We start from the raw sequence: 51,950 nt of genomic DNA, 5'->3' as shown, positions 1-51,950 counted from the left end.
GACCTTCAAGCACACAGGGCATCTCCTCTTCTTGTCTGCCGTAGCCCTCAGGAAGTCTCTTCTGATTTGACCCCAAGTGACTCTGTGTCCAGTGCTCTGGCTGAGTCACCAGGCAGGGATGGCCAGTGCTCGGGGGTGGAGGGAGCACAACTGGGAGAGATAATGAGCCAAAGTGTTAGAGGGGCCCAGAGGCCATGAAGCAAATTCTGATCCAGTCTCCCATGGAATGGCCATGTGACTGGAGGCCTGTGGGACTCTTGGCAATTGGCTGGGGCACTTCGGAAGGTGGCAACTGGGAAGGATGGCGCTGGTTGCACACTCAGCCTTGGAGAAGGAAGGAGAGGTGGGCTTCTGTGCAACCTGGTTTCACAGTCCAGGTGTTGCCCCAGTGGCCTCTTGGTCAAGCTGTGTCCTTTCCCAAAGTCAAAGGAGGAAAAGGAGGTGATCACAGTAGAAAATAATTAGCAATACACATGGTTACTGCTGTCTGGTAACCCTGAAATCGTCGCTGTGCCCTCCTGCCTCTGCGCCTTTTTATTTGTTCATTCTTCAGACTGAAGTCCCCTTTCTCGTCCTTCCCTGAATCCTTAGGAGGGTCCCCTGCCAGGTCCTCAGGCAGCATCTCCCATGGTGGGGGGAGAGCCTTCCCTTCCTCCAGCATCTGGCTTTCCTGGTTTAGTCCTCACAGCCTGTCAGAGCGGAGATCTTCTCAGGAAAGACACAACAGCCCTTGGCCCAGGCAGGTTACCCCTGACTCCACTTCTGGTTCTTGAGAAATCCTCATGCAACCTTCTCTCCAACAAACTCAGGTATGAGACCTGATCCTGCATCTCCTCTCTCCTTTGCTCCTCCCAGCCATCCTTCCTGTCCATGAGACTCATGGCCATTGTACCTGTAGGCTTAGCCCTGAATCTGGACTGCATCTCTGTGAGTGTTTAACAAGATGCCTGGCCCCTCCTGGACTGTCACCTCCATGTGAGCAGGGACAGCATCCCCACCAGCACTGCACACAGAGCAGGTCTCCTTAAGTCCGTACTGGGTGTTGGAGGAGGAGGGCAGAGGCGTGTGAAGGGCACGGGAGGGACCCGAGAATGGAGACGCTGTCCTGGACCTCTTGGCCCTGCTGCCTCTCCCCATGCCCTCCTGGAAGGAACAGCTGCCTCACCCATCTCTGTTTCGTGCCTGCATTCACACACACACACACGCGCGCGCGGCATGGCATCCCAGAGTTATGGATTCAATCTTGGTAAGTGGGAGGAGGGGACACGAGTGAAACTGAAGTCTGGAGGATACTGATTTCACAAGAATTTATTTTTCAGAGTCCAGTAGCCTGAGCCAGAATAAGCATACAATTAGGACTCTTCTCTGGCTCATGATGCAAAGCCTTGATGTGCTGATTACCTGCACACTCTTATCACGATTATGCGATATCTTTGCATCATCGTCGGCTGTGGTGGTGCCCATGGTAGCTTTGTAATTCTGACACTCTGGGTCTGTGAACCAGGAAGAAACAGGTTGCTCTTCGTACTGGACCAGCATCAACACAAGACCCCTCCCCACCTGTACTTCCCTTTTCCAGGACCACACCAGGATCCTTGGGGCCCTAGTTCACGCTCTGGCTGTGACCTGTGGAGCTTGTGTTGAATCCCGACACATACAGGCAGAAGAGAAAACTGAGGCCCACAGAAGGAAAGGGGCTTCCCAGGGTCACAAGCCCATCCCATCAAAGCTGGATGACAGCAGGGGATGAAAGCTCCAGTCAGTGCCTTTCAAATTCAGCAGTCATAATCCCCTGGAGGCCTTGTGAAAATACAAATGGCTGGGCCCCAGCCCAGAGTCTGATTCAGGAGGAATGAGTGGGGCCTGGGAATCTGCCTTTCTGTCAAGTTCCCAGGTGGGACCCCACTTAGAGAACCACTGCTCTAAGGGATGGCAGAGCCAGTCCTGGAGGCCTGGGGCTCGGGTGAGGGAGGGGCCATGTAGGAGGGCCTTTCTCTGCCCTCGAAGGGGTAGCAGGTAATTGGTCCAAAGGACGTTCCACTACCCACCCTCAGCAGCCGCTGCAGCACACAGGGGCCACTTACCTTATTACAGGTGATGTCGAAGTTACCCCTGTCCTGGTCCGGGGTGACTGTCCCCACACACTGTTTCACCAGCTGGAAGGGGAGGCTCGTGGTCAAACTGGAACCCCCAGCCCATAAACTCCCAGCCTCACCCAGGGTCCGGAAATCTTCCCGGAAGCCCTCAGTTCAGATCCCTGGGAAGCATCCACCAGTGCCCCCAGCCCTCAGCCTCACCCCATTCTCCTTGAAGTCACACTGCTCCGGGGGCTGCTGGGTCGTCCTGGGGCACACGGTCTCCTTCACCGTGAAGCTCACAGGCTTTGGGGTGTCCGGGTCCTCGTCCTGGTCAAGGATCAACGTGGGGAGACTGGGCTCGGGCTCATGCTTCCTTCTCTGATCTGTCTCCCTGCCCCCACCTAGACGGCAGCCTCTCCAGCTGCTCTGTGAGCCTGGCCCTGGGCTTGGTGCTGGGTGCACGGGGGAAGGGACAGAGCCCGTTCCAGACCTCACGGGCACACAGAGAGCGGGAGCGGACCTCAGACCAACTCTGACGAGAGCACCTGAACCTCTGAGGGGCTGAGGGAAGTCAGGGGTCGCCTGCAGGTAGAAGCCTCATCACTGTAACCAGCAGGCTGAGCAGAGCCCTCCCTGGTAGGGAACAAAGAAGTGCAGAGGGGACTAAAGCCAGGAAGTCACATCACAGAGCCAAGGACCCCCCCTCCATCCTTGGAGTTCCGAGAAGCCCCTTAAGCCCGAACCGGGTGTACAGGGCGCCTGTTCCCACAGTAGAGATGCTAAGGCAAGAAACCCTCATGCTGGGAGGGGACCCAGCTCTGGGAAGGTTTCCTGGAAGAGGTGGGAGCCCACCTAGAGGGAGAAGTGCTTCCCTAACAGGAGGTACAGCCTGAGCAAAGGGGATGACAGTGTGGCCAAGACTAGTGCGAGACAGCCCCCTCCCCAGGCCCCTCCTGACTCACGGTCTTGGGAGGCAGGTCCAGCTCCAGAAGGCGGTAGAGATTAGCTTCTGAGGACTGCTCGTTGAGCTGATCCAAAGCACGAATCACAGCCTCATTGTAGCTGAGGGTCTGGGCGCTGGCTGGGGGCACCACTAGTCCCAGCAGCAGTAGCCACAGTGACCACCGCCCCAGGGCGAGGCTGGCCCTCTGAGTCTCCATGGTCCCCAAGTCAGCCTCCTCCCAGCATGCAGGACTCTCCTTTATGCCCCTCCTGGGCCTGATGCAATGGCCCAACCATGCCTCTTCCTGACCCGCCCCAGCCCTGATCTCCCTGGCTGTGAGTTGGACTTGCCTCAGCCCCTGCTGTTGCCTCACGGGATTGCTGGGCAGTAGGCGAGGGAAGCCTCCTGTGAAGGTGAAGAAATGGTTTCTCCATCTCCCTGACAACGTTTTGGCCTCTCCTGGGGCCCATGGGGAGTGTCATAGACAGGGTTGCTCAAGAATGTTGAGTCCTCCAGGAGAGGGAGGACCAGGCTCTGTCTTTCGTCCCCTCTGCCTCCACACTCTGGCCTCCTCAGGAATCAGGGTGACAAAGTGTATTCTCTACTGAATCTCCAGTTCTAGGCACTCCCTGGCATGCAGTAGGCAGTCAATTAACATTTGATGAGTGGTTGACAGTACCACTCACAGCTAAGGACTTACACACCCAGCTAATCCCTAGGCAGATGCAAAGCCCACACCATCCTTTTCTCTGCACTCAGCACTCAGACAGTGAGCTCCATTTGTCCCCTCTCCTTGATTCTTCTCCACTGCTTTCTCAGCCAAAAAATTTCCTCTCCCCTGACCCCACCAAACGTGGCCTATTGCCCTGGCTTCTCCCCAGCCAAGCCTGAGAAAGGGTCATCTATACTCTGACCACACTGCTTTGCTCCGTCTCACCCTGAAGGCCACTGCAACCGGACAGCCCTCTCTGAATCTGGAGGCCATGCTCAAGACTTATCTTTTTTTTTTTTTAATTTTATTTATTTATGGCTGCAGTGGGTCTTCATCGATGCGTGTGGGCTTTCTCTAGTTGTGGCGAGCGGGGGTTACTCTTTGTTGTGGTGCACGCACTTCTCATTGCGGTGGCTTCTCTTGTTGCGGAGCGCGGGCTCTAGGCACACTGGCTTCAGTAGTTGTGGCTCACGGGTTCTAGAGCACAGGCTCAGTAATTGTGGTGCGCGGACTTAGCTGCTCTGTGGCATGTGGGATCTTCGTGGGCCAGGGATCGAACCCGTGTCCCCTGCATTGGCAGGCAGATTCTTAACCACTGCGTCACCAGGGAAGTCCCTCAAGCCTTATCTTTAACATCACAGGTGGTAGAGCCCCTCTTTCCTCCAGAAACTGACCGACTGTCCCCTGCTGCCACTCTCCTGGGTGCCCTCCTGCCTCCCCCGTGGCTCCTGCTCGGTCTCCTCCAAGGACCCTCCTCCTAAGAGGCAGGGCTGGCACAGGTGCATCCGGGCTGCTTCTCCTCCCAGTCCTCACACATTCCTGGGGACACCCCTTCTCAAGATACCAGTTATCAGGGACACACATCACTGGTCTGTATCTCTGAGCTCAAGACTCCCATGAGTGCCCCTGGTTGTCCGCACTGGGCTGTTGGCTGCTGTTGGCTGGGTGCCGCCGCAGGAGCCCTGAGCTGAAAGCCTGGGAGCCCCACCTGCTCCTTCGTCCTCCTGAGGACACTCCCTCTGGCCTCCCACCAGCCCGGCCCAGCTCCTACCACCGTCTTCTCTCCTCTCAAGCGTAGCCACAGCCTCAGGACTCCACCTTCTCTGGTTCCAGGCTCTGCCCAGACCGCTGTCCGCCCTCCACACCATTGTCTAGGGGCTCATGCCAAGCACTGATTTGGCCATTTCCCACACTGCCTTGAGGCAGGGGCTTCGGGGTTTGGATCTTGATGCTCCCTGCTGTCCTCAGCCCCTGCCCTGCAGGCCTCAGGTGTCAGGCTGCCCCATCCACCGCAACCACTCAGACAGCGCTGAGTCCCCTGCTCTTCCCCGTCTCTGCGCCTGGTCCCTCTGCTTGCCCTGCCCTTCCGCCTGGGGAAGGCTTCCCTGACCTCCATCCAGAAATGGCACCTCCTCCTCTTGGCTCCCACAGCCTCCGGAAGTCTGTGCTGATTGGACCCCAAGTGGCTCCCTGTCCAGTGCTGTGGTCAGACACCAGGCTTGGGGCACCAGTGCTGGGGATACAGGGAGCACAACTGGGAGAGATAATGGCCCAAAGTGTTAGAGGGCCCACAGGCCAAGAAGGAGATTCTTGTACAGTTTTCTGGAGGAATGACCATGTGGTTGTGAGGCCTGGGGTAGCTCCTGGACTCAGCCAGCCTGCGGGACTCTTGGGGCCTTGGCCAGGGCACCTCAGAAGGTGTCAGCCTGGATGGATGGCGCTGGTTGGTCACTCAGCCTTGGAGAAGGAAGGAGAGGTGGGCTTCTGTGCAACCTGGGTTCACAGTCCAGGTGTTGCCCCAGTGGCCTCTTGGTCAAGCTGTGTCCTTTCCCCAAGTCAAGGGAGGAAAAGAAGGTGATCAAATAGAAAATAATTAGCAATACACATGGTTACTGGCTATTAGGTAACGCTGAAATCCTCCCTGTGCTTTCCTGCTTATGAAACTTTGAATTTGCTCACTCTTCCCACTGAAGTCCCCTTCCCCATCCTCCCTGGATCCTGTGTAGGTCCATAGACTGCAACTCCCGTGGTGGGGGCCTACCTTCCATGCCTCCAGTCTGGCTTTCCTGGCTTAGTCCTCACAGCCTGTCAGAGCGGAGGTCTTCTCGGGAGACAAACCACAGCCCTTGTCCCCAGGTGGGTTTACCCCTGACTCCACATCTGGTCCTTGAGAAATCCTCATGCACCTTTCACCCCAACAAACTCAGGTATGAGGCCTGATCCTGCATCTCCTCTCCCCTTTGCTCCTCCCAGCCATCCTTCCTGTCCATGAGACTCTGGGCAGGAAGGGGAACTGGACCTCAGGCTGCTGTGCCCCCTAACGTTGGGGAACACCCACCAGCTCCCTGAGTTGTCCAGTTCATGAGGAAAATGAAACCTACAGGTTAAATCACTCAAATAAGGATTTACCATCCAGGAAACAGGAGATGCAAGACTTGGACCAAATGCCCTGACTCACCCACCACGCTGGTCGTCTCACAGGGACCAGGGGAGGGAATCTGCAGTGAGCAGGGAAGGCAGCCACAGCTGCTGTGAGGGTGGGGACTTGGGTCAGGGATTAAGGTCAGGACCCTCTCTCTGCTCCGGATCAGCTTCTTCCTTCCCACTTCCCACTTCATGTGAAGCAAGGAGCTGCGGCAGGTTACATCCCCCTGGAAAGCCCTCAGCCCAGCTGGGGTTTCCCAGGCCTGGGGTTTGGTGAAGGAGTCCAGCTGGCAGGAGGGTAGTGCCACCCCTCTCTGGGGGTGGGTACATAAAACCAAACAGAGGCTTCACCCGCCACACTGTAGCCAGAATACTTGGTGGCATCAGGGCTGCTGCTGCTGCTGCAGAGCCAAGCTTGAGGCCAACCTACCTCCCTGTCCATGGACCTCAGCCTGCGCCACGCTCTGGCTCCGGATCTCACCACCAGCCACGACAGGAAACATCCAACCAGCTCCTCTCCGCAGCATCTGGGGCTGTGTGACAAGGTGAGCTGGGCCCGGGTGGAGGCTGAGTGGGAGGGTGCCTGAGCTTTGCAGAAGAGGGCCATGCTCACAGCCAGCCCCAGACATGTAGCAGACTGGTGGGCATGGGTACCATTCCTGTGAGTGGGTTTTACTGGGGACATGAATGTAGAGATGACAGTTGGGGGCCGAGGCCAGTTCTATCCCCAGAGGGTGACAGAGGGTGCTCTCTCCCCAGAGCCTGGGGACTCTAGATGCCTCGGATACATCTGAGAAGGCACATCCTCCCTCATTTTTCTACCAGGACAAAGACCTGCAAACCCCCAGGATCTCAGGGTCTGCCTCCTGGAGACCACGAGCTTCGGCAAGAAGTGGGCTGAGCCTATAAAGACATCAACTTCCAGGAGGCTGGAGTAAGACAGGGCACTTCGCACGAGGCCCACACACCCCTCCACCTTTCCTGGGTGCCTACGTGGTCCCTCCCCACAGACTGGCTTGTCCTAGTGGAGGTCTTAAGTCTGCTCATGGATGCTCTGGGAAGGTAGAAACAGCCCCTCCAGGGGCTCCACCCAGGTTCTGATGTTTAGTATGCGCTTTTGGAAGTGAAGAGAGAAGGGACCAACTCCTGGGGAGAGGGATGGACTGCAGATCAGAACACAATTTCCTTTGATTCCATTTCTTCAGCCCTACCTTTCTCATGATCCCAGGTCCAACTCAATAGATCCAGGTGGCACCTGCTTTTCTTATCTCCAAAAAGTAATTTGGAAGCCAACAAATATTAAACCAAAAAAGAAAAAGAAAACGAAAAAAACAAAACAAAAAAGTAATCTGGAGATTCTAAAGGCACCTTTCTGACTGCTCACTCTCAGTTGAGAACCACTGATCATGGCTCCAGCAACAACCCCTCGCCCTTGAGAGAACTTCCTTTCAGATATCGAGCTCGATTAAAACAACACACAAGGGAAGAGCCTGCGGAGGTGGGATTGTAGATTGGATGGGGATGGAGACTAAGAGGGCTGTTGGGTGGCAAGACTTTGGGTGGGCTAGAGCTGTGTTTGGTGAGAGCCATGCTGTGTTGGTGTGAAACCCTGGCTATGAAGTGGACATGAGACAGATCCCCCTGCTGTCCCTGAAGCTGATGAAGCAAGGGGCTCCCTCCATGGCTCCCTGCCATGATGGTCACCTGTGTGCCCATGGGCAACCTCATCGAAGTGAGTTTTCTTCCAGTGGCACCACTGAGTGGGGTGCCTGGGGTCCATCCAGTCACCAAAGCAACAACCCTAACAGTAATCCTTGGGATGGTCATGGAAACCACACTGTGAGGGGAGCCTGGGGCCCCTTGTGTCCTGTCCCTCCTCACAGCCTCCCATAGACATGTTGTCTATGGAGACCTGAGTCCAAGGATGTGACCCGTGTGTCTGGTCCTTCAGGGTACAAAGGGCTCCTGTACATCCACCTCCTCTGAACTCACAGCGCTCTAGTCAGGTAAGCAGGGCTTACCACCAGTCTCATGAGGCCAAGGAAGAAACTGAGGCCCAAGGCAGGATGGGGGTGTGGCCTTGGGAAGCAGGTCTTGGTCAAGTCAGGGTTGATGGCAGTACGCAGAGCTCTGGCTCCAGTGTGAGTTTTCCTTGGCCCAATATGCGGCCTCCTGTCTCTCTTTTGGATAAGCCCCTGGCCACCTCTGTCTGCCCACCAAACACCACCTTGGCCAACCCTGCATCTCTCCTACAGCCCATTGCTTTAAGAGGCCTGGAGACTCAGCTTTTTGACCTGCTTTGCTATGAGCATTGAGGGGCTGCTCTGGGGGTCCCTTTCTGCTCTGTGCCAACTCCCACTCTCTTTCTTCCCTTCCTGAGCTGTCCCCTGCCCTGTGGATGCTCAAGATCATGGGCGAAGACAACACGTACACGTTGGACAAGTATGGAGTGAAGTAAGTTGCTCTGAGAATGGCTTCTGGGGCCTCCTTCAAGTGTTGTGGGAAAGGTGGAGCCACTACTGGCCAGGGTCAGCTACATAACTTGCAAAATGAAAACATGGGTCCCTTGGCTCAAAAATTATTAAGAAATTCAAGCCCTCAGAAGTCAAAGAGATTGGAAGAAAGAGAAAGACTCCACTGGCAGTTGATGGATTTGAAGATGGAGAAAGATGAGCCAAAGCCGTGGGACAGCCTCTAGAAGCTGAGAACAACACCAGCCACCAGCAGGCAAGGGATTCATGACCTCAGTCCTACAGGCACAGAGGACCGAATTCTGCCAACAATCTGAATGAGCTTGGAAGTAATTCTCCCCCAGAGGCTTTCGAAAGGAATCCAGCCCTGCCGTCTTAGCTGGGCCTTGTGAACACAGAGCAGAGAAACCCATCAAGCCTCCTGGCATCTGACCTACAGAGCTGCCAGGGTAAAGTTTCCCTTTGCATGCCTTAGAAGAAAAGAATGTGGGCTCTAGGAAACCTCTCTGAGCAGTGGTGACATCACAGAATGGAGTGAGGTCAGGAGAGACGAGCAATCACCAAACTCACCCAAAAAGACCGTGGGGAAGAGTGGCTTCCACCGCAGGACACCGCTCAGTTTCATCAGCAACAGCAGACTCAAGCTGTGTGTTCTTGTACTGATTCTCTTCCCTACAGTTTTCACTGCCTCAGCAGCACAGACAGGATGGCACAGCGCGGAGCTTGGGGAGGGCACCAACACGCTGGCAGGAAAGTCCACCAAAACGGAGAATGAGAAAGGAGCACTGGCCCACTCTGAACTGCATCCCCTGTCAGATGGAACAAGGCTGGCAGCTTTAACCTCCATCACTTCTGCCAGGCCTCCAGGGTGAAATTTAAAAGGACACAAACACAGCTTTTTCTTGACTAAAAGACTGTGGAGAGACTTAAATTTCTCACACCATTTTATACACTGTGTTTTATTTTTTTCACTGCTCTCATGCATTTTATTTATTTACTTACTTACTTACTTATTTATTTATTGTTTTTGTTCCAAAGACTAGTTTTATTTATTTATTTTTCACATGTCCACATTTCTGTATGTGATAGTCCTTTCCTTTTCTTTTTAAAAAAATATTTATTTATTAACATCTTTATTGGAGTATAATTGCTTTACAATGGTGTGTTAGTTTCTGCTGTATAACAAAGTGAATCAGCTATACAGATACACATATCCCCATGTCTCCTCCCTCTTGCATCTCCCTCCCATCCTCCCTATCCCACCCCTCTAGGTGGTCACAAAGCACGGAGCTGATCTCCCTGTACTATGCGGCTGCTTACACTGTGTTTTAATGTTAGGTAGTTTTACTTGCTTTCGTTTTGATCAGGGTTTATGTGTTTGTTTATATTTTGCACTTGTTAATACGAGACATCCGCGGGATGGTTCTCCCAGGTAAACTAAATCTTTTCACTGTCCTTCTTGCTCTGTACATGTATGTATTTCTAGTCACCAAGCATGGTCATCAGTGAGTTCTGTCTCTATATGCTGTCAGTCTCTATTAGAGGAAGGACTGCTATGATCTCATGATACAGCAAACAAGATCAACAACAACAAAATCATAAATAATGAAAAAGATAGAAAAAAAAATCAAAAAATAAAAATAAAAACTTCCCTAACTCTCCCTCCTACCGTGGGACCGACTCTTTCCTGGCCCTTCCTCTCCTTGCCCCCTTCTCTCCCCAGGCAGGGCACACTGCTTACCTCTGTGTGTGGAGCCACAGAAAGTGGCTGGAAGGACAGAAGCTCTAAGAAACTCCTCTCTCTGAAATGGAGCAGGACCCTATGATCCTTGCCCCCCATGTCCTCAGTCTGCCTTTTGTCTGTAGAAAACTTTAGCCAAAGAATAAGTTTGACCAGAGAAGTGAAGAAATGCAGGAGCAAAGAAAAGCAGTCAAACAGAACAAAACAATAACAGTTTAGTCACTGAGCAAAGACAAAGAATTTGAGTTCCCTCTCAAGGGCTGTAGGTAATGTTCTGAGCCGTATCCTGCGAGCTGTCTTATGGATACTGAAACCCTCACCAGGTGGAAGAAGTTAACTGCATCACGCCCAGGCTGTAGCCATGACACAAGCTGCCACAATTCCGAGAACTGGCCTCAAGGAAATGGGAACCGACTGACCCTGGAACTGAAGATTAACTGTACTGAAAACAATCAAGATGACGCTGGTCAGACCGCCACATGAACAATTTCAAGATGACCGTCAGGGCTGACGATACTGTTTCCGCATGTAGCCCCTCCCCCTGTCTATAAAAGATCTTGTCCACTGACTGTGAGTGGCAGGGAATCGGCATTTGGACACCCTCCAACCCTCCCCACCCTCCCTACCTCACCAGCATCCGAAATAAAGCCAACTTTCCTTTCCACCAACCTTGCCTCGTTATTGGCTCTCGAGCAGTGAACAGCCAGACCTCACTTTCGGTTACATCACAGTGGTCGTCCCCTCACCTGACTGGGCTCCATCTTTCCCCATCCTACACCCAAATAATGTCTTTGAATCTTTTCACCACTACCACAGAGCCCCACTCAGCCAGTCAGCCACAGTCTCAACCGAGAGGAGAAGGAGGTTCTTAGAGGATCCCACGCTGAAGCTGGCGGCAGCCAGGACAAAGGGCCTGTTGTACTCCGGCAGTGGGCTCCAAGGAGGATCACAAGGCCTTCTGCCAAGATCCAGATAGCTGCAGTTCAAGCCTTGCCTGCAGGGCCTATATGTGTATATGCAAGGTCACTAGGGTAGAGCCATTGCCCTACAACGCTACCCCCCAAATTTTCACATAACCAACTGAATTCTTTTGAGAGACATAGGCTTCCCCCTCACATACTCAAATTAATTGCACTGAAGGGCTGTGGACCCAAGTGTCTTCTGTGTCTTAGGCAACATCAGATGAGAGTGACCATGACTGACTCCCAGGAGGATGATCAGGCCCATTGGAACACAGACTGACCAGGCTCCCACCTGGAGCCAAATCAGCTAAATGTATTATTATTAACCCAGATGCAGCAAGTTGGCAACTGCACATACCCCACCTCTAAAGCCAGCGGGAAGTCTAGGGCAAGGCACTCTTTGTCACCACAAGAGAGAATTTAGATTAGTTTGTGTGTTGTGGGTTAAGTATAGGCCAGACTTTCACATACTAAGTAGCAACAAGCTCAGCAGGAGGGCTTGCTCCTGTGGGGTCAGAATCCCACAAGCATTTAAACTTAGAACAGTTACTATAGTCTGTGCAAAATATATAAAAGAGTTCAAAATTTCATGATGAGGCTTAAAAAAGTCATATCAGTATCCAGAAGGTCAATCTTGTTCTGTCCTGTTTGGTGGAGGCTGTTCACTCCTGGGGGCAGAAGTTGCGGGAAGGTTTCCAAGAGTCCTTAGATCAAGACTCTTCATTGGCCGTTGATCAAGCTGGGGATGAGAGTAGCAGTCTGGGTGAAAGTGGCCAGACGCCCTGCAGACAAAAGCTGAGAGAGAGGTGAATGGTGCCTCCTCCCACCCTTGACGCTGTGAGTCGAAGGCCTTCTATTCCCATCACCAGGGTAGTTACTGTCTTCACAACCAAGTAATCGAACCACCAGTCCCTCAGCGATCACTGGTCCCGTCTCCAGTCCTCCCCTTGTCTCACCGGCGCCACGTGCCCAGACTCCTCCCTACGTGCCCAGCAGCTTCTCATCCTTATACTCCTTGACCCATCATAGAACATCTCCCTCTGCCCTGACGGGGGGTCCACACCAGCAGGACCACCTTAGGGGCTGTCACCTCATGTTCATGATCGTTATCATCATTGTCCCTCCTGCCCTTCCAGCAGCAGGGCAGGCAGCACAACAAGCACTAGGGTAGTCTCACCCACCACAAGGCTCTTCTGGGCAACTTGCAAATTCCAGTACTAGGAGCTTCCAGGGGTGCATGGGAAGAAGAAAAGTGGGGTGAGAAAGATTACTCATGTGGTTGGAGAGTCTTCCAGATTGTGTGGGCCTCCTCCCTCATTTCCGAGGCTCATAATTAAACATTCTATGTAACTAGAAGGTGGTCTTCCAGGGAATCGTCCCATTTAGAGCTCAAGCTGCCTTCCTTAAGTGTGTGCTCCGCTGGGAGGTGAGCCTTGGTGTCCACTTATCCTTTCAGTGTTCCCTGTCAGCGTCCATTCCATCTCCCAATGGCACCAACTGCTTGGAGATGAGACAGAGCATTAAAGGTCCAGGGAGCGATCTGGGTAACTGTGCACTCCCGGTAGTTCTTACTGTAAGGCAGTGCCATTGTGGATTGGATGCATTTTGTGAATCCAAGTGTGAAACATAGACCACCTGAGAGTCCTGGAATACTGTATGCCACGTATGCTGTGCAGATGGGGATGGCATCGCTGGTTATTGCCCTGGAGTTCCCTTTGTCACTCAGCTGTGGAGCTGGCAGTCAGCCACACTGGCCAGGCTTCCTTGGCCTCAGGTGCTGGCATCTCTAGGCCTTATTTTGAGTTTGATGCTGAAGGTAGATGGATCACCACTCCCTGTGTGATGTTGTATCCACATGATATGGGTCCCCACCTGGGCAGTGCAGATTTGATCCACTTGTTGATTCCATTGATGTTATCCTTGAATGGCCGTTTTCCGTGGGTATCTGCAGGAGTCATGAACAGGGGTTGTGGGTGCTGAGCAAAGCATTATGTTTTGCCATAATGTTTGTCCCCACAAAGATTGGGACTTGACCGTTCAGTTGTCCCATGGCCAGACACCTGACCACACTGTCAGTTCATGGTGTACTGCCCACGAATCAGTGAAAAATGTAACAAGGTGGATTTGGGGAGATGTCTTCCAGGGTGGCTACACAGCCCACAGCTCCACCCACTGAGTGGAGCGCCCTTGTTCATGCACAGGTATAAACAGCTACCTTGGAGGCTGGACAGCTGCACGTGGTGCAGCCCACACACCTGCCTTTAACTTAGCTGATCCGTCCAGGAACAGGAACAGGCATCTTCAGGAAATGGGTGAGCTAAAGATATGAGGCTATAATCCAGATGTGTCAGTGATTACATTATGTAAGTAGCCCTGTGTTAACCAGGTTTTCTACTTTCTGTTTCTGATGTTTTCACATCCCCTCCCAGGGTTAGCAGATGCCTAGAGACAGCAGACTCTCTCCCTCAGCTTGCCTTTCACATGCAAACTGACCAGCACCCCACCTCACCCTCTCTGCTGCTGAGACTCTAACCCCCTGTCCTAATCGCCCCAGGGTCAGGCATCAACAACTTGGGCAGCCCCTACACCCCAGCCCCAGCTCACTGAAATTACTCAAGCTAGCCGATCCTAAACCTGGTCAGCCTCACCCTCAAGCCTCGTCCATTCCTTCCCTGGAGAACATCACACGGGCTTCCCCGCAGTGCCCCGCCCTGGCTCCCCCCCCCCCCCCGACCCCGGCTCTCTTCTTGTCACTGTCCTCTCCTGTGGGCCAGCACGACCCGCTCCTCCCCACGGGAACTGTGAGCAACAAACTCGCTCTGCACCAGAGATGAGCTCCACAGCTGAATAAAACCCAAACCCTGGGGACATAGGAACCACTGAGAGAGACAGAGACAGAGAGGGAGGAAGAGAGAGGGAGGGAAAGAGAAAGAGAGAAACAATTTAGGCAAAATGTAGGTGGCCCTGGGAATAGAGAATATGAAAGTTTTTTTGTACATTTTCTACTTTTCTGTAAATTTTTACCAACTAAAATGTTTTTGAAATTTTTAAAGTTACAACATTGAGGGATTGCATAAGCATTACATTCCTTTTATTTGTAACCTGCTTCTACTCTTCGGTCTAATTCTTGCCCCTAAGACCTTGTTATAGTTGCACGCTTCTCTTGGAAATAATGAGTCAATAAAACATTATTTCCTTTTACGTTGCTTAAAACATATTTTAACCAGTATTAATCTAATTTTTGCAAATTAAACAGGATAAATAAAATTTTCATTTACATAAATGTACACAAACACACTGCCACAAACACCCACACAACCACACTGACACTATACCCCTACACTCACATATAAACCTGCACATGCCCAGTCACAACACCCGTGCACACATGAATGCCCAGCCATACATACACATACACACCCCTGAATTACATACACACACAAACACTTTATGCACTCCTCATACACACACATCCACACACACACTTTAGAAATCCCCATACTCAACTCTACTGATATATCCCACACAGAAGAAACATCCCACACTCATAAATCCCCCACAAACCCACACACACCCAGACATACATCCCACATACACATTTCAGACACACCCTGACACCTACACATATACCCACAAACTCACACCAACATTCATTCTATACAACTTCACATACACACAGACTACACTCAAACCCCCCCACACACTCTCACACACCTAGGAACACAACATACCGATACTCTCACAAACACACTGCACAACACTTCCAACACATACATACACCTTGACATTTTAACACCCAACGATTCAACCCCCCATCCACACACACACACAGAAACACAGAAACCTTTTTGAGAATAAAAGGAGGTAAAAGCCTATGGAAATGTTCCAGATTAAAGGAGGCAAATGAGACCTGACAGCTTCCTGACACACCTGACCCTAGGCAGGAACCTGTAATGCAGGTGAGAAACTCTGTAAAGCACATGATTATATCATCTGACATATAGGAAAAAGTACTGTATCCATGTAAATGTGTAGAGTTGATAATTGCTCTGTAGTTATATAAGAGGCTACCCCTCTTATATAAGAAATACAAATAGAATTCTATGAGGCTAAGGAAACCAGCTCTATCTACCACCTTAGCTTTAGATAACTTCTCTATGTTTTGGTTTCCTTCTCTGTGACAGCATGGAATAAATCTATGTTCTAAGTAACAGTTAGTTCTCTGTTTTACCGACGATAAGTAATGTTGCCAGTGCTTCGAAGAGTGGAGAGTCTAGTTTCACAAAATCTCATTCAGTAGAGCTGAGATTCAAAAGAATCACGAATAGAAGATCGAGTCCCCAGGGGAACCCCAGCTGCTAGCCTGCTGCCTGCCAAGACACCAGGGCAGAAAAAACCGCAGGCAGTCCCCCTTGGAGGTCTCCATGAGCCCTCAAGCTTGTCCTGCAGTACCCACAGATGGCCAACGGGGGCGATCTCAGAGCAACACCTTCAAGTGCCTAGTCTCCCTAGGCAGCAGCAGCATTTACTTCCCTGCCAGGGCGCCTGCGCTGCTACCAGAAAAACCACCTCCCTAGGGACCAACTCATCCATTAGGTACAATAGGCACTGTACCTACGGACCATGAAACTTCTAGGGACCCACAAAAATATTTTAATTTTAAATCCCTTTAAGAACAGAATATTAACATGACTATAAGAGCAATGAATATATAACATTATATCTAGTCACGATTGTATTCAACTATGTACGAATGCAGTTATAAAATGTAATTTTTAATACTTTTCTGTGGATGAATGGGTCCACGAAGGTGAAAGTGCCTAGGACCCATGAAAGCGACAATGTAGCCCTCTGTCTCCCCTGCCAGCGTCCTACCCTGCTCTGGCTGGGGTGACACAGAGGCAGAGTGACACACAGGAGAACAGGGCGCTGCAAGTAGGACCCCAGGGACCAGGGCAGCCCTCACCCTCGGGCTGAGGCTAGAGAGACCATGGGGGCTGAGGGACGAGACTTTTGGGCTCTGACTGGCAGGGGCATCGCTGAGTCAGAGCACAGGCGGTCTGGAGGGTACCCCGCCCTACTGTGCCAGCTGCTACCTTCTAATGGCCACATGGAAAAGGCTAGTGCAGAGGGGCCAGTTCGGTGCCCTCAGGGAAGTCCGCTGTGTGCACGGGCTGCATTTAATTCATCTCCTCCTGCTCTGATGGGGATTCCAAGTGTCTCTCTGGGTCCCTGCACTAACAGACGAGCCGGCACTGTGCCCTGAGACTAACACACTCTAACTACTGTCTCCTTGACTCTCTCACCCTCTGAGATTCACATTTGGCCCCTATGAGGTCCTTGAACTTCCTTCTCTACCTAAATGACAGACCAACCCCTTAAAGGAGATAATGTTGTTCCCAGTTACAGATAGAGAGACAGAGGCCCAGAAAGATCAATTCTCCTGCTCAGGGCCGCACGGGCAGGAGAGCAATTCCTTTCAGACATCTAGACCCCTCAGAGTTCTCTGCCTCTGCCCCACTGAGGCTGACCTGGAGTGCCGTGTCCTGTCTCGGGAGCCCCCACACTCACTCCTGAGACCTCACTGGTGGGACTCAAAGGCAGGGTCCACAAGGACCTTGCCTGATTACAGCCAGATTCCCTCCTTGGCACAGCAGGGGTCTGGGGGGTGGAGAAGCCCCTCCTTATCCTCACTCATTCCCTTCCTCTTCCTCACCTCTTGCTCTCCTCCACGCGCTGTGTTTGGCTTCTGTGCTGCCCCCCACTGAAGTTAGTGGCCTTCACATCTGCACAAACAATAGGAAAATATTAGGAGTCATCTCCCTGGGCCTCGTGGGCTCCTGTCCTACTCTGCCCACTTTGTAAAATCCTCAATGCCCCTTGGCTTACAGCACCACGCCCACCCCACTCCCCTCCTGCACCACCACCCTGGACGCCTCGGGCTCGTCTCACTTCTCTCCACATCAGGCCCCGCACCTGACCCACCTGGGACGAGTGGGTGACCTCTGCACAGCTCCACCACCATCACAGGCCACGTTCCCTAGAAGCAGGGCCTCAGCTGGGAAGTGAGAGGCATCTGATTTATTGAGGGGTGTTGTCAGGAGGAGGGAGGCAGAGGGGAGCAGGATAGGGCAGAGGAAGGAGCTGAGCAGGGACGTGCTCTACCCTGAGACGAGCTTCAGCCTCACCCACAAAAGCCTGGAACCCCTGCTTTAGGACTGACTGAGGGGGGACTGGGCTTTGGTGTCCCCTCATAGTCAGTCCCCATCCACAGGCTGAGGGCAGAGGGGACACAACCCCCAGGCATCTCCTGGGAGGCTGTGAAGACAGCTGTGAAGGGGGCATCCGTATTGCACAGTTCAAACAGCTGGGGGATGGGGCGGGGGTGGCAGCCGCCCAGTGAGGGGTATCTGGGCAGGGCACTCACAGCACCTACTGCCCAGTGCCCCGCCCAGGGAAACTGGCATTTCATGCCCCTGGCATTTCAGAACCAATGTGGTCAAAACTGAACAGCCAACTCCCCCCACACTCATCTCATATCTACACCAGGACTCTGAGCAGCCCATGATCACATTCTCAGAACCCACCCCTCGCATTGTTCAACCTGTCAGGGAGTCAACCTGCCTCATCCCCTCTGCAGTGACTCCATCCCAGTCAGCCCCATACTCTCTCAGCTTCTGTGACAACCCTCCTTCTATTCTCCCTTCCCTCCTCTCCCCTTGGCCATTGCCCCGGGGCGACACGTCCTTGCTCGGCTCCGAGATGATTCACCCCTCATGAATACACATTTACACACACACACACACACACGCGCACACACACACACACACACACACACACACACACACACACACACACACACACTGAAGCCAGGGTGTTGGCTAACGTGGACAAGGATCTGCTCTCCCCTCTAAAATCATCTGGCTCGTTATTGCTTTCCTGGACCTGGGTCTGTCCATCTCTCCAGTCCCACCCTGACCCACCCCCTTGCATGCCTCCCTTGAGCACTGAACTGAGTGCCACTTCTCACTCTACCATGCCAGTCCCTTTGCTTTTCTTAAGCAGTTTTCTCCCCAGAGCATCCTCTTTCCCCCTTGCTGGGCTCAGGTCCCCTCCATTGCACATCCATCACACTGTAGCCATCACATGCAAATGGAACTCACCATCCAGAGTTTTACTCTCAGGGAGGACTGACAAGCGAAGCATGCCATGGACTGATGCTCTATGCCATTCATGAAAGTCTGTTACCTGTTTTCTCAGGGGTAAGAGGTCTAATGGTCAAACGGCAGACTCTCTCACCAGTCAATCACTGCAGAAGGCACTGACCAGGCCTCCATGCCTCTCTGCCTGTTTTGTCTCCTTCTCAAAGGTTGCAATGGAAAAAATGTTTGCGTCATCTCCTTTCTGCTATCAGTGGTCACGTGTGCATGTTGAGGGCCTGGTCCCAGGCAAGGGATATATGGCCAACATCCATGTAAAATGTGAAAGGGCAAGACAGGGCTGAGGCTATAGGTGGGTTGCCATGGAAGCAGGATGGGCAGTCACGGGAGGAAATTGGAAACAGATGTGACCAGCACGGGCCCATATCATCCTGATGAGTGATCTGTCTCTCAGGTTGGGCAGGGATGTACCAGCTATGACAAAACTGATGGGTAACATTTGCTGATTTCCATGGTGGAAATACTTCCACCAAGGCCAATTTCAAGCTACCAAGAGTTTAACAACCAGCTCAGAAAACTCCTGACCATTTAACAATTGGCAATGGCAAGCCTGTATCCTCTGGCACAGACACAACACAGCCCCCTGGGTGTCCTCTGCAAAGTTTCCTCCCCCAACTTGCATTGATGTAGAGTGAGAAGCATGAGGTTCCTCTAACCTGCCTGAGATCAGCCCCACCTGCTCACCAAGAGGAGACAAGCCTGACAGGTAACAAAGTAAGTGCTCTGTGAGATCCTGTCCTCTGTCCCTCTCAGAGAGGGGAATCTGTGTCTTGGTACAGGTTGGCCCACAAGCAGACCTAAGACAAGCATTTAGTGGAAATAGTTTGTTTGGGAGGTGACTCCAGAAAGCGCCAGCACGAGTGTAGAGAAGGGAGACAGGGCAGGACCTGAGTCAGAAGAGGACGTGTCAATGAACAGGTCACAGAAGTGGGTGACAGGGGCTCAACCCAGCTGGGGACCTCAGGGGGAGGTGTGACATGTCTGGGAGTGGACCCCCCAAGGAGTGAGGAAGAGGAGGTATTTTTCCACCAAGTCCCCCCAATGGTTGGTTGAGGCTGCTCCCTGGGTTCAAACTCCCCAATGTTTCCAGTCTGCCCCAGAGCAAAGGTCAGCTAGAGAATGGGGAGTGGGCAAGACATGGACAGTGTCTGAAACACCCAGGCAAACAGATATGTGACCTGTGTGTCACTCTGTGTGTCTTTCACATTCATGCAGAGCTACTCACCCTGATGAACAGGATCCTTCTTTTTTTAAATTTAATTTTATTTTTTTATACAGTAGGTTCTTATTAGTTATCTATTTTATACATATTAGTGTATATATGTCAATCCCAATCTCCCAGTTCATCCCACCACCACGACCACAGCCCTCTCCCGCCACTTTCCCCCTTGGTGTCCATAGGTTTGTTCTCTACATCTCAGGATGCTTCTTTTTAATGCTGCATATTTTTTTAGCAGGTAGTTCCCTAAACACAAGCCCACCACTGAAATCTCGGACCCAGCTAAAGAAACAGTGATGTGTTCAATGCCAGAGGAAAAGCCAGGAGGGGTGGGCTTTTCCAGACTTCAGATTGTCAAGGAGAAATGGAACGCTATGGGCATTGTACCTGTAGGCTTAGCCCTGAGACTGAACTGCGTCTCTGTGAGTGTTTAACAAAAGCCTGGCCCCTCCGGACTGTCACCTCTACGTGAGCAGGGACAGCATCCCCACCAGTACTGCACACAGAGCAGGTCTCCTTAAGTCCCTACTCGGTGTTGGAGGAGGAGGGCAGAGGTGTGTGAAGGGCACGGGAGGGACCCGAGAATTGGAGACGCTGTTGGTCCTGCTGCCTCTCCCCATGCCCTCCTGGAAGGAACGCTGCCTCACCCACCTCTGTGTTTACAGGAATGATCTCTCTCTCTCTCTCTCTCTCTCTCTCTCTCTCTCTCTCTCTCTCTCACACACACACACACACACACACACACACACACACACACACACACACCAGAGGAGGCATCCCAGAGGTAAGGACTTGGTCCCAGTAAGTGGTAAGAACGAGAAAATTGAAATTGAAGCCTGGTGGAAGTTATTTTCACAAGAATTTATTTTTCACCATCCAGAAGTCTGAGCCAGAACTTATCAGCCCCTCAGGATGCTTCCCTGGGCTCAGGGTTCACCAAAAGCCCTTAATGGGGGTGACATTAGGCAATCCTTCACCGTTTTCCAGGAATCCTTGGAATGGGGAACCTTGGCGGGAACCACGGGCGTGGCCTTGGCCTTGGCAAACGTGGAGGCCGGATACGAATTCTCCTGACACTCTGAAACTGTGAACCACAATGAAATTTATTTCTTTTGTGACTAGGCAGGGGTCAAGACGAGACCCCTCCCTCCCCACATGAACAAGCCCCTAACGGACACACCAGGAGCACTGGGCCTTGTTCAGCCTTAAGCTGTGATCTTTGGAGCATGTGGGTGAATCCCTACAGCCACAGACATATGGGGAAACTGAGGCCCACAGATGGCAAGGGTCTTCCCAGGATCACAAGCCCATCCCAACAAAGCTGGACGGGAGTAGGGGCTGAAAGCACATTACTCTAGTCAGTGCCTCTCAGAATTCAGCAGTCAAAATCCCCTGGAGGCCTGGTGAAAATACAAATGGCTGGGCCCCAGCCCAGAGTCTGATTCAGGAGGTCTGAGTGGGGCCTGGGAATCTGCCTTTCTGTCAAGTTCCCGGGTGGGACCCCACTTAGAGAACCACTGCTCTAAGGGATGGCAGAGCCAGTCCTGGAGGCCTGGGGCTTGGGTGAGGGAGGGGCCAGGGTAGGAGGGCCTTTCTCTGCCCTGGAAGGGGCAACGGATATTTGGTCCAAAGGATGTTCCACAACCCACCCCATTATCAGCTCCATAACACAGAAGGGGCACTCACCTCATTACAGTTTATGTCAAATTGGTCCTTGGACTGGTCCAGGGTGACTGTCCCCACACACTGTTTCACCAGCTGGAAGGGGAGGCTCGAGGTCAAACTGGAACCCTTGGGTCATCACCTCCCAAACTCAGCACAGGGGCTGGAAATCTTCCCGGAAGCCCTCAGTTCAGATCCCTGGGAAGCATCCACCAGTGCCCCCAGCCCTCAGCCTCACCCCATTCTCCTTGAAGTCACACTGCTCCGCGGGCTGCTGGGTCGTCCTGGGGCACACGGTCTCCTTCACCGTGAAGCTCACAGGCTTCGGGGTGTCCAGGTCCTGATCCTGGTCAAGGATCAAAGTAAGGAGACTGGGCTCGGGCTCATGCTTCCTTCTCTGTTCTGTCTCCCTGCCCCCACCTAGACAGCAGCCTCTCCAGCTGCTCTGTGTGCCTGGGCCCTGGCTTGGTGCTGGGTGCACAGGGGAAGAGGACAGAGCCCACCCCTGGCCTAACAGGCACACAGAGAGTAGGAGCAGACCTCAGACCAGATCTGATGAGACCACCTGCACCGCTGATGGGCTGAGGGAAGTCAGGGGCTGCCTGCAGGGAGAGATCTTGTCACCTGAACCTCTAGGCCGAGCAGAGCCCTCCCAAGTAGGGAACAAAGAAGTGCAGAGCGGACTCAAAACAGGGTAGTCACATCTCAGAGCCAGTGACCACCCTCCATCCCTGGAGCTCCCAGAAGGCCCTTAAGCCTGAACAGGGTGTACACGGCGCCTGTTTCCACAGTAGAGATGCTAAGGCAGGAAGCCTCATGCTAGGAGGGGACCCAGCTCTGGGAAGTTTTCCTGGAAGAGGTGGGAGCACACCTAGAGGGAGAAGTCCCTTCCTGACAGGAGGTGCAGCCTGAGTAGAGGGGCTGACAGCATGGCCAGGGCTGGCGGGAGACAGCACCCTCCCCAGGGTTCTCCTGACTCACGGCCTTGGGAGGCGGGTCCAGCTCCAGGAGGCGGTAGAGATTAGCTTCTGAGGACCGCTCGTTGAGGCGATCCACAGCATGGAGCACAGCTTCCCTGTAGCTGAGGGCCTGGGCACTGGCCAAGGGCACCACTAGTCCCAGCAGCAAGAGCCAAAGTGACCGCCGCCCCAGGGCGAGGCTGGCCCTCTGAGTCTCCATGGTCCCCAAGTCGACCTCCTCCCAGCATGCAGGACCGTCCTTTATGCCCCTCCTGGGCCTGATGCAATGGCCCGACCATGCCTCTTCCTGACCCGCCCCAGCCCTGATCTCCCCGGCTGTGCGCTGGACTTGCCTCAGCCCCTGCTGTTGCCTCACGGGATTGCTGGGCAGTGGGAGCAGGAAGTCTCCTGTGGAAGGTGAAGAAATGGTTTCTCCATCTCCCTGACAACATCTTGGCCTCTCCTGGGGCCCATGGGGAGGGTCATAGGCAGGGTTGCTCAAGAGCGTTGAGTCCTCCAGGAGAGGGAGAACCAGGCTGTGTCTTACGTCCCCTCTGCCTCCACACTCTGGCCTCCTCAGGAATAGGGTAAAGGAGTGTATTCAGCACTCAATCTCCTCCTCTAGGCGCTGTCTGGCACAGAGTAGTCATCAGTTAATGTTGATGAGTGGATGACTGTACCAGCTCCTTCTAGAGCCTTACACACCTAGCCAAAGCCTAGGCAGACAGTCAACCCCACACCAACTTGTCTTCTGGGCCCAGCCCTCAGCCAGTCAGGGGCTTGGCTCCCTCTGTCTCCTGTCCTGGATTCATCCTCACTGTTATCTCGGTTAAATAGTTCTCCACGGGTCCCCACCAGACATGGCCTGACCCCTCCTCAACCAAGCATGGGAGGGGTCATCTGCACTGGGACCCCAATTCAGTGCCGCCTCTCACACTCAAGGCCACTGCAGACTGGCCAGTCCTCACTGGATCCAAATTCACACTCAAGCCTTGTCTTCAACTATACAGACTCTAGAGACGCGTCTGAAATGGCCCTTGACCGACTGTCCCCTGCTGCCACTCTCCTGGGTGCCCTCCTGCCTCCCCCGTGGCTCCTGCTCGGTCTCCTCCAAGGACCCTCCTCCTAAGAGGCAGGGCTGGCACAGGTGCATCCGGGCTGCTTCTCCTCCCAGTCCTCACACATTCCTGGGGACACCCCTTCTCAAGATACCAGTTATCAGGGACACACATCACTGGTCTGTATCTCTGAGCTCAAGACTCCCATGAGTGCCCCTGGTTGTCCGCACTGGGCTGTTGGCTGCTGTTGGCTGGGTGCCGCCGCAGGAGCCCTGAGCTGAAAGCCTGGGAGCCCCACCTGCTCCTTCGTCCTCCTGAGGACACTCCCTCTGGCCTCCCACCAGCCCGGCCCAGCTCCTACCACCGTCTTCTCTCCTCTCAAGCGTAGCCACAGCCTCAGGACTCCACCTTCTCTGGTTCCAGGCTCTGCCCAGACCGCTGTCCGCCCTCCACACCATTGTCTAGGGGCTCATGCCAAGCACTGATTTGGCCATTTCCCACACTGCCTTGAGGCAGGGGCTTCGGGGTTTGGATCTTGATGCTCCCTGCTGTCCTCAGCCCCTGCCCTGCAGGCCTCAGGTGTCAGGCTGCCCCATCCACCGCAACCACTCAGACAGCGCTGAGTCCCCTGCTCTTCCCCATCTCTGCGCCTGGTCCCTCTGCTTGCCCTGCCCTTCCACCTGGGGAAGGCTTCAGGGACCTTCAAGCACACAGGGCATCTCCTCTTCTTGTCTGCCGTAGCCCTCAGGAAGTCTCTTCTGATTTGACCCCAAGTGACTCTGTGTCCAGTGCTCTGGCTGAGTCACCAGGCAGGGATGGCCAGTGCTCGGGGGTGGAGGGAGCACAACTGGGAGAGATAATGAGCCAAAGTGTTAGAGGGGCCCAGAGGCCATGAAGCAAATTCTGATCCAGTCTCCCATGGAATGGCCATGTGACTGGAGGCCTGTGGGACTCTTGGCAATTGGCTGGGGCACTTCGGAAGGTGGCAACTGGGAAGGATGGCGCTGGTTGCACACTCAGCCTTGGAGAAGGAAGGAGAGGTGGGCTTCTGTGCAACCTGGTTTCACAGTCCAGGTGTTGCCCCAGTGGCCTCTTGGTCAAGCTGTGTCCTTTCCCCAAGTCAAGGAAGGAAAAGAAGGTGATTACAGTAGCAAATAATTAGCAATACACATGGTTACTGGCTATTATGAAAACCTCCCTGGGCCTTCCTGTCTCTGGGCCTTTCCATTTGCTCACCCTTCAGACTGAAGTCCCCTTCCCCATCCTCCCTGGATCCCGTGTAGGGTCCTCTGCCAGGTCCTCACACTGCACTTCCTGTAATGGGAGGCCTGCCTTTCATGCCTCCAGCATCTGGCTTTCCTGGTTTAATCCTCATAGCCTATCAGAGCAGAGGTCTTCTCAGGAAAGACACCACAGCCCTGGTCCCCAGGCAGGTTGCCCCTGACTCCACATCTGGTCCTTGAGAAATCCTCATGTACCCTTCACCCCAACAAAGTCAGGTATGAGCCCTGACCCTACATCACCCACTCCTTTGCTCCTCTCAGCCATCCTTCCTGTCCAGACACTTCATGGGAAAGAGAACTGGAGACCCTAAGCTGCTGTGTCCCCAACTGTGGGGACACCCACTAACTCTCTGATTTGACCAGCTGATGAGTAAAATGAGACCCACAGGAAATATCATTCCAACAAGGCCCTCCCACCCTCTGAAAAATGCCTGGACGTGGATCACCTGCCCCCGACTCAACCCACCACGTTCGCCCTTCTACAGGGACAAGGGGCTGGAATTTAGACCCCCCTCCTGCCCTCTGCAGTGAGCAGGGAAGGCAGCCATGGCTGCTGTGAGGGTGGGAATTTGGGTCAGGGATTAAGGTCAGGACCCTCTGCTCAGGGTCAGCTTCCTCCTTTCCCTTGTACCACTGCATGTGAAGCAAAGAGCTGGGGAGATTATGTCCTCCTGGAAAGCCCTCAGCTAGGCTGGGATTTCCCAGGCACGGGCCTTGGAGAAGGAGAGCAGCTAGCAGGAGGGCAGCACTACCCCACCTCGATCAAACGCCTAACCAGCTCCTCTCCGCAGCATGTGGGGCTGTGCGACAAGGTGAGCTGGGCCCAGGTGGAGGCTGAGTGGGAGGGTGCCTGAGCTTTGCAGAAGAGGATCAGGCTTAGGGCCAGCCCCAGACATGGAGCAGACTGGTGGGCGTGGGTACCATTCCCGTGAGTGGGATTTTACTGGGGACATGGGTATAGAGAGGGCAGCTAGGGCCGCAGGCCAGGCGTGTCCCCAGAGAGCCTAAGAGGGTGTCCTCTCCCCAGAGGGGACTCTGGATGCCTCAGGTACATCTGAGAAGGCACATCCTCCCTCTTTCTTCTACCAGAACAAAGACCTGCAAACCCCAGGGTCTCAGGGTCGGCCTCCAAGAGACCATGTGCTGCAAGCAGGAAGCAGGTCAAGCCTATCTGGACCCCAGCTTCCAGGAGGATGGAGTGAGACAGGGCACTGCACACGAGGCCCACACACCTTCACCTTTCCTGGGAGCCTCTGCGGTCCCTCCCCACAGCCTGGTTTGTCTTAGTGAAGGTCAATGCATCTGGTCATAGATGCCCTGGGAAGGCAGAAACTGCCCCTCCAGAGGCACCGAAGGGCTGTTCTGGGGGTCCCCTTCTGCTCTGTATTCCCTCTCTCCTCCTTCCCTTCCTGGGCTCTCCCCTGTCCTCTGACCGCTCACGGCTGAGGGCAAGGACTCAGGCATTTTTGAGTCAAGTACCCAGGGAAATAAATTCTCTCAGAATGGCTTCCAGGACCTCCTCCCTGTGTTGTGACAAGTGTGGAGTCACCACTGGCCAGGACGGGCTACGTCATCTGCAAAACGAGAACGTGGGGCCCCTTGTGCAAAATCGTGGGAATTTCAAGACCTGAAGCACAAGTCAAATCTCCAAAATTTACAAACAGCCCATGCAGCTCAATATCAAAAAAACAAACAACTCAGTCCAAAAATGGGCAGAAGACCTAAATAGACATTTCTCCAAAGAAGATATACAGACTGCCAACAAACACATAGAAGAACGCTCAACATCATTAATCATTAGAGAAACGCAAATCGAAACTACGATGAGATATCATCTCACACCGGTCAGAATGGCCAGCATCGAAAAATCTACAAACAATAAATGCTGGAGAGGGCGTAGAGAAAAGGGAAGCTTCTTGCACTGTTGGTGGGAATGTAAATTGATACAGCCACTATGGAGAACAGTATGGACGTTCCTTGAAAAATGAAAAATAGAACTACCATATGACCCAGCAATCCCACTACTGGGCATATACCCTGAGAGAACCGTAATTCAAAAAGAGTCGTGTACCACAATGTTCATTGAAGCTCTATTTACGATAGCCAGGAGATGGAAGCAACCTAAGTGTCCATCAACAGATGAACAGATAAAGAAGATGTGGCACGTATATACAATGGAATATTACTCAGCCATAGAAAGAAACAAAATTGAGTTATTTGTAGTGAGATGGATGGACCTAGAGTCTGTCATACAGAGTGAAGTAAGTCAGAAAGAGAAAAGCAAATACCGTATGCTAACACATATATATGGAATCTAAAAAACAAAAAATTGTCATGAAGAACCTAGGGACAAGACAGGAATAAAGACGCAGACCTACTAGAGAATGGACTTGAGGATACGGGGAGGGGGAGGGGTAAGCGGCGACAAAGTGAGAGAGTGGCATGGACATATATACATTACCAAACGTAAAATAGATAGCTAGTGGGAAGCAGCCGCCTAGCACAGGGAGATCAGCTCGGTGCTTTGTGACCACCTAGAGGGGTGGGATAGGGAGGGTGGGAGGGAGGGAGACGCAAGAGGGAAGAGATATGGGGATATATGTATATGTAGAGCTGATTCACTTTGTTATAAAGCAGAAACTAACACACCGTTGTAAAGCGGCTATACTCCAATAACGATGTTAAAAAAAAGAAGAAAAAAGAATAAGTCATTACCAGGTACCAAACCCTTCTGAGCACAGGGGCCTGTGTGACTGCACTGATGACACACTCGTGACGCTGGCCCTGCCCCCAGCCCCAAAAATACAGTCATGGCAGGAAGAGCTCCAAGTACCTGCTTCAGGAGTTCCTCAGATGGCGGAAATTTTAATTCCCTGGGAAATACAACATGTACTTATCACTTTGATTTACTGCTTCTCTGAAGTCTTCTTTAAGAAATAAAGAAGGGCTCTAAACACACACAAACATACACAAGTGTAGCAGCGCTGACTATAGCAACTCCCATTGCTCAGAAGGGCAACCAGGCCCCAGGAGAGCAAGGGACAAGGGGGCTCAGCAAGGCTGCGGGTGGGGGCACGTGGCAGGGCTGGGACTGGACTCCCGGGCCAGTGCTCTTTCCACCGCCCACAGCACCCACAGCCGTCCAACTCTAGGGGCATCTGGAGCTCGTGACAGGGCCCATGGCCTCCTCTCCAGCCCAGCACCGCCTGCCCCCAGCCTGCTCAGGCCCAGTGGGACCCACACAGCAGGCTGCTTCCTGGGCTGGAACAGCCTCCTGCAGCTGCCCAGCCCAGCCGGCCTGACCTCCAGAGTCCTTGCTCCTCAGGACAAGCTCCCCTGTGCTCTGAGACACCAAGCGTGGGGTGGAGAGCTGGGTACCCGGCCCTGTGACCTGAAGAAGGGAGGCTCAGGGGACTTCCCTGGCAGTCCAGTGGTTAAGACTCTGAGCTTCCACTGCAGGGGGTGCAGGTTTGATCCCTGGTCGGGGAATTAAGATTCTGCATGCTACGTGGTGCAGCGCCCCCCAACCAAAAAAAAAAAAAGAATAAGGAAGGGAAGCTCAGGATCGTCCCAGGCCCTCCCACAGAACGGGCACCAGAAGCTGAGCCAGGAAAGACGGGCTCCAAAAGTGCCCTTCTCAGCTTTTCTACAAGGAACAGGAGATCTGGACAGTGTCCTCTGAAGACAAATGGGAACTCCTCCAGAAAGTGGATCTTCTGCTCTCCTGGGGTCAGGACAGATGGGACAGGTCCTGGGGAAGTTGGTTCTGATGACTGACATGCCATAAAATGGTCCAGGGCACAGACCCTTAAGCCAGAGTCCAAGTTCAGGTCCTATAGCTCTGCCTCTCACTTGCTGTTTACTTTTGGGGAAGAAGCTCTCAGGCTCTTTGTGCCTCCATGTTTCTCTCGGTAAATTTGTCCTTGGAAAGCACACACCTCGGGTGGCTGATCAAGGATGAGGTCTGATAAAGGAGTCAACCCTGGGAAAGAACGTAGGGCACTGGCGCTGGAGGGTGGGCAGAGAATAACTGGGAGAGATAATGGGCCAAAGTGTTAGAGGGGCCACAGGCCAAGAAGGAGATTCTTGTACAGTTTTCTGGAGGAATGACCATGTGGTTATGAGGCCTGGGGTAGCTCCTGGACTCAGCCGGCCTGCGGGACTCTTGGGGGCATGGCCAGGGCACCTCAGGAGGTGGCAACCGGGAAGGATGGCGCTGGTTGCGCACTCAGCCTTGGAGAAGGAAGGAGAGGTGGGCTTCTGTGCAACCTGGTTTCACAGTCCAGGTGTTGCCCCAGTGGCCTCTTGGTCAAGCTGTGTCCTTTCCCCAAGTCAAGGGAGGAAAAGAAGGTGATTACAGTAGAAAATAATTAGCAATACACATGGTTACTGGGTGTCTGTAATCCTCCCTTTGCTTTCCTGCCTCTGCACCATTGCACTTCGTAAACCTTAGGACTGAGGTGTCTAATGGTCAAAGAGCAGACCCTCTTACCAGTCAATCACTTTTGAAGGCACTGACAAGGCCTGCAGACCTCCCAGCCAGGGGCCAATTACATCTCCCATCTCAAGGGCTGAGATGAAAAATATTCAATTAAAAAAAAAAAAAACATTGTAAATTAACTATACTTCAATAAAATTTTTTAAAATAAAAAAATATATATATTCAATTTCTTTTGTTGTCAGTGTTCATTTAGGCATGTTCATGGCCTGGTCCATGGCATGGGAGAGACCTGAGAATGGAGACGATGTCCTGGACCTCTTGGCCCTGCTGCCTCACAACATGCCCTTCTGGAAAAAACAACCATTCCTCTATTTTGCATGTGCAATCACATACATACACAGAAAAACACACACTCTCACAGACAGACAGACACACATACACACGCACACACACAGGCACGTATAGGAGGCCTCCCATAGTTAAGGATTTGGTCCCAGGAAGTGGGAGGAGACGAAACAAGTGAAATTAAATAATGGAGGAATTTGCTTTCAGAATATTTTATTTTTCAGAGTCCGGAAGCTTGAGCCAAGGCAGACACCTGTAGGATTCTTCCATGGGCCCACAATTTACCCAAAACGGCTGATTAGTGGGCCAGCTATCGGACCAATTTTCCGCCAAATGTTTCGGATCCTGTTACGCAGCCGCCTAAATCTCCCAACACTCTGCAGCTGTGAACCAGGAAGAACCAGGTTACTTGTGGAGAATGGACCCAGGGGTAACACAAGACCGCTCCCCACCTGGACACCCCTTTCCAGGACCACACCAGGAGACTTGGACCCCAGTTTGCCCTCTAGCTATGACACTTGGAGCACAAGGTTGAATCCTTACACCCACAGACAGATGAGGAAACTGGGGTCCACAGATGGCAAGGGGATTCCCAGGGTCACAAGCCTATCCCAGCAAAGCTGGACGGGAGTAGGGACTGAAAGCACGTTACTCTAGTCAGTGCCTCTCAGAATTCAGCACAGTCGGAATCCCCTGGAGGCCTTGTGAAAATGCAAATGGCTGGGCCCCAGCCCAGAGTCTGATTCAGGAGGTCTGAGCGCGGCCTGGGAATCTGCCTTTCTGTCAAGTTCCCGGGTGGGACCCCACTTAGAGAACCACTGCTCTAAGGGATGGCAGAGCCAGTCCTGGAGACCTGGGGCGTGGGTGAGGGAGGGGCCGGGTAGGAGGGCCTTTCTCTGCCCTGGAAGGGGCAGTGGGTAATCGGTCCAAAGGGTGTTACACAATCCAACCCCCCCCAGAAACCCCTGCAGCTCAGAAGGGGCCACTCACCTCATCACAGGTGATGTTCATTTGGCCCTTGACCTGGTCCAGAGTGACTGTCCCCACACACTGTTTCACCAGCTGGAAGGGGAGGCTCGGGTCAAACTGGAGCCACCAGACCATAACCTCCCAGCCTCACACCAGGGGCTGGAAATGGTCCCCAAGCCCCCGGTCAGCTCCCAGGGAGCCCCCAGCCCCCAGCCTCACCCCATTCTCCTTAAAGTCACAATTCTCCTGGGGCTGCTGCGATGTCCTGGGGCACACGGTCTCCTTCATTGTGAAGCTTACAGGCTTTGGGGTGTCCGGGTCACCATCCTGGTCAAGGATAAAAGTAAGGAGACTGGGCTCGGGCTCATGCTTCCGTCTCTGATCTGTCTCCCTGCCCCCACCTAGATGGCAGCCTCTCCAGCCCCTCCTGTGTGCCTGGCCCCTGGCATGGTGCTGGGTTCACAAGGGAAGGGGTCAGAGCCCACTCCTGGCCTCGTGGGCACACAGAGAGCAGGAGGGGACCTCAGACCAGCTCTGATAAGAACAGCTTCCCCATGGAGGGGCTGAGGCAAGTCAGGGACCACCTGCAGGGAAAGACCTTGTCACTGGAATCTCCAGGCTGAGCAGGGCCCTCCCTGGTAGGGAGATAACGAGGAGCAGGGGGACTTTAGCAGGGAGGCCACATGGCAGAGCCAGTGACCACCTCTATCCCTGGAGCTCCCAGAAGGCCCTTAAGCCTGAACAGGGTGTACACGGCGCCTGTTCCCACAGCAGAGATGCTAAGGCAGGAAGCCTCATGCTGGGAGGGGACCCAGCTCTGGGAAGGTTTCCTGGAAGAGGTGGGAGCACACCTAGAGGGAGAAGTCCCTGCCTGACAGGAGGTACAGCCTGAGCAGAGGCGGTGACAGCGTGGCCAGGGCTGGCGGGAGACAGCACCCTCCCCAGGGTTCTCCTGACTCACGGCCTTGGGAGGTGGGTCCAGCTCCAGGAGGCGGTAGAGATTAGCTTCTGAGGACCGCTCGTTGAGACGATCCACAGCATGAAGCACAGCTTCCCTGTAGCTTAGGGTCTGGGCGCTGGCCGAGGGCACCACTAGTCCCAGCAGCAGTAGCCACAGTGACCACCGCCCCAGGGCGAGGCTGGCCCTCTGAGTCTCCATGGTCCCCAAGTCGGCCTCCTCCTAGCATGCAGGACCCTACTTTATGCCCCTCTTGGGCCTGATAAAATGGCCCAACCATGCCTCTTCCTTACCTGCCCCAGCCCTGATCTCCCCGGCTGTGCGCTGGACTTGCCTCAGCCCCTGCTTTGCCTCACGGGGATTGCTGGGCAGTGGGAGCGGGAAGCCTCCTGTAGGTGAAGAAATGGTTTCTCCATCTCCCTGACAACGTCTTGGCCTCTCCTGGGGCCCATGGGGAGGGTCATAGGCAGGGTTGCTCAAGAGCGTTGAGTCCTCCAGGAGAGGGAGAACCAGGCTGTGTCTTACGTCCCCTCTGCCTCCACACTCTGGCCTCCTCAGGAATAGGGTAAAGGAGTGTATTCAGCACTCAATCTCCTCCTCTAGGCGCTGTCTGGCACAGAGTAGTCATCAGTTAATGTTGATGAGTGGATGACTGTACCAGCTCCTTCTAGAGCCTTACACACCTAGCCAAAGCCTAGGCAGACAGTCAACCCCACACCAACTTGTCTTCTGGGCCCAGCCCTCAGCCAGTCAGGGGCTTGGCTCCCTCTGTCTCCTGTCCTGGATTCATCCTCACTGTTATCTCGGTTAAATAGTTCTCCACGGGTCCCCACCAGACATGGCCTGACCCCTCCTCAACCAAGCATGGGAGGGGTCATCTGCACTGGGACCCCAATTCAGTGCCGCCTCTCACACTCAAGGCCACTGCAGACTGGCCAGTCCTCACTGGATCCAAATTCACACTCAAGCCTTGTCTTCAACTATACAGACTCTAGAGACGCGTCTGAAATGGCCCTTGACCGACTGTCCCCTGCTGCCACTCTCCTGGGTGCCCTCCTGCCTCCCCCGTGGCTCCTGCTCGGTCTCCTCCAAGGACCCTCCTCCTAAGAGGCAGGGCTGGCACAGGTGCATCCGGGCTGCTTCTCCTCCCAGTCCTCACACATTCCTGGGGACACCCCTTCTCAAGATACCAGTTATCAGGGACACACATCACTGGTCTGTATCTCTGAGCTCAAGACTCCCATGAGTGCCCCTGGTTGTCCGCACTGGGCTGTTGGCTGCTGTTGGCTGGGTGCCGCCGCAGGAGCCCTGAGCTGAAAGCCTGGGAGCCCCACCTGCTCCTTCGTCCTCCTGAGGACACTCCCTCTGGCCTCCCACCAGCCCGGCCCAGCTCCTACCACCGTCTTCTCTCCTCTCAAGCGTAGCCACAGCCTCAGGACTCCACCTTCTCTGGTTCCAGGCTCTGCCCAGACCGCTGTCCGCCCTCCACACCATTGTCTAGGGGCTCATGCCAAGCACTGATTTGGCCATTTCCCACACTGCCTTGAGGCAGGGGCTTCGGGGTTTGGATCTTGATGCTCCCTGCTGTCCTCAGCCCCTGCCCTGCAGGCCTCAGGTGTCAGGCTGCCCCATCCACCACAACCACTCAGACAGCGCTGAGTCCCCTGCTCTTCCCCGTCTCTGCGCCTGGTCCCTCTGCTTGCCCTGCCCTTCCGCCTGGGGAAGGCTTCCCTGACCTCCATCCAGAAATGGCACCTCCCCCTCTTGGCTCCCACAGCCTCCGGAAGTCTGTGCTGATTGGACCCCAAGTGGCTCCCTGTCCAGTGCTGTGATCAGACACCAGGCTTGGGGCACCAGTGCTGGGGATAGAGGGAGCACAACTGGGAGAGATAATGGCCCAAAGTGTTAGAGGGCCTACAGGCCAAGAAGGAGATTCTTGTACAGTTTTTTGGAGGAAAGACCATGTGGTTGTAGGCCTGGGGTAACTCCTGGACTCAGCCAGCCTGCGGGACTCTTGGGGGCATGGCCAGGGCACCTCAGGAGGTGGCAACCGGGAAGGATGGCGTTGGTTGCGCACTCAGCCTTGGAGAAGGAAGGAGAGGTGGGCTTCTGTGCAACCTGGTTTCACAGTCCAGATGTTGCCCCAGTGGCCTCTTGGTGAAGCTGTGTCCTTTCCCCAAGTCAAGGGAGGAAAAGAAGGTGATTACAGTAGAAAATAATTAGCAATACACATGGTTACTGGGTGTCTGTAATCCTCCCTTTGCTTTCCTGCCTCTGCACCATTGCATTTCCTAAACCTTAGGACTGAGGTCCCCTTCCCCATCCTTCCATGGGGACAGGCAGGAAATAGGGTAAAGGAGTGTATTCAGCACTCCTTGTTCAAGGACAAGGTCTGATAAAGGAGTCAACCCTGGGAAAGACCTTGGGAGGTACTGGCCTATAACTGATGCTCCATAAAGAGCAGCTGTTAGTATCAAGAGGCCAGAAAGCCGTCCCCAGGGCTACCCAGGTCCTTAGACTCTGGAGTCAGGCCGATATGTGTTTGAATTCTTGGTTTGCCTCTCACTAGCTGTGACTTCCTTGCAAATACTCTGCTCTGATGGAACTCTCAGCAGCAAGGGAGAGTGAACCCAGCTACAATGACCTCAGAGAAACCCACGTGGCTCCATTTTCCTGCAGTTCTCTCTCCAGGATCTTGCTTAGAGAGAGAGAGAGAGAGAAGCAGGGGGAGAGGGAAGCGGGGGGGTGGGGTGGATAAAGGAGTAGCATTAAGAGAGGGAGGATCTCTGAGGCCACAGTAGCTGTACCCTGAGATGGTCAGGCTGGGCCCTGGGCACTCTCTCCACGCCCCCTCCTAACCCAACAGAGGACACACCAGCCAATAGATGGGAGCAGAGGCTACTGCAGAAGCTGCTGCAAGAGTGTTGTCACCACCTCGTCCCCAACCTGGGGCTCCCACCTTTCCCAGATCCCCTATATTTCCCCACCCAGTCTGGTTGAGCCAGCCATCCTTTCCCATCATGCTCTGCACTTAAAACCCCTAACTGGACAAAGCACAGCCTCACCTGTGTTTAGACACATCCTCATCCTGGCCCCAGGGTCCAGGACTTCCAGGCAAACAGCAGAGTGGTTAAGAGAAGGAGCAGGGCCAGGGCTGAGTGCCCTGGCTTCTGGTTCCCCGGTCGCGGCCTCTGCCCAACCTGTTGACCACCTATGTCAACTTAAACCAGACTTTCACCACCTGGCCCTCCTTCTCTTTGTCTGTAAAATGGAAGATTTCTTACAGTTGCACAGAAGGCCCTCCTCTCCCCCATGGAGAAATTCCTCCCATCCGAAATTGGAGGTGAGGGTCAGAGACTCTGAACAGCAGGCCCTTGTTCATGCACAGGTGTAAACAGATGTCTCTGAGGCTGAGCAGCAGCAGTGGCACAGCCCACACATTTGTCTTTAACTTAGCTGATTCAGCCTTGAAGGATCAGGCAACTTCAGGAGCCTGGGTGGACCAAAGTCCACAGGAAGCTCTGACACAGACCCCACATCTGAGAGAGCCACATCTGGAACGTGAGCAGCCACGTTTCCATCTAGATGTTTTGCTCCTAATACCCCGTTTACCCCCTCTCTGGGGAATAGTCATTTTGTTGGTGTTTTCATTTCTCACCCTTCCCATGATAGGGGTGTTTCTCTGTTAGTCTCTTAACAACCACTAATGCCCAATAACAAGCTAGTGACGCCTCCTGGATGGGCAGTAGTGGCCCATTCCTGGCTGCATAATTCTCAGTCCCCAACACTTGTCATTGGAAAGGCTCTTTAGGACAAATTGGCCTGAATGGGAGGCAGTCTGTACAGCCTGCTGGTTGCTTTCTTTAAGCACTTTTGTGTCCACAGCTCTTTAGCTGGCTTGCGGTGATCTCCTGGCCCGTCCAACCCTCTCTTCTAAACTGCTTTGCTGCCACCATGTGGCTGCGCAGGGGAGCCTCGAGGACTCCCACTGTGCACTTGTCCCAATGTCACCATCCTAACCATGGATTTTCCCTGGTGGCAGCACCCCTCACAGTCAGAGGTAGTGGTCATCCTAAAACCTCTATCTCTGCAGCCATTGAGCAAGATCATCTACCTGACTGTGTGCAATGTCCACCAAATGAAACAACACAGATTAATTTAAAGGACATGAGATATGGGAACATATATATATGTATAACTGACTCACTCTGTTATAAAGCAGAAACTAACACACCATTGTAAAGCAATTATACCCCAATAAAGATGTTAAAAAAAATAAAAAAAATAAAAAAAATAAAGGACATGGTAAGGCCAGTGTTGGCTGAAACGGCACCTTTTTAAAATATATATATTTTTATCAACTGCATTATAGTTGGATTAAGTCACTTTTTTTTTTTCCCACACCGAATGGCATGTGGAACTTCCCCAACCAGGGATCAAACCCGTGCCCACTGCATTGGAAGAGCAGAGTCTTAACCTCTGGACCACCAGGGAAGTCCTGAAGTGGCACGTTTGTAACCTAAAAAAGACAGCCTGAAGCACCACCCTTGCCTGGAGAGAAGTATTCCAAGATCTCATTAGGAGTGCATAGAGTCAGAGCCCAGTGGAGTGTGCTTTTTCTACTACAAGACCCAAAAGGGCCAGGTTTTAATAGGCATTTCAAGTTTGGCACAGGGGTAGTCCTAGTACCAGGAGCATCAAGTTCGTTACTTTGTAAAAGGCAGCAATTTCACTTTGATGCTGGAGGGATTCAGTTTTGTGGATTCACCCTCATGGTGTCAAGAAACTTGAAAGTTGAAACTAGCCTCTGAATATTGTTATTTTTCAGTCACTCCTACACTGTTGATAACACACAAGGCAGAGGCATCAGATGGAAACCTTTGGCTTCCCAACCAACAAAACATCACCTACACGTGAAAACACTGGACAATGTTGTCAGTGCATTGTGGGAAGCTCCTTCCACTCCATGTTGAAGCGATATATTACTGAATACAGATGCAATTAATTACAGATGTATTCTGTAAACCTTAGGCCAAACACATAAAAGTATTTAAACAGAAGTATAAATAGTAGGCCAAAAGCAGACATAAAGAAAAATCATTGGGCTTCCCTGGTGGCGCAGTGGTTGAGAATCTGCCTGCCAATGCGGGGGACACGGGTTCGAGCCCTGGTCTGGGAAGATCCCACATGCCGCGGAGCAACTGGGCCCGTGAGCCACAATTACTGAGCCTGCGCGTCTGGAGCCTGTGCTCCACAACAAGAGAGGCTGCAATAGTGAGAGGCCCGCACACCGCGATGAAGAGTGGCACCCGCTTGCCACAACTGGAGAAAGCCCTCACACAGAAACGAAGACCCAACACAGCCATAAATAAATAAATAAATAAGTTTTTAAAAATCAAAAAAAAAAAAAAAGAAGAATCATAAAAACAATTCAAAAGGGGAATTCCCTGGCAGTCCAGGGGTTAGGGCCCCGGGTTTGATCCTTGGTCAGGGATCTAAAATCCCACAAGCAGAATCTTAAAAAACAAATAAATTAAAAAAAAATTTTTTTTAATCAAGAGAAGGCAGAAAAAGAGGGAAAAATAAGGTACTAATTGAATGTATAAAAGAGCTTTGAGATATGAGGTTATAATCCAGTTGTGTCAGTGATTACATTATGTAAGTAGCCCTGTGTTAACCAGGTTTTCTACTTTCTGTTTCTGATGTTTTCACATCCCCTCCCAGGGTTAGCAGATGCCTAGAGACAGCAGACTCTCTCCCTCAGCTCGCTTTTCACATGCAAACTGACCAGCACCCCACCCCACCCTCTCTGCTGCTGAGACTCTAAACCCCTGTCCTAATCGCCCCAGGGTCAGGCATCAACAACTTGGGCAGCCCCTACACCCCAGCCCCAGCTCACTGAAATTACTCAAGCTAGCCGATCCTAAACCTGGTCAGCCTCACCCTCAAGCCTCGTCCATTCCTTCCCTGGAGAACATCACACGGGCTTCCCCGCAGTGCCCCGCCCTGGCTCTCTGCCTGTCACTGTCCTCTCCTGTGGGCCAGCACGACCCGCTCCTCCCCCCAGGAACTGTGAGCAACAAAGTCGCTCTGCACGACCACAGCTGAATAAAACCCAAACCCTGGGGACATAGGAACCACTGAGAGAGAGACAGAGACAGAGAGGGAGGAAGAGAGAAGGCGGGAAAGAGAAAGAGAGAAACAAACAATTTAGGCAAAATGTAGGTGACCCTGGGAATAGAGAATATGAAAGTTTTAAGTACTATTTTTGATATTTTCCATAAGTTCGAAATTACTGCCAAATAAAATGTCTTTTTTAATTTTAAACACACAACACTGAGGGAATTCCCTAGCGGCCCAGTGGTTAGGACTCCATGTTTCCACTGCAGGGGGCATGGGTTAGATCCCTTTCTGGGAACTCAGATCCAGCAAGCCACTTGGTGCTGCCAAAAAAAAAAAAAAAAGATACAACATTGAGTAATAGGATAAGCATTATATTCTATTTGTAACTTGCTTCTACTCTTCAATCAAATTCTTCCCCCATAGCTGCCCCCTTCCCTTGGGAATAATGAGTCAATAAAACACTATTTCTGTTTATGCTGCTTAAAGTATATTTTAATGAGTATAAAAATAACTTTTGGAGATTAAAGTGAATACATAAAATTTTCATTTACATAAATTACACACAAACACACTGCCACAAATGCTCATAGAACCACACTGACACGTACAACCCTACAATCACATATAAGCCTGTACACCCACACTCACAACACCCCTGCACAGCCATATATACACATACACACCACTGAACTACACACACACACACACACACTTAATACACTCCTCTTACACACACATCCACACACATACAAACTCAGTCCACCCACATAAACTTCACACATACCCAGACACACCCAGACACATCCCCCGAACACATTTCAGACACCCGGACACCTACACACACACACAAACTCACACCCACATTTCTCCTATACAACCTCACATCACAAAAATTACACTCAAATACATAGCCACAAACACACCACACATAGCATATATATTACACACACACAAGCAAACACACCTGTGCCCACACCAACACCCTCACAGATACACTTCACAACACCTCACACATGACACACACCTTGACACCTTAACAACCAACAACCTCTTTCCACATACACACAAACACACACACAAACTAAAAAAAAAAAAATTCAGAAGGCTGTGGAAATGTTCCAGATTGAAGGAACCTAATAGGAAGTCACAAATTCCTGATACGCCTGACCCTAGGCTGAATCCTATACCAGAGGTGACAAAATGCTGTAAACTAAAGCACATTATTTTATCAACTGACACAATGGAACTGGGCCAGCATGTAGGAAAAAATGTTGTATCCATGTAAATGTACATAGTTGATAAATGCTCTGTAGTTATATAAGAGGCTACCCTTAGTCTTGAGAAATACAAATGGAGTTATTTAAGGGTAAACAGCCAGCTCTATCACCTCAGCTTTAAATAACTTCTCTGTGTCTCCATTTCCTTGTCTAACACAAAACAATTCTATGTAAAAGCTAGTTCTCAGCTAGGACAATTCCTTTGTCCTAGCACAAAACAATTCTATGTAATAGCTAGTTCTCAGTTTTACTGACAAAAATTTATGGCACCAGTGTTCTGGAGAGGTGTGATTTTAGTCTTAACAAAATCTCATTCAATAGAGATGAAATCCAGTTGAAACAGGAGGGAGAGGATGAAGTACCCCAGGGGAACCCCAGCTCCTAGTCCTGGGGACACCAGGGCAGGGAAACCCCCAGGCACTGCCTTCAAAGTCACCAAGAGGCCTCCCACTTACCCTGCAATACCCACAGATGGCCAGAGGGGGAGATCTCAGAGAAGCTCCAGCAAGTGCCCACTGTCCCCAGACAGAAGCAGCATTTATTTCCCTGCCAGGGTGGCTGCCCTGATACCAGAAAAACCACTTCCCCAGGACCGACTTATCCATTAGGCACAGTAGGCACACTGCCTAGGGCCCATGATACTTTTGGGGCCCACAAAATATTTTTAAATATTTTTTTTTACAATGAGAAGAATGAATATATAACGAATATATAATACAGAGCGCAGGAGGTCACATGTCTTGTCTGGTTCACTGGCCTGTTAACTCTCATGTACCTTCTGTTGCTCTGTGTTCTGCACTGGTCCTTGGAATTGTTAAGAGGGACTCAGGCAGACCCAGGAAACCTCAAAATGGACTCACTGGCCTTTGAGGATGTGGCTGTGAACTTCACCCTGGAGGTGTGGGTTTTACTGGATTCCTCACAGAGGAAACTCTACAGAGATGTGATGCAGGAAAACTTCCGGAACCTGGTCTCAGTAGAAACAAAACAGGAAGATCATCACATTGAAGATCAGTACAAAAACCAGGGGAGAAAATTAAGAAGTCCTATGGTAGAGAGACTCTCTGAAAATAAAGACAGTAGTTCCTGTGGAGAAAACTTCACCCTTATTCCAACTCTCAATCTGAAGAAAACTCCTGGTTTAAAACCATGGGAATGCAGTGCATCTGCAAAAGTCTTCATGCATCATTCATCCTTTAACAGACACATGAAATGTCACATTGAAGACAAACCAAGAGAGTATCAAAAGTACCGTAAGAAGGTATATAAATGTAAAGAATGTGGGAAAGCATTCATTTCTCCTAGTTCTCTTAGAACACATGAAAGAAGTCACACTGGGGAGAAACCCTATGAATGTGAACAATGTGGAAAAGTCTTTCAATATCAAAAATCCTTCCAACTACACAACAGAACTCACACAGGGGAGAAACCCTGTCAATGTAAGGAATGTGGGAAAGCCTTCACGTGGGAAACAACTTTTTGAAAACACATGGTAACACACACTGGAGATTTACCTTATAAATGTCAGAAATGTGAGAAAGCATTCATTTATCCCAGTTGTCTTCAAATGCATGAAAGCAGTCACAATGGAGAGAAACCCTAGCAATGTAAAAAATGTGGAAAAGCCTTTAAAAGTCCTGAAACTATTCAAATACATGAAAGAATTCACAGAGGAGAGAAACTCTGTGAATGTAAGTAGTGTGGTAAAGTCTTCAATCATTTCAGTTTCTTACAGCTACACAAAGGACATCACACAAAAGAGACACCATATGCGCATAAAACATGTTCTAAAGTATTGAATACTGCCCGGTCTCTTCAAAGTCATGAAAGAATCCACACCAGAGAAAAACTCTATGAAGGTAAGGAATGTGGGAAAGCCTTCACATGGAAAATAACCCTTCAGAAACACATGATAACACACACTGGAGATGGACCTTATAAAAATAAAGAAGGTCAGAGAGTATTCATTAATCCCAGTTCTCTTAAAATACATGAAAGGATTCACACTGGAAAGAAACAATATCAATGTGAACAATGTGGTAAAAGTTATAGATATCCAGCGGTTTTGAAAATACATCAAAGGACCCATACTTTGAAGAAAAACCCTATGAATGTAAAAATGAAGGGAAAACCTTCACTTCCACATATGTTCAAGTGCATGAAAGAATTCACACTGGACAGAAACCCTATCAATGACAGGAATGTGGGAAATCCTTCATTTGTCTCTCAGTCCTTCAAAGACCTGAGACTGCACACTGGACAGAAATCATATAAAATGTGACAAATGTGGGAATGACTCTTCTGATCTTAATAGTTTATGAAACCATAAAAGGATTTACTAGATAAAATGTTGTTTGTGAACAGCCTGGGAAACACTTCAATTGGCCAATATCATTAATATGTAAAAACTTCCATGGAGAAGATAAATGTAAGTAACATGAGATAACTTGATGGAAGGTAATCTATGCCTAATGTTCCAGAAAACCTTCAATATGAAAGAGGTTTTTTATTTTGTCTTTTGGTTTTTGGGTTTTTTTGCAGTACGTGGGCATCTCACTGTTGTGGCCTCTCCCGTTGCGGAGCACAGGCTCCGGACGCGCAGGCCCAGAGGCCATGGCTCACGGGCCTAGCCGCTCCACAGCATGTGGGATCTTCCCGGACCGGAGAACGAACCCGTGTCCCCTGCATCAGCAGGCGGACTCTCAACCACTGCGCCACCAGGGAAGCCCAAAAGAGTTGTTCTTACTTTTATTTATAATTATTATTTTTTTGCCAGGCTGCACAGTATGCAGGAGATCTTAGTTCCCCAACCAGGGATCAAACCCGTGCCCCATGCAGTGGAAGCATGGAGTCTTAACCACTGGACTGCCAGTGAAGTCCAAAAAGAGTTGTTTTAAAAGTTTATAGGACTTCGTGGTGGAGCAGTAGTTAAGAATCTGCCTGCCAATACTACAGGGTACACAGGTTCGAGCCCTGGTCCTAGAAGATCCCACATGCCTCAGAGCAACTAAGCCTGTGCTCCACAACTACGGAGCCTGCGTTCTAGAGCCCACGAGCCACAACTACTGAGCCCGTGTGCCACAACTACTGAAGATCATGTGCCTAGAGCCCGTGCGCCGCAACAAGGGAAACTGCCAAAATGAGAAGCCCATGCACCGCACGAAAAGTAGCCCCGGCTCGTGGCAAGTAGAGAAAGCCCATGCACAGCAGCAAAGACACAATGCAAAAAAAAAAAAAAAAAAAAAAGTTTATAAATATGCTGTGTTTACTCAGGATCTTTCTTCAAGAGTATCCTTCAATGGTGGATTTCTACTAATTTCACAAATGAAAATTAATGTGAATTAATTCTGTAAATTGTCTTTCAACAATAGTACATAATGTTTAAAGGTAGTGATTTTTCCTTTAATCAGATAGTTATTTTGTTCTATTTACTTTTGAAGCCTGTTGGATCCATGGATGAATTTAAGTGTATTTCTAGTATGCAGTGAGGCTTAAATTTTTTTAATGTTCTATTCATTCTCTGTTAATGGGTCATTGAAAAAGGGCAGTTTGGTATTTGTTGGGATTTTCCTAGTAGTTTTGTGTGGCAGTTCCTGGATATATAATCTATTGTATATATTGTACCCTTTTTACTGAGAAAGATCCTCTTTGGTGGTGGTGCGTATAGGAGCCTTTTCCCATTTTCCATTCTATTAAACACTTGGAATAAATTTCATGTATGACTAGGATGTCAAAGGGTATACTGTTATGTAAATTATGATTTTTACTATTTGCCTTTTGTGTTTCCTTCTGACTGGTATTTGTTGAATAAACTGTGAGACTTGTGATAATACAAAAAATCTGGAGTTGGAGATATCTTGCCTCTGAGTCATATTAGGACCTAGACTTTCCAGAATCTATCCCCTCTGTGGTTCCATGTTAGCATTCACCAACAGCTCACCTGTGTGTGATTTTAAAGCAGATGCAGAGAAGACATTCTTCAGATCATGGAGCCCGCACACTGGGAGAGAGGCAGATACGTAGGAGCTTCAAGGACACCATCTCCCAGCTTATTTTCCAGATTCTGTGTCCTTGTAGTCAAGAGTGCCCTCAACACCACCAACAAATGTTAGATTTCCATTTTTATAGACATGTAGTCTCCCCTGATATCTTCACAGCTTACACATCAAAGATCCATCAGAGTCTGAATTTTTTCTGTAAGGCCTCTTGTGTCCACTTTGAAAGTTATTTCAGTATTTTATGGTTGGAAATATTCTCTGATTCCACTCCTCTCTGGATTATATCTTGTGTCTAATATGTGTAGGAAACACTTTATGTTGTTAATAATACTAGTAAGTATGTGTTCCTGACTCACCATGACATTCACAATGGTGCCACTAATAAGAATGACATGGGGGCTTCCCTGGTGGTGCAGTGGTTGAGAGTCCGCCTGCCGATGCAGGGGACACGGGTTTGTGCCCCGGTCCGGGAGGATTCCACATGCCGTGGAGCAGCTGGGCCCATGAGCCATGGCCGCTGAGCCTGCGTGACCGGAGCCTGTGCCCCGCAACAGGAGAGGCCACAACAGTGAGAGGCCCGCATACCACAAAAAAAAAAAAAAAGAATGACATGGGAGTTTGTTTCTCTGCTGCACTGTTCAGTGGCATCGGTGATCCATTGTTTCCATGTGACAATAAGCACCTCCTTCTGTCAAGATGGCTGTGGTTGTTTCCTGTTGCTTGTAGCTGAATATAATCCCCCAATACGTTTTTTATTGTATTTTATTTTACATGATTAAAACTGTTTGAGTTTTTTGTGAAACAGTAGTTTTTGTAGTCTTTTCAAATATTTTACCAACTCTTTTTGAAGCTTTCATTAGCTAACAAATGTTGCTTTTCATTTCCTCAAAGAATATATTAAAGTACCCATTTTACGTATGAATATTCAGGAAAATATATATATATAATATAAAATGCAGCCTTGATTATATCCATCTTTACATGAATGCAGTTATAAAATGTAATTTTTAATACTTTTCTGTGGATGAATGGGTCCACAAAGGTGAAAGTGCCTAGGACCCATGAAAGCGACAATGTAGCCCTCTGTCTCCCCTGCCAGCGTCCTACCCTGCTCTGGCTGGGGTGACACAGAGGCAGAGTGACACACAGGAGAACAGGGCGCTGCAAGTAGGACCCCAGGGACCAGGGCAGCCCTCACCCTCGGGCTGAGGCTAGAGAGACCATGGGGGCTGAGGGACGAGACTTTTGGGCTCTGACTGGCAGGGGCATCGCTGAGTCAGAGCACAGGCGGTCTGGAGGGTACCCCGCCCTACTGTGCCAGCTGCTACCTTCTAATGGCCACATGGAAAAGGCTAGTGCAGAGGGGCCAGTTCGGTGCCCTCAGGGAAGTCCGCTGTGTGCACGGGCTGCATTTAATTCATCTCCTCCTGCTCTGATGGGGATTCCAAGTGTCTCTCTGGGTCCCTGCACTAACAGACGAGCCGGCACTGTGCCCTGAGACTAACACACTCTAACTACTGTCTCCTTGACTCTCTCACCCTCTGAGATTCACATTTGGCCCCTATGAGGTCCTTGAACTTCCTTCTCTACCTAAATGACAGACCAACCCCTTAAAGGAGATAATGTTGTTCCCAGTTACAGATAGAGAGACAGAGGCCCAGAAAGATCAATTCTCCTGCTCAGGGCCGCACGGGCAGGAGAGCAATTCCTTTCAGACATCTAGACCCCTCAGAGTTCTCTGCCTCTGCCCCACTGAGGCTGACCTGGAGTGCCGTGTCCTGTCTCGGGAGCCCCCACACTCACTCCTGAGACCTCACTGGTGGGACTCAAAGGCAGGGTCCACAAGGACCTTGCCTGATTACAGCCAGATTCCCTCCTTGGCACAGCAGGGGTCTGGGGGGTGGAGAAGCCCCTCCTTATCCTCACTCATTCCCTTCCTCTTCCTCACCTCTTGCTCTCCTCCACGCGCTGTGTTTGGCTTCTGTGCTGCCCCCCACTGAAGTTAGTGGCCTTCACATCTGCACAAACAATAGGAAAATATTAGGAGTCATCTCCCTGGGCCTCGTGGGCTCCTGTCCTACTCTGCCCACTTTGTAAAATCCTCAATGCCCCTTGGCTTACAGCACCACGCCCACCCCACTCCCCTCCTGCACCACCACCCTGGACGCCTCGGGCTCGTCTCACTTCTCTCCACATCAGGCCCCGCACCTGACCCACCTGGGACGAGTGGGTGACCTCTGCACAGCTCCACCACCATCACAGGCCACGTTCCCTAGAAGCAGGGCCTCAGCTGGGAAGTGAGAGGCATCTGATTTATTGAGGGGTGTTGTCAGGAGGAGGGAGGCAGAGGGGAGCAGGATAGGGCAGAGGAAGGAGCTGAGCAGGGACGTGCTCTACCCTGAGACGAGCTTCAGCCTCACCCACAAAAGCCTGGAACCCCTGCTTTAGGACTGACTGAGGGGGGACTGGGCTTTGGTGTCCCCTCATAGTCAGTCCCCATCCACAGGCTGAGGGCAGAGGGGACACAACCCCCAGGCATCTCCTGGGAGGCTGTGAAGACAGCTGTGAAGGGGGCATCCGTATTGCACAGTTCAAACAGCTGGGGGATGGGGCGGGGGTGGCAGCCGCCCAGTGAGGGGTATCTGGGCAGGGCACTCACAGCACCTACTGCCCAGTGCCCCGCCCAGGGAAACTGGCATTTCATGCCCCTGGCATTTCAGAACCAATGTGGTCAAAACTGAACAGCCAACTCCCCCCACACTCATCTCATATCTACACCAGGACTCTGAGCAGCCCATGATCACATTCTCAGAACCCACCCCTCGCATTGTTCAACCTGTCAGGGAGTCAACCTGCCTCATCCCCTCTGCAGTGACTCCATCCCAGTCAGCCCCATACTCTCTCAGCTTCTGTGACAACCCTCCTTCTATTCTCCCTTCCCTCCTCTCCCCTTGGCCATTGCCCCGGGGCGACACGTCCTTGCTCGGCTCCGAGATGATTCACCCCTCATGAATACACATTTACACACACACACACACACACGCGCACACACACACACACACACACACACACACACACACACACACACACACACACTGAAGCCAGGGTGTTGGCTAACGTGGACAAGGATCTGCTCTCCCCTCTAAAATCATCTGGCTCGTTATTGCTTTCCTGGACCTGGGTCTGTCCATCTCTCCAGTCCCACCCTGACCCACCCCCTTGCATGCCTCCCTTGAGCACTGAACTGAGTGCCACTTCTCACTCTACCATGCCAGTCCCTTTGCTTTTCTTAAGCAGTTTTCTCCCCAGAGCATCCTCTTTCCCCCTTGCTGGGCTCAGGTCCCCTCCATTGCACATCCATCACACTGTAGCCATCACATGCAAATGGAACTCACCATCCAGAGTTTTACTCTCAGGGAGGACTGACAAGCGAAGCATGCCATGGACTGATGCTCTATGCCATTCATGAAAGTCTGTTACCTGTTTTCTCAGGGGTAAGAGGTCTAATGGTCAAACGGCAGACTCTCTCACCAGTCAATCACTGCAGAAGGCACTGACCAGGCCTCCATGCCTCTCTGCCTGTTTTGTCTCCTTCTCAAAGGTTGCAATGGAAAAAATGTTTGCGTCATCTCCTTTCTGCTATCAGTGGTCACGTGTGCATGTTGAGGGCCTGGTCCCAGGCAAGGGATATATGGCCAACATCCATGTAAAATGTGAAAGGGCAAGACAGGGCTGAGGCTATAGGTGGGTTGCCATGGAAGCAGGATGGGCAGTCACGGGAGGAAATTGGAAACAGATGTGACCAGCACGGGCCCATATCATCCTGATGAGTGATCTGTCTCTCAGGTTGGGCAGGGATGTACCAGCTATGACAAAACTGATGGGTAACATTTGCTGATTTCCATGGTGGAAATACTTCCACCAAGGCCAATTTCAAGCTACCAAGAGTTTAACAACCAGCTCAGAAAACTCCTGACCATTTAACAATTGGCAATGGCAAGCCTGTATCCTCTGGCACAGACACAACACAGCCCCCTGGGTGTCCTCTGCAAAGTTTCCTCCCCCAACTTGCATTGATGTAGAGTGAGAAGCATGAGGTTCCTCTAACCTGCCTGAGATCAGCCCCACCTGCTCACCAAGAGGAGACAAGCCTGACAGGTAACAAAGTAAGTGCTCTGTGAGATCCTGTCCTCTGTCCCTCTCAGAGAGGGGAATCTGTGTCTTGGTACAGGTTGGCCCACAAGCAGACCTAAGACAAGCATTTAGTGGAAATAGTTTGTTTGGGAGGTGACTCCAGAAAGCGCCAGCACGAGTGTAGAGAAGGGAGACAGGGCAGGACCTGAGTCAGAAGAGGACGTGTCAATGAACAGGTCACAGAAGTGGGTGACAGGGGCTCAACCCAGCTGGGGATCTCAGGGGGAGGTGTGACATGTCTGGGAGTGGACCCCCCAAGGAGTGAGGAAGAGGAGGTATTTTTCCACCAAGTCCCCCCAATGGTTGGTTGAGGCTGCTCCCTGGGTTCAAACTCCCCAATGTTTCCAGTCTGCCCCAGAGCAAAGGTCAGCTAGAGAATGGGGAGTGGGCAAGACATGGACAGTGTCTGAAACACCCAGGCAAACAGATATGTGACCTGTGTGTCACTCTGTGTATCTCTCACACTCATGCAGAGCTCTTCACCCCAATGAGCAGGATGCTTCTTTTTAATGGTAAAAAAAACATTTATATACCTTTGATCCCTAAACACAAGCTCACAGGGACTTCCCAAGTGGTCCAGTGGTTAAGAAGCTGCCTTCCAATGCAGGGCACATGGCTTCGATCCCTGGTTGAGGAACTAAGAGCCCACCTGCCGTGGGGTAACTAAACCCGCGTGCCGCAACTAGAGAGAAGCCCACGACAAAGAGCCTGAGCACCACAACGATGACCCAGTGCAGCCAAAAATAAAAATAAAAATAAACACAAGCTCACAACTGAAATCTGGGACCCAGCTGAAGAAACAGTGATGTGTCTCAATGCCAAAGGAAAAGCAAGGAGGGGTGGGCTTTCCAGAGTTAAGATTGTCAAGGGAAAGTGAAACGCTATGGGCATTGTACCTGTAGGCTTAGCCCTAAGACTGAACTGCATCTCTGTGAGTGTTTAACAAAAGCCTGGCCCCTCTGGACTGTCACATCCATGTGAGCAGGGACAGCATCCCCACCAGCACTGCACACAGAGCCACAGAGCAGGTCTCCTTAAGTCCCTACTGGGTGTTGGAGGAGGAGGGCAGAGGCGTGTGAAGGGCACGGGAGGGACCCGAGAATGGAGACGCTGTCCTGGACCTCTTGGCCCTGCTGCCTCTCCCCATGCCCTCCTGGAAGGAACAGCTGCCTCACCCAGCTCTGTGTTTACAGGAGTGATCTCTCTCTCTCTCTCTCTCTCTCTCTCACACACACACACACACACACACACACACATACACACACACACAAGAGAGGCTACCCAGTGTTAAGGACTCGGTCCTGGTAAGTGGGAGGAGGGGAGACAAATGAAATTGAGGCCTGGAGTAAGTTGCTTTCAGAAGAATTTATTTCTCAGAGTCCAGAAGTCTGAACCAGGGCAGGCAGACCCTTAGGACTTTTCCCTGGGCTCACAATTCACCCAATTAATCTGATTATTGGGACGATAATTGGGCCATACTTCTTCCAACTTCTTAGTATCTTCCCACCCAGGCTTCGCAGTCCCCCGACACTCTGGGGCTATGCAACAGGAAGAAACAAGTTACTATGGAAAATGGGCCCAGGGTAAGACCAGAATCCTCCCCACGTGGACATCCCCACTAACTGGGTGACTTCAGGAGACGTTGAGCCCCAGTTCACTTTCTGGCTGTGACCTTTGGAGCATGTGGTTGAAACCCTACACCCACAGACAGATGAGGAAACTGGGGTCCACAGATGGCAAGGGGTTTCCCAGGGTCACAAGCCCATCCCATCAAAGTTGGATGGGAGTAGGGGCTGAAAGCACATTACTCTAGTCAGTGCCTCTCAGAATTCAGCAGTCAAAATCCCCTGGAGGCCTGGTGAAAATACAAATGGCTGGGCCCCAGCCCAGAGTCTGATTCAGGAGGTCTGAGTGGGGCCTGGGAATCTGCCTTTCTGTCAAGTTCCCGGGTGGGACCCCACTTAGAGAATCACTGCTCTAAGGGATGGCAGAGCCAGTCCTGGAGGCCTGGGGCTCAGGTGAGGGAGGGGCCAGGTAGAAGGGCCTTTCTCTGCCCTGGAAGGGGCAGTGGGTATTTGGTCCGAAGGATGTTCCTCGGCACACCCTGTTATTAGCTCCACAACACAGAACGGACCACTCACCACAGTGCAAGTGATATCGAAGTTGTCCCTGATCTGAGCGGGGGTGACTGTCCCCCCCCCCTCTTTCACCAGCTGTAAGGGGAGGTTCGAGTTCAAACTGGAACCCCCGAACCACTGCCTCCCAGCCTCAGCCCAGGGGCTAGAAATCTTCCCCAAAGCCCCCTATTCAGCTCCCTGGGAAGCATCCACCAGCACTCTAAGCCGCCAGCCTCACCCCATTCTGCTTGAAGTCACACTGCTCCGGGGTCTGCTGGGTCGTCCTGGGGCACACGGTCTCCTTCACCGTGAAGCTCACAGGCTTTGGGGTGTCCAGGTTCTCGTCCTGGTCAAGGATCAAAGTGGGGTGACTGGGCTCAAGCTCCTGCTTCTTTCTCTGATCTGTCTCCCTGCCCCTCACCTAGATGGCAGCCTCTCCAGCCCCTCCTGTGTGCCTGGCCCTGGGCTTGGTGCTGGGTGCACAGGGGAAGGGGACAGAGCCCACTCCTGGACTCATGGGCACACAGAGAGCAGGAGCGGACCTCAGACCAGCTCTGATGAGAACACCTTCCCCACGGAGGGGCTGAGGCAAGTCAGGGACCACCTGCAGGGAAAGACCTTGTCACTGGAACCTCCAAGCTGAGCAGAGCCCTCCCTGGTAGGGAGACAATGAGGAACAGATGGGGCTTAAAGCAGGGAAGTCACATCACAGACCGAGTAACCGCCCCCCAATCCCTGGAGCTCCCAGAAAGCCCTGGAGCCCAGGGCACCTGTTCCCACAGTAGAGATGCTAAGGCAGGAAGCTCTCATGCTAGGAGGGGACCCAGCTCTGGGAAGGTTTCCTGGAAGAGGTGGGAGCCCACCTAGAGGGAGAAGTGCTTTCCTAACAGGAGGTACAGCCTGAGCAAAGGGGATGACAGTGTGGCCAAGACTAGTGCGAGACAGCCCCCTCCCCAGGCCCCTCCTGACTCACGGTCTTGGGAGGCAGGTCCAGCTCCAGGAGGCGGTAGAGATTAGCTTCTAAGGACCGCTCGTTGAGCTGATCCAAAGCACGAAACACAGCTTCCCTGTAGCTGAGGGCCTGAGCGCTGGGCGAGGGCACCACTAGTCCCAGCAGCAGTAGCCACAGTGACCACCGCCCCAGGGCGAGGCTGGCCCTCTGAGTCTCCATGGTCCCCAAGTCGGCCTCCTCCCAGCATGCAGGACCGTCCTTTATGCCCCTCCTGGGCCTGATGCAATGGCCCGACCATGCCTCTTCCTGACCCGCCCCAGCCCTGATCTCCCCGGCTGTGCGCTGGACTTGCCTCAGCCCCTGCTGTTGCCTCACGGGATTGCTGGGCAGTGGGAGCGGGAAGCCTCCTGTAGGTGAAGAAATGGTTTCTCCATCTCCCTGACAACGTCTTGGCCTCTCCTGGGGCCCATGGGGAGGGTCATAGGCAGGGTTGCTCAAGAGCGTTGAGTCCTCCAGGAGAGGGAGAACCAGGCTGTGTCTTACGTCCCCTCTGCCTCCACACTCTGGCCTCCTCAGGAATAGGGTAAAGGAGTGTATTCAGCACTCAATCTCCTCCTCTAGGCGCTGTCTGGCACAGAGTAGTCATCAGTTAATGTTGATGAGTGGATGACTGTACCAGCTCCTTCTAGAGCCTTACACACCTAGCCAAAGCCTAGGCAGACAGTCAACCCCACACCATCTTGCCTTCTGGGCCCAGCCCTCAGCCAGTCAGGGGCTTGGCTCCAATTGTCCCCTCTCCTGGATTCTTCTCCACTGACTTTCTCACTCTAAAAATGTCCCATCCCAAGTCCCTGCCAGCCGTGGCCTATTGCCCTGGCCCCTCCCAACCAAGCCTCAAGAATAGTCATGTAGAATTTTAAAAGTTCAATCTGGGATTCCTTATGAAAAGTTCCAGCAAAGCAGACTTAAATGAGCCTATATGGTCAGTCACTTTTTCTTGCTGTACTCATATAAATAATCAGGCCAAGTTTATTGAAACTTGACTTAATTTGCAAGCAAATTAGTCTTATGTTGGTTATCTTTGATAAAAATGGGGGTAATTTTAGACAGAAAAATTATGTTTCAGTAGAAAATTTAATATGTACTTGAGGATATTAAATACTAGTTCTGTTAACTGTCATTGAGGTTTTGTTGTCTACCTATAAACTGGTCTGGATACTGATTTCTCCTCATTTCCTCTAATATCTGGCTACAACTCTCCAAATTAATGTTTCAAATTTTTCTCCCATCCTCCTGACTTGGAATCATTGAGAACTAAAACTGCCCTTTTCCTGAAGCTATGCAGGCTAAAATAGGACACTTAATATAAATATCAGAGAAATCACCATAACAGCTCATGTATGGACAATCTTCATGTCTGTTGCTGTGTGGGCCACTCAGAAGCATCACCAGAGATTCAAACTGTGACCCAGGAAAATCTATTAGACTGCCACTGTCTGCCCTCACTCCATTTGAAGAGGATTTAAGCCCAACACCTAGAAATCTGGCTGCCTTCAGAAATCAGAAATTGGGATTACAATCTGCTCCAGCCACTCACCTTTGTTTTTTTAAAAAATTTTTTTTGTTTTGATTGTTTCCATAGAAATGCCTCTCGTTAAATACCTGATTGCTTGTACTCTGTAGGCCTAACTTGGGGAACCCACCTGCATCACTGCTTCCGAAAACGAGGCACGATCTTTTAACTAAACTGATCTATTCTCAGGACTAAGAGACTGGTTTGATGAGATATGGAGCAACCTACCAACTCTGGACAGGCTCAGACCTATTTCACAGGATGGTGCCAA

General features: G+C 51.6%; 4 protein-coding genes and 1 pseudogene across 4 annotated transcripts; 1 reads left to right on the top strand and 4 right to left on the bottom strand.

The window, feature by feature from the left end:
- Positions 1–1,397: 1,397 nt before the first annotated feature.
- On the bottom strand, positions 1,398–3,241 carry LOC103085919 (cathelicidin-1-like). Its single transcript, XM_007446148.1, has 4 exons — positions 3,041–3,241; positions 2,298–2,405; positions 2,085–2,156; positions 1,398–1,493 (listed from the first exon to the last, which is right to left on the bottom strand). The coding sequence occupies exons 1-4, from the start codon at positions 3,236–3,238 to the stop codon at positions 1,398–1,400; spliced, it is 474 nt and encodes a 157-aa protein (XP_007446210.1). The 5' UTR covers positions 3,239–3,241.
- A 17,502-nt stretch (positions 3,242–20,743) lies between these two features.
- Positions 20,744–22,614, bottom strand: LOC103080719 (cathelicidin-3-like). The gene is made up of 4 exons (XM_007446219.1): positions 22,414–22,614; positions 21,671–21,778; positions 21,457–21,528; positions 20,744–20,854 (listed from the first exon to the last, which is right to left on the bottom strand). Exons 1-4 carry the CDS (start codon positions 22,609–22,611, stop codon positions 20,744–20,746), a joined length of 489 nt encoding a protein of 162 aa, XP_007446281.1. The 5' UTR covers positions 22,612–22,614.
- A 7,185-nt stretch (positions 22,615–29,799) lies between these two features.
- LOC103080437 (cathelicidin-6-like) lies at positions 29,800–31,649 on the bottom strand. The gene is made up of 4 exons (XM_007446218.1): positions 31,449–31,649; positions 30,707–30,814; positions 30,509–30,580; positions 29,800–29,901 (listed from the first exon to the last, which is right to left on the bottom strand). The coding sequence occupies exons 1-4, from the start codon at positions 31,644–31,646 to the stop codon at positions 29,800–29,802; spliced, it is 480 nt and encodes a 159-aa protein (XP_007446280.1). The 5' UTR covers positions 31,647–31,649.
- An 8,043-nt stretch (positions 31,650–39,692) lies between these two features.
- LOC103080166 (zinc finger protein 709 pseudogene) lies at positions 39,693–41,041 on the top strand (annotated as a pseudogene).
- Positions 41,042–48,434: 7,393 nt separating this feature from the next.
- LOC103086202 (cathelicidin-5-like) lies at positions 48,435–50,328 on the bottom strand. Its single transcript, XM_007446149.1, has 4 exons — positions 50,128–50,328; positions 49,393–49,500; positions 49,179–49,250; positions 48,435–48,575 (listed from the first exon to the last, which is right to left on the bottom strand). The coding sequence occupies exons 1-4, from the start codon at positions 50,323–50,325 to the stop codon at positions 48,474–48,476; spliced, it is 480 nt and encodes a 159-aa protein (XP_007446211.1). The 5' UTR covers positions 50,326–50,328; the 3' UTR covers positions 48,435–48,473.
- Between the last annotated feature and the right edge of the window lie 1,622 nt (positions 50,329–51,950).

Source organism: Lipotes vexillifer, unplaced genomic scaffold, assembly GCF_000442215.2.
Source record: "Lipotes vexillifer unplaced genomic scaffold, Lipotes_vexillifer_v1.1 scaffold491, whole genome shotgun sequence".
Taxonomy (NCBI): Eukaryota; Metazoa; Chordata; class Mammalia; order Artiodactyla; family Lipotidae; genus Lipotes; species Lipotes vexillifer.
The sequence above is the reverse complement of the archived record's forward strand: the minus strand, read 5'-3'. Positions and strand labels throughout refer to the sequence as shown.

Excerpts from the sequence above, each read along its gene's own strand:
- LOC103085919 (XM_007446148.1), bottom strand. The coding sequence starts at position 3,238 with ATGGAGACTCAGAGGGCCAGCCTCGCCCTGGGGCGGTGGTCACTGTGG. Across the intron at positions 2,406-3,040 it reads TGGACCTGCCTCCCAAGACC|GACGAGGACCCGGACACCCC; the intron begins GTGAGTCAGGAG and ends ATCCTTGACCAG. Across the intron at positions 2,157-2,297 it reads GTGACTTCAAGGAGAATGGG|CTGGTGAAACAGTGTGTGGG; the intron begins GTGAGGCTGAGG and ends CTCCCCTTCCAG.
- LOC103080719 (XM_007446219.1), bottom strand. The coding sequence starts at position 22,611 with ATGGAGACTCAGAGGGCCAGCCTCGCCCTGGGGCGGCGGTCACTTTGG. Across the intron at positions 21,779-22,413 it reads TGGACCCGCCTCCCAAGGCC|GATCAGGACCTGGACACCCC; the intron begins GTGAGTCAGGAG and ends ATCCTTGACCAG. Across the intron at positions 20,855-21,456 it reads TTGACATAAACTGTAATGAG|TTTCAGAGTGTCAGGAGAAT; the intron begins GTGAGTGCCCCT and ends TGTGGTTCACAG.
- LOC103080437 (XM_007446218.1), bottom strand. The coding sequence starts at position 31,646 with ATGGAGACTCAGAGGGCCAGCCTCGCCCTGGGGCGGTGGTCACTGTGG. Across the intron at positions 30,581-30,706 it reads GTGACTTTAAGGAGAATGGG|CTGGTGAAACAGTGTGTGGG; the intron begins GTGAGGCTGGGG and ends CTCCCCTTCCAG. Across the intron at positions 29,902-30,508 it reads TGAACATCACCTGTGATGAG|CTGCAGAGTGTTGGGAGATT; the intron begins GTGAGTGGCCCC and ends CCTGGTTCACAG.
- LOC103086202 (XM_007446149.1), bottom strand. The coding sequence starts at position 50,325 with ATGGAGACTCAGAGGGCCAGCCTCGCCCTGGGGCGGTGGTCACTGTGG. Across the intron at positions 49,501-50,127 it reads TGGACCTGCCTCCCAAGACC|GACGAGAACCTGGACACCCC; the intron begins GTGAGTCAGGAG and ends ATCCTTGACCAG. Across the intron at positions 48,576-49,178 it reads TCGATATCACTTGCACTGTG|CCCCAGAGTGTCGGGGGACT; the intron begins GTGAGTGGTCCG and ends CCTGTTGCATAG.